This window comes from Gopherus evgoodei, chromosome 2 (genome assembly GCF_007399415.2).
Source record: "Gopherus evgoodei ecotype Sinaloan lineage chromosome 2, rGopEvg1_v1.p, whole genome shotgun sequence".
NCBI classification, from domain to species: domain Eukaryota; kingdom Metazoa; phylum Chordata; order Testudines; family Testudinidae; genus Gopherus; species Gopherus evgoodei.
Window position 1 is genome coordinate 62,476,091 of NC_044323.1, and position 72,089 is coordinate 62,548,179.

Sequence of the window (72,089 nt, forward strand, 5' to 3'; positions counted from 1 at the left end):
TGTGACATCTCAGTGCCCTCACCGTGGTATCTGAGGCAGTTCTGTCACAATAGTAATAATACGTTACACTTGTAGAGTAACTGTACAGGCCAGATCCTGATCTTAGGTACATCTGTTGTAAATCAGAAGTAACTCTGGATTTTTCACACCTGTAACTGAGATTGGATTTAAGGTTTACGTTCCTTAAGCCAAAAGCACTACACAACTAAGTCATAATTAAGGCATACTGAATCCTTATAATTATCTTGGGTGGCAGAGACGTAAGTCACTTAACACACAGGTTACTGGTTGACAGGGGCAGCTCCTGGCCCCAGCATGCCAAGCGCATGCTTGGGGTGGCAAGCCGCAGGGAGCGCTCTGCCGGTCGCCGGGAGGGAGGCAGGCAGGCAGCCTTCAGCGGCATGCCTGCAGAGGGTCCTCTGGTCCCTCGGCTTCAGTGGAGCCGCAGGACCAGCGGACCCTCTGGAGGCAAGCCTGCGGGATGTCCACCAGAGCCGCGGGACCAGCAACCGGCAGAGCATCCCCCGCGGCATGCCGCTGTGCTTGGGGCGGCGAAATGTCTAGAGCCGCCCCTGCTGGTTGATAACCCCAAGACCACACTTTGCACTTCAGACAGGGCACTGGGAATCAGGGTACTTTGGCTGGGCTCTGCTTATGACTCTGTCACAGACTTCTGGGCAAGTTACTAGGGGTCCTCTATCATTGAAGTCAATGGAAGCAGGACTGAGACTTGGAGGGCATAACCTCTCTGTGCCTGGGGGTATGTCTACAGAGCAATTAGACACTCATGGCTAGCCCATGATAGCCAACTTGGACTAATGGCTTGGGCTGTGGGGCTATTCCATTGCTGTGTAGACTTCCAGGCTCGGGCTGGAGCCTGGGGCCTAAGACCCTATTGAGTGGGAGTGTCCCAGAGCTTGGGCTCCAACTCAAGACAGAAAGTCTGCACAGCAATGGAACAGCCCCACAGCCCAAGCCTTGCAAGCCCGAGTTGGCTGGCATGGGACAGCCATGGGTTTTTCTTTGCTGTATAGACATATCCTGAGAGTCCCTGCCTGTAAAATGGCAATCTTAATCTCCTGTGAGGCAGGAACCAGCAGCCAGGCTAAATTCACTCATATTTGTAAAGTGCTTTGAGACTCCTGAGCAGAATGTGCTATAGAAGTGCAAAGTATTACCCAAAAGAAACTCCCACTGACTTCAAAAGAACTTTGCCTGAGTCAGAACTGCATGAAAACTGAAAGCCAGACTGTGAGTGGGTCAAATTCCCTCTTCCTTGCGCCACTCGCAGTGGTAGTCCATGCACTCCCAGGAGTACAGCATGGGTGTTCCTGCTCCCCCATGTGGGATCAAGCTGTGAAAAGCCAGGAGGGAGAATAGCAGGTTTCTAATTCTCCCTACTGATCCATAGTGTGGAACTGGTACATGCTAGAGAGTAGCTTACATCAGCCTAACCTGAACAATCTCCCTGATACTTCTCTGGGCGCAGTGTGGCTCCACACTACCCCCTTTCTCAGGTCTGTGACATTAAAGCTACAGCCTAGCCCTGAGCAGTGACTAGGAAAGCACCTTTTACTATTATCCATTCAGAGCTCTTTGGTAATAATTCTCTTGGCTAGTTAATTTTGCCATGGTTTTTTAGTTGGGGATTATTAAAGGTCTTAACCTATTAAGGACAGATTGCAAAATGACAACAGCTCAGCTCTATATGGAACTGTGTACTGACTTGTACAGCTGCCAAAGTCCTGTTGTATGAGCCATTTTCGGCTGTTCATACTTCTGTCTTATTTCAATAAAGGATTATCATAAATCTGATGGACCTTACAAGCTGATTAGCCAGACTCTGTATGGACTTGCACACAAAGCTGCCCCGCTGGTGCCAGAGTCACTATGTCTTTCTTTTTTACTTTTTACAGCCCTGCCAAAGTTCTGAAAGCCTGGAACTGCTACCATTTCAGTCCCCTCAGGCAAGATGTAGCCTGATACCCTAGCTATGTTCGCTGCCTGCATTTGGGCACTATTCTTTCTAACCTGGAAGTGAACCATGTAAATTAAGACATTCTCCAAGCAAAAAACTGAGAGTTGCTAGATTTCAAGATTAGTGACATGCATGGGGAGGAGGGGTGAGGACTACCTAGGCTTCCGACTCCCCAACAAGGAAGAGAAATGAAGTGATGTCGTCCTGTGCCATCTGCAGCAAACAGACTCAGCTGAAGCAATGGAAAGCATAATGGCTCCTTAGTGAGAAAATTTCCAAATTATTCTAATATGGCTACTACCAGTGTGGTTCAGCTTCACTGATTTTCATTAACAAAGCATGAAGGCACAAATACTGACAAACAGCAGAGGCCTCATCGAAAAGTGGCAGAACTGCCAAAGTTCCACTGCTTAGTGACCAGAGAGGCAGGCCTCAGAGAAGCTGAGTATGGAGACACCTCAGAGCACTGACCATTTGTGACTCTGTCCATACGAGCATAAAAGAAGAGTTTTAGGTAGGCCAATGCAGCATGGCCATTTGGCTAGTGAGTTCACAGCTACATGGAACCACTAAGCAAAAAGGGGGCAAATGGAGGACAGTGGCAGCTGCATTTTTGCACAACTGCTCTGTGTCATGGTTTCAGGCTAGATAGGAGGATTCCACCTCCTCATCCTTTGCACAAAGCGAAGAATTTAGCCCAAAGAAAGAAAACCAAAGAAAATAAAAGACATGAAGACACATGAGGCCTGGTTCTACTCTGACGCTAGTGTAAGTCAGGAGATACACATTTGAAGTCAATGGAGTTAGGCCAGGGAACATGCAGTGTAAGGGGCAGCAAAATCAGATTCACTTTGTATTCTAATTTGAGTGGCCAAATCCTGGTCCTGGTAAAGTCACTGGGTGAAACCTTCTATTTTTAATCTAGCGACCTACTTTAAAAAACTACCTTAAGCATTCTTGTCCTTTTTGTGTTGAATTAACAGCAAGATTGATTTCATTTCCTTGTCAGTGTCCTTGTGGTAAACAACCAGGTTGCCGTTTCAAATCTTTTCCAGCCTGCCGCGTATTTTAAACACATATTCCTTCTAGTTTAAAAATGGCTTTGCATGGCATATTTCATTTTCAAACAATTCTGGAATGCTTTTAGCAGTCCAGACTCAATAGCATTCATTCCTTTGCCAGAACATTCAAACCTCTCACTTCTACAGATAGCAGGAGCTTACAATATGTATAAAATTCTTTATTAACATTATCTGAGTTGCGAGGACCCAAGACAGGGTCTCCCAAATAAAGTCAGTCCAAAATTCGATTTAAACTGAAAAAAAGGGAGAAGAGCTTTATTTGGTTTAGAATTTCATAGAGATACAGTGCCGGCACTGAGCAAAGCTACGGAATATGTAGTCTTACAGAGCTCCCTGCCCGAGTTCTTTAGGGTAGAGAATGTCTCTTGAAGAGCACCTAGCCAATCTGGTTGTGGGCTCTAGGTGCTACTGTAATCTAATAATAATGTCCTAATTAATTACCATAATCTACACGTCAACAAGGCATCTTCCTATTCTGGAGGAAGTCACACCTAGCCCTCCACTTTAGAGAGATCACCCATGCACAGAACGTTAATGGGTGAGGAAAATAAATGGAGAAATTTTGCTGGGCCCAATCCCCTGATAAAAGTAGCAGATGTCTATGTCCGAATTATGGCCAATTGTGGAGATGGGGTAGAGACATTTATATTTCTCTCTGTCTCTTCCCAGGGTCTTTTCCTGACAAATTGATATTAAAACACATTAGCAAAGGTTTTGTGTGTGTTAGTTGGTGCTCATTTTCCAGTGAATGCAGTTAGCATGCAGTTTTCCAGGTCTAAGCTTAGCACACTTGAGTCCACTGTGTCTCATCAAACTATTCCAACAACTTCAACTCATTTTTCTCCATTTACTTTCCTCTGTGCACTGTTGATCTTCCCTCCAGAGGGAAGGATTTGCTGTGATTTTCTCCAGGGCAAGGCAACAAACCAAACCCAAGCCTGATTATTCACATAGCATAATTTCAGTTGACTTACCCCAGTAGTGAAGACAAGCCTTTAAGTACTCAAGTTTGAAAATGTTGCTCTTAACCTTTCTGTGTCTTAGGGTATGTCTACACTACCTGCTGGATCGATCCAGCGGAGCTCGATTTGTCGCATCTAGTGTAGACATGATAAATCGACCCCCTAGCACTCGCCCATCAACTCCTGTACTCCACCGCCATGCAAGGCGCAGGCAGAGTCGACGGGGGAGTAGCAGCAGTCAACTCACCGCAGTGAAAACACCATAGTGAGTTGGTCTAAGTACGTCTACTTCAGCTACGTTATTCACATCACTGAAGTTGCATAACTTAGATCAATCCCCTCTCCCCCCTACCCCAGTCTAGCCCAGGCCTTAGTTTCCCCATTTTATCCATATCAACCTGAGGGAAGTGTTGTAACTTTTAATTAGTAAATAAGTATGCAGAGCTTTGAAGGCGTAAAGCATGGTGTAACTATAATTATATCTTGTAAACAGAAGTATTCTCACACTGTTGTGACCTCAAAGGCAGTGAGGGGGGCACTCAATCACAAAAGAAAAAAGCAATGGATCTTGAGATTTGCATCAGGAAGTCACCTTTTCCCAAGTGACATATGAACACACACCTTAGCCACAAGATGCGCAAGTAAGTGAAGTGTCATGGATAAGGATGACTAAGTACACCTGGTTTCTTGACCTTCATGGACAAGAAACTTTAGTACATGAGGATGGAGTATGCTTGTAATTTGTTATAAATCCTAGCTGTTTTTTTCTTGTCAAGAAAGCAAGTCTGGTCCTGAAGCTCTGGGTGTGTATAAGTAGGGCATTCAAAGGAAAACCAGGACAAACTACAGTAGTCTACTGTAGGAATCAATGAAAACTTAGGCTGATTCATGTCTGCTTGATTTTACTAACTCCTGATCTACATGATCTGATGCTTCTAGGGCCTAATTCTGCAATCCTTCCTCACTTATTATTCAAATAATCCCACTGAAGTCAATGGGACTAGTGAGGCATTGAGGATTTCTCCTTTCATTCCAAAATATCATGCAGTTTATACATGCAGGATAAGGACAAGGGGTGGGGGGAAGTGTTGTAGCTTGTCACCCATATTAGTGATGATTCAGTCATTGAGATGGACAGTCATCAGCTGCAGTAAGAAATTTAAGGAGGACTGAAAATGTAGCTGAGCACAAAAGAAAGTGCACAATGAACGGCTGCTTCTTTCATGGTGTCAGCACTGGGTTAGTGATATGCCAGGAGGAGGAGAATTCACATTCTTCCCCAAAACATGTGTAGGAAATAGATCGCTTTAAAAAGAGGAGGAAAAGTCTTCAAGTAAATAATGTCAGATTTTATTTACTTCAACTTTGAACCCTTATCACTTTTTTAACATTTACAAGGCAACCGTATGTAACTAATCTATCACAGAGTGTTGTTTATCCTTTACCAGTAACATTAAACTTTCAATGACATATACCCAAGCCCCAGGAGATCCAGGCAGCCACAAGGTCTGGAAATCTTGATTTATTTTCACATGCAGCAAACAAATCTATTTAATTAGAAAAACATGTTTGAAATTTTACTCAAAATGAAACCAACTTTTTTTTAAATGAAATGGTTAAAAAAAATACTTGGCAAAACATCCAGAGCTTTGGAAATTATTTCAGAATGTGGATGAATTATTAACTGTATTACGGTAGCTTCTATGAGCCCCAGTCACAGATCAGGACCCCATTATGCTAGGCACTGTACAAACAGAGAACAAAAAGTCCATCCCTGCCCCAGAGAGCTCAAAATCCAGTAGCAGATGGATACAGACAGACAGATGGGAAAGTACCATGCTGACCAATATTGTCTCATTGTTTCCTTGTACTTCCCCACCTGTTTGTCCGTCTGCATCCGCTGTCAGCACATTGAAGGTTTAACCATTTGGGGTAAGGCACCAACCTCCCAGAATTCTCTGCTGCCCAGTTCTTTTGTTTTACCTCCTAGAAGAGTTTACTTCCAAGGCACTATCTCCCCACCTTGAACCTGCCTATTTACATGATCAATATTTCCTACTGGAGTATTTGTAGGTAAAACTATCATAATCATCACTTTCTTCCAGTACATGCCAATGTTCAAATGTGTCAATAAATTAATTTCAAGAGTAATGGCCTACATTTTCGCAAGTGACTGGTGATTCTGGGTGCCTCCATTTTTGGATGCTCACTCTGAGACACCTTGAAGAGATTTTCATGCAGTGGGTGCTCAGCACTTTCTGAAAATCAGGCCTCTATCAGGGCTTGTCTACACAGGAAGTTATTCCTGATTAACTCCATTGGTGCATGCTATTATTCCAGAAAGAGTGTTTTATTCAGACTTGCTTGATCTGTTACCTAATTTGGCATAAAGCACACTTATTCGGGAATAAGCACATCAACACATGGAATTAATCAGGAATAGTTAATCCTCTTTAAATTCACGCCCTACCTTATTCCAGATTAATTTTAATGCATAGACAAGGCCCTAAAATGACACAAGCCCTAAACTGTTCCAAGTGAGGCATCCAAAACCAGAGGCACTCAAATTCACTACTCATTTTTTAACATTTAGGCCAACATGTTTCTTACATTTCTTTAATTAGCTTATTCAAAAAATATTACTGCACTAGTCCCTCTGTGACACTGCATAGTTTTGAATCAGTGTCCACATTTGTGTTCAACGTCCATCATATTACACACTCAGATCTTTTTTTTTTTAATGGTTTAACAAATGATAGCTCTCAGATGTGAAACTACTTGTGCATGGCCCCATGACAGGAATTTTAAAGGCAGCCTTTTCCCTATGTTCTGCCTATTCCCCCACTACCATCCTAAAGGTTCATCTGATTCCTAATCCCTTACCTTGTCTCTGAACTTGCAGGCTGATTTCTGAGCTGGTGGCTGGGTTTCCTGATATCTTTCTCCTCCTATTTTTTCCCCAGGTGATAGAGTCAGAGAGTTTAAGGCCAGAAGGAACCATCAGATCACCTAGTCTGACCTGAATATCACAGGCCACCAGCACCACCCAGCCACTCACACACTAAACTCAACAAACAAAATGAGACCAAAGTATTACAACCCACAGGAGGAGACTAGACGGGAGTGAAGTGCACCAGGGGCTGAGGTCCCTGCAGTGGCAGGGAAATTATTAAATGAGATATACTCAGATAATCCTGGCAAAGGACCTGCATCCATATGTTGCAGAGGAAGGTGAAAAAACCCATCCGTGACTGCCAATCTGATCTGAGGGGAAATTCCTTCCCAATCCCACCTATGGTGATCAATTAGACCAGGAATCAGCAACCTTTGGCATGTGGCCTGGCACAGAAAGCTGCTGGCAACAGGCCAGTTTATTTACATGCAGTGTCTTCAGGTTCAACGGATCACAGCTCCCACTGGCCACGATTTGCCGTCATAGGCCAGTGGGGACTGCGGGAAGCAGCGTGGGCAGAGGGATGTGCTGGCCACCCTTCCCACAGCCCCCATTGGCCTGGGACGGTGAACCGTGGCCAGTGGAAGCTGTGATCAGCCGAACCTGCAGACGCTGCAGGTAAACAAACCAGCCAGGCCAGCCAGTGGCTTTCCCTGGTGGGCCACATGCCAAAGATTGCCCATCTCTGAATTAGACCCTCCACATGTGAGCAAAAAGCAGCCAGCCAAGAACCTACACTACAGTTAAAAACACATGGCAGACCCATGCCAGGTGATTTGGGCTGAGGGGCTTGGGCTAAGGGGCTGTTTAATTATAGTGTAGACATTCATGCTCTGGCTGGAGCTTGAGCTCTAGGACGCTTCACAGTGGGAAGGTCCCAGAGCTCAGGCTGCAACATGAGCCCGAACATCTACACTGCAGTTAAACAGTCCCTTAGCCCAAGCCCCACAAGCCCCAGTCAGTTGGCATGGGCCAGTCACAGGTGTCTAATCCAGGATAGACATATCCTCAGAGAATGCTTTGTGCCACCTTAGAGCCCTGGCCCTCCCTGCCCAGTGTCCCATCACCAGCCATGGCCATCCCTGATGCTTCAGAGGAGGGAGATTAAAAAAGCTTCCCAGAAAACATTGAAGGGGGGAGGGCCAATCCCTTCCTGACCCCTGCTAGTGGCTGTCTGAAGCCCTGAAGCATGAACTTTAGCAATATAAGACATAAAGCAGAATTGAGCCCCAGAGCTGTTGAGCCCTGCCCCCTACCGTCACAAGCAAGAGAGAGAGAGATTGTTGTCTGTAAAGAAAAGTAATTTTGTAGGGACAATCAAGTAGACATTAAAAACAAATTCCCTTAGTGTCTAAAGTTTCTTATAGAAAAGTCTGTTAATTAAAGGTACAAGCAAGTTGACTTTTCTTCACAAACAGCAATATTTGTAAATGTCAAGTGAATTTAATTTTTTTCAATTTCAGTTGAACTCATTTAATTAAACTATTAAAAAAACCTAAATGTTCATTTTAAATTCACATGACACTTACAGATACTGCTGATTGCAAAGGAAACTTAGTTTTCATGTACTGTCAAATAAATGTCAAAAAGCCAATGTGAGCTATTAAAAATCACTTGACAATTACAAATAAAACTATTAATGTGGTAATGACATTTAATTGCAGGCTTGAGTGAGCTCTGTTTCTAAATTAAGGTAGCATTTTTATGTCTTTGATAATAAAGGGACTAAATTCTGCCTTGCTTGGGTAATCAAAATTCTTTTGAAGTCAGTGGGACATTTGAGTGTGCAAAGAAAGCCGGATCAGGTCCAAAGCCATTCATACAGAAACATTTACAAGCAAGTCTCCTGCCATGACTTTATGAACATTTGAGAGATTTACTTAAAGCTAAATAGGAATTTAAGAGGGGGAAAAGATTTTTTTAAAGGTCCCTTAAATCCAAAATGGTGTCTTGAGGTCTTACAAACGTTTCTTTTGTGTTTATCAGACTATACTTTTCTTTGCAAATATCAAATGAAGGATATTATTTTAGGCCCTAATCCAGCATATGCTTAACTTTTATAATTGAATGCTTCTATTCAACTTCTTTTGACTTGATGAGACTATTCACAGGCTTAAACTTAAGTAGGAGGTTAAGTGCTTTTCTGGACTGGAGTTTTATTTGTAAGACATAGTGGGGGAAGTAATATCTTTTATTGGACAAACTCCTGCTGATGAGAGAGACAAGCTTTCGAGCTACACAGAGCTCTTCTTCAGGTCAAGGAAATGTACTCAGAATGTTTCAGCTAAATACAAGATGAACTGGACTGTTTTGCATAAGTAGTTAACACATATTTCAAGGCAAGGTGAAGTGACCTGTTAACACCTCTTCAGTCATAGGGGGAAAGGAAAAAAAAGCTGAGTGAGCTGTTAAGTGGGTTATAGATTGTTGTAATAAGCATAAATCCAGTGTCTCTATTCAGTTCATGGTTGTTAGTATCTCTAGCAATGTTATGAACGTAAGGTCCCAGGCTCATCTTTTGAAGGTGTTATGCAGGTGTTGGGTCTAAACTTTTGGTGAACTTTGGAGCCAAAAAACACCCAGACTGGCCGTCTCTGCATAATCCTTTCTGAACCTTTTTTTGAACAAAGCACTGACCTGCAAACTACTCATGACACCCCCTTCCTCAAGTAGCCATTAGCCTTTATCTCTATGCATTTACTTGTTAAACTTGCTCTTCCTGTAAAATCTTGATTGATTATGCATGACCATTATCTTTTATTAATCACTTTGTTTACTTCTGTGTATAAATATTGATGCTCACCCCTAATAAAGGGGCCACACTTATTCTAAAGCTTTTGGGGTAGTGTGAGCCCGTTGATCAACGCATTAGTGTCTGGTCTCTGACAGAATTGTGAGCCCAAATTCCAACTCCGCACGACCTTGGGTGTTGGAGAGGTGAGTGAGGACTTGCTTTATTACCTAACAATTTGGGGGCTCGTCCGGGATTCCTTCTGGTGCGGTACCTCTGTCCAGTGGTCAGACCACTCATATATGAATTGGCAAGGCGCCACAGGAGATTTCTCCTAGCCAATTCAATATTGAGGGGTCGTGTATTGGACAGCAGGGTGAACGCCAGTTGGAGGGCTCCTGTCAGACACCATGGGTCAAGGGACTAGCGTGCCTCTTGAGAGTCCGTTGGGGATTGTAAATAAGTTATGGAACGAAGGGAAACTCCCAGTACAGACAGGAATGTCTAGGAAGAAGTTGTACACACTATGTGTAAGGAATTGGACTGGGTATACCGCGGTATTGGCCGACTCGGAGATGAGGTGGCCTTCGTATGGCTCTTTCGAGCAGGCTGCCTTAAGAGGAGTAAAGAGCCAGATCGAAAAAGACCATCCGGGACAGTTATGTTACTGGTTTTGTTGGGACACAGCAGCAGAGCTGTGGAAATCTTTAAAAATTATGGCAGTCAGGTACTCTCCCGAGAGTGAACCCCCTCCAGGTTATTTCGATGAAGGGTGTAGACCACGGCGTGTTTTGACTCGTCAGCTGGTCCCCTCTGCACCTGCCCCTATTCCTCCGCAGGGGAACTCTCTCCTTGTAGCAGAGGGGAATCTGCAGGATCCCAGATTGGAATTTGTGCAGAAGGATGAGGAGGAATTGGAGGGGCAAACCTCGGGAGGAGTAGTTACTAGGCTTAGGTCCAAGCAGGTACAGCAGGGTGCATGCCTCCCCCCTGAGGATAGCCCAGAGGATGTCTCCGTCAAATCTCTTGCGAATAATAAAAGTATGGTTATAGAGATGCCTTTACAGGTGCACGATCAACCTTATATGGGCAATGATGGACGATTGCAACATGCTAGTATTGTGGAATATAAAGGATGGCTAGAATGGGATTTGAAAGAGTGGGGACAGTTGTCAGGGTCTTTTGGGGAAAATCCCCGAAAGATCATAGAACTTCTAGAAAGATTGTTTTTAAGTTATAATCCTACTTATACGGATGTGGATCAGTTGTTAAGTAGAGTTTTGACCGGAGAGGAACGTAGTAGATTGTGGATGGCAGAAAGGACATGGGGAGATAGCAATGCAGCTAATCTTACTTGGATGGATAGGCGGGATCTGGCCGCTGGCTGGAATCCCCTAGACTGGACTCAGCTAAGGCTGACTCAGCTGCGAACAGATAGAGAGCGATTGTTAGAGAGACTCAAGGAAATGGCTCGCCGCTCGCCTAATCAGGCTAAGTTCATGCAGATTCGGCAGGAATCTGATGAGCCGCCCAGAAAGTTCTGGTCGAGGCTATTGGAGGGGGCCCGAATGTTCACTCAGATGGATCCTGAGAGAGAAGCAGACCACCCTACTCTTATTTCATTTTTTGTGAATCAGTCGGTGCCCCCTGTAAGGGATTACTTCTTAAAGTTTCGCCCTGGTTGGGGAGGTGAGTCAGTCACTTCAGTGTTGGAAGTAGCTGATTTTGCCTGGGAGAAAGAAAGGGAAAGTAGTAAAAAGAAAGAGAAAAAGGAAGAATATAAGCTGATGGCTTTAGCTTTTCACGGTGGTGTTCGAGGCAAAGGCCGTGGCCGTGGCAGGGGATTCCAGGGTGCCCGGGGAAGAGGGTCCTGGCGACCCCAGCCATCAGGAAATTGTTTTCAGTGCGGACAGCCTGGTCACTTTAAACGTGAATGCCCCTGGGGACGCCCAGAGGGTCTGGCTGCATCCGCAGATGCTTACACAAGTGAGGAATACACCCCTGCACCACCAGCTCAGCCCATCCCCCAGGCCTGGATCAACTACGGGAAACAGCAGCAGCCGCAGCAAACTCAGCCTCCTCAATGACGGTACCCCGGGGGCGAAGGCAAACAATGTGATGGTCTTATTTCCTTAATGTCTTTAGCCGGCTCCTTTCTCACTTTCTGCCCTCCCAGCAAAGAGCCTCGTTTAACCCTTTCAGTCCAGGGACTGCCTGTCTCTTTCCTCATTGACACTGGGGCTACTTTCTCTCTTTTAAATCATGCCCCCTCTCCCTGGCTATCCTCTGAGGTTAAAACTGCGACTGGGGTGGAGGGCAACCCACAGTCTCTGGGACTCACTTTGCCTTTGAATGTTATTTATGCTGATAAATGTTTTTCTCACCGTTTTCTTTTTTCCCCAGCTTGTCCGATCCCTTTGATGGGCCGGGATTTACTCTGTAAGCTTGAGGCTACTTTAACCTGCACTCCTGAAGGGGTAGGATTATTGATGACAGTATTAGGAGATTCGGCCCCTACTCAGGGTAATTGGGAAACACCTCTCTCTCTCTCCCCTGACCTCACTGACTTGCCTTCAACCCTCTGGGGAATTTCTGACACTGATGTTGGCCTGCTCCTTTCGGCAGAGCCCGTAAGGATTCAGGTAAAGCCTTCCTTAACCCCCCCGTCAGTCCCTCAATACCCCCTGTCGCTGGAAGCCCGGGAGGGCATCCGCCCCATTATCGAGGGATTCATTGCGCAAAAGCTAGTCCGCCCTCAGCGCACTCCCTGTAACACCCCTATACTGCCTGTCAAAAAGCCTCCTAAAAAGGACGGAGACCCTGTTCGTTGGCGCTTTGTACAGGATCTACGAGTTGTTAATCAGTATGTGGTCCCTCTTCATGCAGTAGTTCCTGACCCAGCTACTATCATCAGCCAAATCCCCTGGGATGCTGAGTGGTTCACTGTTATTGACTTAAAATCAGCTTTTTTCAGCATTCCTGTGCACCCAGACTCTCAGTATCTCTTTGGTTTCACCTGGGAGGGACAAAGTTATGTCTGGCAACGACTTCCTCAAGGCTACAGAGACAGCCCCACGATTTTCAGCCAGTGCCTCCGCCACGACTTGGAAGGTTTCACCAGTCCGCAGGGATCCACATTGGTCCTATACGTAGATGACATCCTATTAGGTAATCGCGAAGAAGCTGCCCTCCGCATCGATGGTAAGGCACTTTTATTATACCTACACACCAGAGGCCACAAGGTAGACCCTAAAAAGATTCAGTGGGTCTCACAGAAGGTCCGATATCTGGGCTTCCTGTTAACCCCAGAAGGAAGACAGATGGACCCAGCCCGCATAAAGACTATTCAAAACTGCCCTCTACCGAACACCAAGAAACAACTTCGAGGTTTCTTAGGATTAATTGGCTTCTGTCGCCCCTGGTTGCCGTCCTGCGGGGAGTTAAGCAAACCGCTCCACCGACTCACTGCTAACCTTGCTCCTGACCCTTTGCAGTGGTCCCCGGACACTATTCAAGCCTTTCAGTTACTCAAGGACAGTGTGGCCTCCTCCATGTCTCTCCGCCCCCCCAATTACAGCAAACCCTTTCACCTTTTTGTCCACGAGAGGGGCGGAATTGCTAGTGGTGTCCTTACCCAGCTGAGCGGGCCCCACCATTTCCCGCTTGCTTTTTACTCTCAGCAAATCGACCCTGTCGCTCAGGGAACCCCATCCTGCACCCGGACTCTGGCAGCAGCTGCCCTGCTGATCACAAAGGCAAAGAGCCTAACCCTGGGTCATTTTACCACGGTTTGGACCTCTCATGCCTTGTCAGCCCTTCTGCGTAGGGGCACAACCCAAGTCTTTTCGGCCCATCGTCAGCAACAGCTAGAGGCCGAACTCTTAGAAGACACTAACCTAATTTTTGAAAGGTGTGGACCCCTTAATCCAGCTACCTTGCTTCCTGACCTGCCAGTCCCCCAGGACCAGCACGACTGTGTGGAAGTAGTTTACAGCATCTTACAGATAAGAGACAACCTGTTTGACGTGCCACTGGACAACCCCGATTGCATCCTCTTCTCGGACGGAAGCTCCTTCTATGTTGATGGCAAGCGTTTCACTGGTTATGCTGTCACCTCTGAATGGGACATTCAAGAGGCCACCTCACTGCCAGGCAACTGGGGAGCCCAAGCCGCTGAACTCTATGCCCTGGCCCGAGCTTGCCAGTTGGCCGCTGGTAAGACCGTTACCATTTTTACTGATAGCAAATATGCTTTTGGAGTTGTGCATTGTCATATCCACCTCTGGAAGTTTCGAGGTTTCCAGACAGCTGCCGGTAAACCCATTCAGCACCTCCCCCTCATCCACAAGCTTTTGGACGCCCTCCAAAAACCCTCTGTCCTGGCTGTAGTTCACTGCCGGGCCCATACTAAAGATAGCAGCCCCGTTACCCGTGGGAATGCCCTGGCTGACGCCTCCGCCAAGAAGGCTGCCACCTTACCTTTAGCCATGCCCACATTGGCTATTGCAACCTCCTCCTTTACTCCACCGCACCCCGTACCAGTACCCGCTGCTGAACTAAAATCATGGGAAAGCCTCGGGGCCACTCTGGTCAAAGGGACCTGGCTTATGCCAGATGGCCGAGCCTGCCTCCCTCGCTCCACATACCCCGTGGCAGTTCGCTGGCACCATGATAAAGGGGGTCACTACGGCACGCACGCCCTCGTGGACACTATCGCTCGCTTTTGGTATGCTCCAGGCATTCAACCCTATTGCCTATCAATAGTGAAAGCATGCAGCACATGTCAGCGTAATGGACCTGCTCCACCTCTTAACAAAATTAAGGGTGGAAGACCTCCGCCTGCTGCTCCATTTCAACATCTTCAAATTGATTTTGTAGATATGCCAAAGGCTTTTGGGAAAAAGCACCTCCTTGTTTTGGTTTGCCCTCTGACTTCCTGGGTCGAAGCTTTTCCTACTGCTAATTGTACTGCTGCCACAGTGGCGAAGATTCTCCTTAGAGATATTGTACCCCGTTTTGGCATCCCTCTTGTGCTCGACTCAGATCGCGGACCTCACTTTACTGGTCATGTCCTTGGCCGTTTAGAACAAGGACTGGGCATTTCACACTCCTTTCATACACCCTACCACCCCCAGTCTAGCGGGAAAGTTGAGCGTATGAATAGGGAACTTAAGTTTACATTGGCTAAATACTGTCAGGAAACAGGATTAAAGTGGCCTCAGGTACTTCCCTTGGTCCTGTTTCACCTTCGTACTCGCCCAACCCGCGCATTGGGATTATCCCCCTTTGAACTGCTCTATGGACACCCCCCTTTCAAAGGCGGGGCGCTACCACGTGCTGATGTTTCACTATTGGGAGGGGATCATATGACTGCGTGTCAGTTTCTCTCCCTACAGGCTCGCCTCCGTACCCTTTGGAAAGCCTCGCAGTTTTCCCAGACCGTGCCGCTGGAGGAACAAATCCACCCGTTCCAACCAGGGGACTTCGTCTGGGCCAAAAAGTTCGTTCGTGACGACACCCTCCAGCCAAGGTTTACTGGACCCCACCAGGTCCTTTTGACAACCCAGACTGCAGTGTTCCTGGAAGGACGCAAATCTTGGATCCACCACTCCCACGTCAAGCCAGCCGTAGTGGACCACAGTGACGGACCAGCAGCTCTTGTCACCACTGAGGACACTGCCTTCGACCAGTGGACCAGCTTACCTCTCTCAGACATTAGACTTAAATTAACTCGAAAAAAATGAGAGGACCCTTTATTCTGACAACTGTATGTTTTTTATGCTTTTTCAGTTTATTTTCTGCTTATGAAGATAATGCTTTTATTAGATATTCCCACGAGGTTAAAACTCGTATTTTAGGAAATAGAAGTGATTGCTGGGTATGTACTCAATTTCCAGTAAATGCAGCACAGGGACTCCCCTTCACACCCATTCCCCTAACCACTGCTAATATGACTTGGATGCCACCGACTAGAATAAAAGATCCAGTCCAACCCAATCTTACATGGGACAAAACAGAAGTGCCAATTAACAAATATCTCAGGGTAACCAATCAAACAGGATCACTGTGTTTTGTTAAAGAAAAAGGGTCAACTTTTGTGGGAACAAGTAAATGCAACATATATTTTAATGGCACCGCCTTTAGTAAAAATCTTGGCTTCAAGCCTTGCGCATCCCACTTATCCCATATGTGGATCCCTCACCCCGATCCAACCTTTTCAACTTTTTCATGGAGGGGCAGGTTTTCAGAGTCAGTTTTTAAAAAGCCCTGCTCAGATCTCGAAGGTGTCCAACTAATTGTTAAAGGATACACAATTGCCTTCTACAACTGCTCAAGCAGTACTACACTGCCCTTTGAGGACAACACTACCAAATTGTGCCTCTGCAGTTCACACAACGACCCCTCTGCGTTACCAGGGGAACAGTGGTACAACGGGTGGTGGGTTACCTCCTACTTTGAGAAATGGAATACCCAAAATGCATTATATGGAACATACTGGGTGTGCGGGCCCAAGGCTTATTATTTTCTCTCCCCTTATTGGGCAGGGTCATGTTATTTGGCATGGCTAGCACCGCCTTCTCGGATCTCCCTCACTCCCCCTCATTTTCCCCACGTTCATAACATCCGTGAAACTGACAGAGATATTAATCTCCGTGATGGTTTGTCCTGGCAGCGGTGGGCTGGTCACACTAGCTTGAAGGGTGCTATCATCCGTCTACAGGGACTATTAGAATCTTTGACCAATGAAACTGCAACCCTATTTGAGAACCAGGCCGGGGAAATGTCCCAGCTGCGCCAGTTGGCTTTGCAAAACAGAATGGCTTTAGATATGATGTTAGCAGCCCAGGGAGGAACTTGCGCCCTCATAAATGAAGAATGCTGTGTTTTTGTAAATGATACCTACTCTGACACTTTTCAACGTACCAAACACCTAAGGGAAATGGCTAAAAACTACTCCTCTGGCCAGCCACCTTATGATTGGTGGGGAGCCTTATGGAATTGGCTGCCCGGATTTGGGTGGGTTAAAAACCTCTTGGTGGGTGTTGTTGGGGCCATGGTAGTCCTTATAATACTGTGTTGCTGTATTCAGTGTGTCCCCTCCCTCATAAACTCATGTAAGTCAGTTTATTCTTTTCCCACTTCAGCTAAAAGCCTTACTCTCTTCGAATTGGCCCAGGCTGAAATTGCCAAGCGGCCCTTGAGATCTTGAAATAGGGTGTAGCTTTTTGATTAATAGTTATCTCAAAGCTACAAATGGAGGAATGTTGGGTCTAAACTTTTGGTGAACTTTGGAGCCAAAAAACACCCAGACTGGCCGTCTCTGCATAATCCTTTCTGAACCTTTTTTTGAACAAAGCACTGACCTGCAAACTACTCATGACACCCCCTTCCTCAAGTAGCCATTAGCCTTTATCTCTATGCATTTACTTGTTAAACTTGCTCTTCCTGTAAAATCTTGATTGATTATGCATGACCATTATCTTTTATTAATCACTTTGTTTACTTCTGTGTATAAATATTGATGCTCACCCCTAATAAAGGGGCCACACTTATTCTAAAGCTTTTGGGGTAGTGTGAGCCCGTTGATCAACGCATTAGTGTCTGGTCTCTGACAGAATTGTGGGCCCAAATTCCAACTCCGCACGACCTTGGGTGTTGGAGAGGTAAGTGAGGACTTGCTTTATTACCTAACACAGGTTTCCTTTGAGGATGAGGATTGTGAGGTCAGATATACAGTGATCGCTTTGTGAAAGCAGGTGATATAGTGTTTTTGTCTTTTACCATTCAAGAGCAGAGTGATTGTCTGGTTTCATTCACATAGCTGTTACTGGGGCATTTGATGCATTGGATGAGGTACACCAACATGTTGTGATAGGCATGTGTAGGACCCATGGATCTTGAAAGGTGTATTGTGGGGGATGTTGATCATCATAGCAATGAAGATATGTCTACAGGTTTTGCATCTCTTTTGCTGTTGGGATCTGGTGCCGCTTTCAGTTGGCGTATCCTGGTCTGTGGGGATCTTGGTTCTGACTATAAAATTGGAAAGATTGGAGAGTTGTATGAAGGCCAACACAGGGGGAGCAGAAAAGATTTCTTTCAGGAGATGGTCCCCATCAAGTATGGGTTTTAATTGTTTGATAATATCCTGTATGCGTTTCAGTGTGGGGTAATGTGTGACAACTAGAGGTGCGCAGTCAGAGAAGGGTTTATTTTTGTACGGAAGCAGGTTCTCTTGGGGTATTTGGGTGGCCTGTTCCATGATGTGATCAACTTCTCTGGTGAAGTGTCCTTGTTTGGTGAAGGTGGTTTTAAGTGTGTTAAGGTGTGTACCCTGGACTTTCTCCTTGGAGCATATTCTATGGTATCTGAATGCCTAGATATAGATAGCAAAGTTTTTGGTGTGTTTGGGTTGGTTACTGGATCTATGAAAGTAGGTGGTGATCCATGGGTTTCTTGTATCTAGTTGTCTGTAGGGTTCCATTGTTGAAGCTGATCATGGTGTCCAAGAAGTTGATACTAGTGTGGGAGTGTGCTAGAGAGAGTTTAATGTATGAGTGGTAGTTGTTGTTGAAGTTGTGGTGGAAATCTATGAGGGAGTTTAAGTCATCTGTCCAGATCATGAAAATATCATTGGTGTATCTCAGATATATTGGTTTCATGGTGCATTTGTCCAGAAATTCTTTTTCAAGGTGGCCCATGAAGAGGTTAGCATATTGGGGAGTCATCCTAGTAGCTATGGCTGTTCCCATGGTTTGGACAAAGTGTTTGTTGTTGAATGTAAAATTATTATGGATGAGCACGGCAACGTGTTTGGGTTGGACATCTGAGGGTTGTCCAGTATCTTATAAATATCTGGGGCAGACAGCAATGCCATCATTGAGAGGGATGTTGGTGCATAGGAAGGTGACATCCATTGTGGCAAGGATGGGTTCTGAGGGAGGTTGTTAATGTTGTGGCATTTCTGGAGGAAGTCAAATGTCTTCCTAAGGAAGCTGGCCCTTTGTGTGGTGAGTGGTTTGAGGATGGCTTCTCTGAATCCCAATATTCCCTCAGTAAGTGTGTCATGGCAAGATACGATGACTCTGCCTGGATTCCCTTGTTTATGTATTTTGGGACGCATGTAGAAGGTCTCTAGGGTTGGTTTGTGGGGAATGAGGTTGTAAATTTTCTCTTGGAGTTGTTTGAGGAAGGATTTTTTATTATTTCCATAAATTCCCTGGATAAATTGTAGTGTGAGGTCTTCTTTGAGTTTTTTTTTAGTAGGTGTTATTGGAGAGTTATCAGTTGGTTTCATTAACATAGTAGAGGACTACGATGACACCCCCTTTGTCTGCTGGTTTAATCACTGTTTGGTGGGCTGGATTTTAGGAACTCTATAGCTGAACTCTCATCAGTGGAGAGATTGTGGTGGATGTGATGTTTGTTAAGGATTTCACAGTCAATTTTTTTCCTGAAGCAATCGATGTAATGAACAAAAGTGTGGTTTCATTCACTGTGGGGTGTTGATGGGGACGTGGTAACTGTGGGTGGTGTCATCATTGTGAAAGAATTCTTTGAAGTGGAGTCAGCAGAAGAATTATTCTATTTCTCTGCAGGTTACCATGGTATCAGGTTCTGTGGTGGGCCAGAAGCTCAGTTCTTGGGAGAGTACAGATAATTCAGCTCCGGTTAGGGGTAGGCTTGATAAATTGATGATATTGTGGTGCTGTGTAGTATCAATGAGGTGGGCCCTGGTGCCAAGGTTTCTCCTGAAGGTGATGTTCTGTGGGTTGTGGAGTTGTTATAGTTGGTTCCACTTTTTGTTTTTGTGTTGGATGACTGTCATCTGGTGTTGATTTTTTTAATAGTTGTTTTGGTTTTCTTGCATGATTTTCAGGTAAGTTTCCTGATTTTTTTTCTTCCAGTGTATGGGAGCATGGGATGATTTCTTGGTCCCTTCTGGAGTATCTGAGGTGCAGTTCAGTTTTTCTGAAGTGCTTCTGCGGAGCTTTTCAGAATATTTGGAATTGTATGTATTGGTCAAGAGGGTTACAGATGGTGACACCTCTGGAGATTATGTTTTGTTTTTTGCATTTGTTCAGGAAGTAGATGTCACTCTTAAGTTTTCTTCTTTTTTCTTCATGTGGTGGACTTTCCATTTCAGATGGCAAAATTCAATATCTTCCATTGTTGTAGGCAGTGTTGTTGTAGCCATGTTGGTCCCAGGATATTAGAAAGACAAGGTGTGTCAGATAATAACTTTTATTGGCATTTCTATTCATACTGTAGTTTTGTTCCTCCCTCCCCTTTTTTATTTTCTTTCTCATTGTCCTTTCATAGCACATATGTATAAAGGGCAAAGCCACGATTAACTTATTGGGAGCAGGCCAACCAGAGGATTCAGGGGGCCTGGGATCTTTGGCGCTGGGGGGCCCCCGCTTCGGCGGTAATTCGGCAGCGAGGCATCCTTCCACTCCGGGACCCGCCACTGAAGTGCCCCGAAGACCCGTGGCGGGGGCCCCCTGCCACCAAATTGCCGCTGAAGACCTGGTGCTTCGGCGGCGGGTCCCGCTTCAGCGGTAATCTGGCGGCGGGGGGTCCTTCCGCCCTGGAGCGGAAGGACCCCCCACCACTGAATTGCTGCCGAAGACCCAGAGCGGAAGAAGCTCCGGGGGCCCTGGCCCTGTGAGAGTTTTCCGGGCCCCCCGGAGCTACTGAAGGACCCCGCTCCAGGACCCCAAAAAACTCTCATGGGGGCCCCTGTGGGGCCCGGGGCCTGGTGCAAATTGCCCCTTTTGCCCCCTCTCCCCCGGGCGGCCCTGATTGGGAGCCTTACTTCTGCATTTCATGACAGCTGCACATTTTTAAATCTCAACCTTTAATTAGTATAGGGATTATTTTTTCCACTGTGTATATATAACAGCTGGATGTCGTATTCCACAATTTATTTACTCACTTTAGAGAATGGCTTTTGTACATTCCTTGAGGTTCCACTTCCTGTAAGCGTTCAGATCATTTCATTATCAATGGAAACAAGCTGTAGTGCGCTACTGCCCACTGTTGCACATTCAGTGAATTAATATCCTCTTCACGCCAACGCTGCACTCTGAGTGTGGGTCTGCAAATCAGTGTGGAATCCATGCAGGGATAGTAGGCCACATTGTTTTCTCTTGGTTACAGGGTTCGTTTCTGTCTACCTTCTAGTGTGATATAAAATTATTAACATTGAGATGACTGTACAGAGACCAGAACCCAAAGCCAATTAGAGAAGCATGATGTAAGGCTGCCAATTTACAGTTACCACAACACCTGCGGCATTTATAAATGTTACCTCACAAAATTCCTGTATCCTTAGGTAAATCCTTAGATTTCAGTCTTATAAAATTAATCGCATATGTTGCCTGCTGCTGAGACTTGACAAGAATCTTTATATAAAGCAAACCATTTAGACTATTTCAGTATTTAAGGCATTTGACATGCACAACTGTTCCCAATGTTTTACCATCGCAATTAGCAATCAGGGCGAAACTAGCAAACTCATGGTCAGGCAAGGACGATAGGTAGGTATATGCATACGTGCACCAACCAACACAGTGGGATGAAATCATATGATCTCAGGGACTAGCAATGATGAAAAGTAAATATGGCTATTGACATTGTTTATATTCTTTGTTTTTAAATTGAATTATATTATTATATTATCATATCATCCTAGTGGTATTGAATGAGTTCACCAGATCAGTTGGTAACCACCTGTAATTCCCCATGATACCCAAGTTTTGGCCTCAAAGTATTCCAACCTCTTGTTATTTGAAGTCCCAGCTGGGAGAATATAACTGAAATGAGTACTGCAGCAGCAGTGAATGGAATTCATCTTGTCTGAAACTTACCATATGCCAGAAGAGAGACATGCTGAGCCATCTGCTTTAGAGCTGATACCTGAGAACTTGACTACCTGCCAACACCATTCCCTCCCATTTAGGGCCCCATTCCACCAGGTCCTGAGTAACGCCTGCCACATACTGAGCGTCATGCATTCTATTCCTCATTGACAGCAGTGGGAATCTTGCTCTTCTATTGAGGTGAGGGAAGTTTGTGCTCCAGATGAATTGGACTCCTTCTGAAACCCACTTCTTTCCCTTCTTGATACACTGTGATCCATGTCATATCACAGCATGTCACATCAGGTAACCTTATGTTAACAGTATCTGGAGCACATTGCAACCATAGCAGCAGGGAAGGTAAAAAACCTGATGAAAGCATGTTGCTTAGTCTACATTCTGATCACTGCAGCAAAACAGATGAGCTGCCTTCTTAGAATCTTCTCCTGAATGTCCTACATTAGCCATTGAATGAGGAACAGATGACATACAGACTGCACAGTGAGGCTAAATACAGAGGCTATGTGTTTTCTTCTTTGTGCTTTTACTTTAATATTCATAACCAAGTAGGAATAAATGTGAATATCACGCAGATATTCTGCTGTTGACCTCAGCGGAACTTTGCTTATTTACACTCACCGAAAATCTTGCTCTCTGACTTCAGTTACACTGGGGTAAACCCAGAACAACTTCACTTAAGTTATTCAAAATTTATCCCAGTATAGTGAGAACTGAATCTGGCCCACAGTTTCTTAAAGTAATTCAGCTTCCCTGGATCTCTTTCTTTTTTTCTGGGTATTTTCTTCTTCACTATGCACAATAAAACTCTCCTGTTTTGGTTCTCTCCTCTCCCTCTCACCCACACATTATGCAGCTGCTAACATAAATGGGTATGAGTGGTCATGCCATCTCAAATTATGAAATATTGCCAGGTTGCCTTTTCTGCAATATTTTGAGGGCGCATGTGCTTGAAATACCTGTTAGTCTCATGGTATTTCCTCTCTGGATTCAATTTCCAGACTAAACACGTCAGTTCTGATGTTCATTTCCATGAATATTGGTATGAAAGGGACAAAGCTGAGCTGAGCAGTGATTAAACAGACTTGACTGGAGTCAATTATGAGTTGTATTACGTAGAGATATTCACTTATAACCAGCAGAAAAAAATGAACGAGACAAACCCGCCAACCAAGAGCCAAATTCTGCCCTCACCTAAACTCTGTGCAATAGTAAGTTCTTTGGGGCAGGAACTGTGTTTCATTGAATGTTTGTACAGGTCCTAGAAGAGTGAAGCCCTAGCCCCTGATTGGGTCAGTAGGCACTACGGCAATACAAATCACTGCTATGACTAATAATCCATTTGAGTGTGGCCTATGTAAGGAATGCAGATTCGGACACCCAGAGTTTGACAAATACTTACAGTGAAAATTTCACTAAGGCCAATAGACAGTTCCTTGTCTTAGAGGGCAAAATTCAAATGATCCCTAGGTTTCTAGTACAATTTCCAGTGTCTCTAGTTAAAGGCAGTTCCTCTGCTAGACAACAGATTCTTGTTGTTCCTGTGCGTGGTCATTTAAGACAGCCTTCATTTATTACATTTACGCTCAGTTACTAGGGCCCAGATCCTCAGTAGTATTTTGACTCCTAACTTCCATTGATTTCACTGGGAGTTAAACACCTAAATAGCTTTGAGGATTTGGGCCTAAGTGCCTTTCCCAAGTGACATTTTTGCATGGATCACACTATTCACCACATTTCTGAATGAGTTTCCAGTCCCCATCATATTCCCACTGGAATGTCCTGTAGATCCCCAACATCTCTGGCCCTGCTGCCATGTATTGTAGCGGGGTGGGATTACACTCTCTCTGATTTTAATGCAATGTCACTTGCTTCCAGGGGATTTTGGAAATTTTGCAACTCCCTCTTCAAGTTCTCTCCCAGGTTCCTTTCCAAACTGAGGAATTCAGGTGGCTACATTTGCCCCACAGATTTTAGGTTTTTTCTTACACTATACGGTAAATGTGTGTTGTGCAGAAGTGCTGGTATGAGACTAATTTTTCCTTAAACCTCAGCAGGATTAATTACTACCCCAATGGCATGACAGGAGTTAGTAGCCATTGACTCCAGTGGCTACTATTATAGTAAGTGGAGAGTGGGTGTGAGGGGCAGGCCAGAGTTGGGTCACTGTCACCCCTGAACCCAGCCCAAACACAAGTTTATTCACAGTATTCTCCCTACTGCAATATACATGGATGTATGCATATCTATAATGGAGGAGGGGGGATTGGTGAGGCGTGCCTGAAGATGTTGTCAATCTATTACAGAAGAAACATGTTTCTAATGGCTACATTTACACAACAAGCAGCCACAGTGATTTATGTGGACTGGGGTGATTTTACGTTAATTGTATTATGTATGGTTCTCTAAGGTTAATCCTGGGCTTTGTAGTTTCAGAACACGCTGCCCTATTCCTGTTTACACTGCTATAAATTAAATGACAAACTTTTTGCATGTTCTGAATACATTTCACTCATGATCTGCGCTGTGGCAAGAATGAAGGAAAAGAGTTTCCTATAGCCCTATCAAATGTCTGAGTTTGAAATATATTCCTAAGGCATGTATCAAAGCTTCCATTCCAAATACCTCAGAAAAGACATAGACACCTGAAAATAATACAAGATTATAAGCAGGGTGCACATCTGGCCAGAGATGGAGGGTTGATAATTTTCAATGATGCATGAGTTTCAGCTCTTACCCCAGGCAAATGTGCTCCTATCAGCTAACCATGAAAATTGGTCACATATGTCTGACTCTTCCACGGCTGTGATTTGACAGGTTCCCCCATGCAAACATCTCCCTCAAACTTTTTCAGTTCCTTTCACAAACATTTTCAACATGAATAAAAAAGGATAATTGAACCATTTAGGACAGTTTCATACAAGGCCATAAGTAGGAGTAATGGGATGACATTTAGAAAAAGGAAAGTTTAACGAGAATATGAGAGAAGACATCCCAAAAGGGAGTTCTATTATGACCTGAAGTAGTCTTCTCAGGAACATAGCAAAAACTAGACTGCACAAAATACTAGTAAATGTACATATCATAGGAAACAATTCTGGCTTGAACCCAGTAGGTTCTTCCATCTCTAACTTCTAAGAGTGCAATCTAAACATTTGTGAGGAATGGCATGAAGGCATCTTGTGAGCTGCAGATGCAGGGCCAAATTCTGCATGATGCTTAGCACCTTCTGAAAAGGTGGTGAATGCCCTTAGTTTCCTCAGATGTCAAACTGAGGCCAGATTTGAGATCAGTGGCAGACACAGAAGGAGCTCAGAACTTTCCATAATCTGGCTGGCCCATGCATAGTAAATGATTCATCAACAATTTCTGTTTGCTGCAGTACATTTAGATTACTCTCCAGTTCTATAATTCTGTTATCCACACTACAGAAACTGCTAAATCAAATCACCTGTGGCTCTCCCTGGACCAAGCCAGGAAACCCCTGCAAGGCTCCCCATTGGTTACTGTGAAAAACATTGGGTAAGCTAGTGGTTTAATGCAGGGGTTCTCACAACAAATTTTTGGTAGCCTCATAGTGTGACCATCGACTCTTGCTGGTGGTCACTCTGACAAACCTGTCTTTCTGTCCATGTCTCCCATGGCCCTTCAGCGAGGCCTACCTTGGTCAGGTGGGAGCGAGGGAACTACTCAGGGGAGTAACCCAGCTACCGAATGCTGCAGCTGCCTCCACTGACAAGAGCTGCCTCTGGTGCCATGCACTCCAGGCCCATGAGTCTGCAGAGGCACCTCTCAGAGCCCCCAAAGAGGCTACACACTGCAGGGTGGCAATCCCTGCTGGCAGCACCAGTGCAAACACCAAGGAGGTGCATCTCACTTGTAAGAGCTATTCAGGAGTAACAGCTGTTTGCTGCAGGGAGGGGCTGCTAGTTTGTCTCCCCCAATCCCGTCCTCAATCTCCTCCCAAGCTGTGGAAGCCGTCATGGCTGCAAAAAAATCCACTGTTGGCTGCATGCATCCACAGTGGTCTCATTTGAGAAATGCTGGTTTACTGTGTCTATGGTTCTGCAATTTGCAGTGCACCTGTCTGAAAAATCGTATCAGTTGACAACACTGAAAAATATAAAAAAACAGAACAGAACAAAATAGAAGAAGAAACCTTAAGTAATTAAAGTTGTTTAGTTTTCTGTGAGGAACTGAGCCCAACAGAGCACGCATAATTGTATTTTGAACATACACGCAATCTGCTGTGAGGGGCTTGAGGGCAGAGTTTGGGAAAGTACTTTAGGAGGAGCTTTGGAATGTTTTCCATCTCATTTGTAGTCCTGATTGTGGAGATGCCCCATACCATGTACACCAGCCTGATGGCCATGTGCTGTAGTAGCAGTGGGGCCATATATAGAAAGAAGTCAGTCTGAATCAGCATTCATCTGAAGCATTAGGCATTACTAGTCACAGCTAGAAACAGGATCCATGGATAGGCAGACCATCTAATCCTGGCAATGGTTATTCTGAGTATAGGCCTTGGCTACACTGGTGCTTTACAGCACTGCAACTTTCTCGCTCAGGGGTGTGAAAAAAACAATGTAAACCAGTGTCTGGATTTTGGCCTTTAAGTATCAGAGTGCCCCAAGTTGTGATTTTCATTGTCTAGTGCAACACCCCCCTGAGCACTGCAAGATACAGCGCTGTAAAGCGCCAGTGTAAACAGTGCCGGAGCGCTGGGAGCACAGCAAGCTAATCCCCATGAGGAGGTGGAGTACGTGCAGCGCTGGGAGAGCTCTCTCCCAGCACTGGCGCTGCAACCACACTCACACTTCAAAGCGCTGCCACGGCAGCGCTTTGAAGTTTCGAGTGTAGCCAAGCCGACACGCCTACACATTCTATTCATTGTCATTGAATCCTTCCAGTGGCAATATCTCAGCTACCTCTCTTGGGTATCCGTTCCAAAGCCTATACTGAATTTCAGATATGTTAATTCATACTGTACGTGTGCAGAATATGATTTATTTGAAATGTCAGAAGTAAATTATTTTTGCAGACTGCGTAGAGGGGTTTTTCTTCCTGACAAAATAAATGATTTCCCCCCCAGAATTACTGAGTTTTCTCAGGCCTGGGTTTTCCTCTTCTTTATTTAGAAAACCGCACATATGACTGCACTAAATATTTATAAAAGTAATTTATGAGCTTGGTTGTCTGCTTCTTGCCAAAAGTAAGAAGTATGCCTGTGTGTGGCCTGAAAAATCCCAGCTCTGAGTGGACTGAAAATATGGAGGTGAACAGAAACTTCACATTAATAGAGAAACATGTCGACCTTCAAAAAAAAATCCATAAATGACTTACAAACGTGCGTAAACTAGAAAGGCAAAGTATGTCATCTCTGAGCACTCCGTACCGTGTGTTCAGAATATAATATCACACAAATAGGCAAAGTTCTATACCGAGTGTTTATCCACAACACTATAAAGGAAAATAGACCCAATGTAGAAAGAGTGGATAAATAATGCACTATTTTCCTAGCTTTGGTGATATATTTTGCTTATTCCATTTGCTCAGCGTGTGCCCTGTCATCTTTCACACAAGCTTCTTTGAGCTGCTAGGATTTGATCCAACTTTCATTAAAGCCAATGGAAATCTTTCCATTTACTTTACTGGGAGTTAGAGCAGGCCATTAGATTTGATGGAACAGGAATTAACAAATCTAGAATAAATTCCTGAGACAGCTCCAAAATAACCTCTCTTTGCATGCATAAGGTGAAACTCTGGCCCGCCAAAGTAAATGGCAAAATTCCCATTGACTTCAATGAGATCGGGATTTCACCCATGGTCTTCGGACAATGTAAACCAGTGTCTGGATTTTGGCCTTTAAGTATCAGAGTGCCCCAAGTTGTGATTTTCATTGTCTAGTGCAACATCGTTTCTCACTGCCAAAAGGCTTTTTTATCCTAGAAAAATATAACCATATATATAACATTCAAAAAGGTATAAATATTCATTTTTGATAACAGAAAATAAGTAGTAATAAGCACGCACAAATTATGAGCATAACGTGAACCTGGAGAAATTAGGCTGGGGTGAACCTTAAAACTTAATAAATCAGCAAAAATAAAATAAAATAAAATTGTGCTTTTAATATTAACAACTATTAATTTCTTTATCTTTGTAAATCTTTAAAATGGTAGGTAGAATTAAAAAAATGATTTTGAATGGACCTTTGAAAGCAATTTACATTTTATTCAGCCAAGGAGTAGAATGGGATTTAACACAATCTGATATCACATGACTACTCTATTTGCATACTTCAGCCTCACGGGTCTCCTAGAACTGGGGAGTTACAGCTTTCTTCTCTCCAATGAATAGTTTTAGAATGTAACTTAGATATTTATAACCATGTCCCTTTTCACATTTTCTGTAGTGCTATGTATCAACTTATTTACAAGCTTTTATTAAACAGCAGAATATACTGTAAATCCAAAATTTGAAATCTATTGGAATTTATCATGTATCAGTCTGAGGCTCTGGAAACTTTGGTAGGTAGCAAAATGTCTACACTACCCATAAGTGGGGGACCTTTCCTGTTTACCTCCTGGTAAGAGAAATTACTGATCATAAACTTACAGCTAACAATTTGTTCTGTAGAAATGCAGATTATTCTCTGGATGAGGTAAGTTTCTGAAAGTCTCTGAGGTAAAATTTCTCTTGCATCAGTGGAAAGAGCTCTCTGGACTCTGGGTGCTTATCCATATGAATAAGGAACAGCTCTCAGTTCTGTCTCCAATATTGTATTGTCTGTAGCTACTGTAAGAGGATAACCTTCAACTACCATTAGGGTTTTATTTTTGTTAAACATCAGAATTAAACCCATGGGCACATTTTAAGGGCTTATTTCAGTCCAGTCTTTCAGTGACCCTGAATTTTGACTACAGCAGTCAAAATGTTTCCATGGTGTATGTTATTGATTAGTTAGGTTATGTGTCATTTATTTTAATGGAAATTCAATTAAGTTTTGTGGCCTGTTTGAAGCCAGTTCTGTAGTACTGTGTTAGCCTTTGGAGGCATCTTGGGGCAAAGTGTCTTGAATGTATCTACTCTAAGCACATGCAACACTGACGTGTGAGCTGAATAAAATTCCTTAATTAGTTCTGTGATAGTGAAGCTAACACTGCGCCATCTGTGCACATTCCACGTCGAGACACTGATCAGAGAGCTGCATTTCACCTCCCTACTCGTTATTTATGAGGTTTAGAAATGCCAGTTAAACAAGCTTGTTGTGCATGCCTAATATCTCAGTCATTTAACACATGCAGAGTTGTTGGCAATGGATTATTTAAAAGAAAATCTATGTGTTAATTCCTTTTTATATCTGCTACAAATTCTGGCTGATATGAGCATCTGATAAGGCTTTCATCTCTGTGTAGGCCAAATCTTTGCTCAGGCAAAACTTTCCTTGTTATAAATGAGCGTTTTGCCTGTCTAAGGATTTAGCTGAAGAGTTTTGAACTAAAAATAGATCATACTAAATATGTTTTTTATTGCTTTACATTTGTGGGTATTTGCTTCTATCACTTTTGATTGGTACCCATTATTTGTTATCCTTGTTTGCCTTTTATCTTTGACTAACCACAGGGACGTTGCATTCTATTTAAGGTGATAGACTCATAGTCTCATAGACTTTGAGGTCAGAAGGGACCATCGTGATCATCTAGGCTGGACAGAACCTCACCCACGCATCCTAGGCTTACTTTCTACAGCTGGGTGGGAAATGGTTTTCCCATCCCATGAACATTTTTTAGATTTCAAATCCCCCCCCCAAAAAAAATCAGGGTGTAAAATCAAAATCTCAGACATTTGCATAAGCTGAAAAAAAATCGTTTGGGTTTTTATTTTGATCATTTCCAAATGTTTCATTTCAATTTCTACCATTTTTATTTTTTTCCTGTAATTAGTTTAAATGTCTAGATTAAAAGTTGTTTCAAACTGTAAACTGAAAATTTTTATTTTGAAAATATCAGGAAATAAACATTGACAATTTCAAACCATTCTTTCTCAAAATGATCTTGAGTCAACAAAATCCTCTAATTTTTCTCACTTCCTGTGGAAAATTTCAGTTTGATAGATCTGCATTTTCCAACAAAAAACATGGTATCAACAAATTCCCAGCCAGCTCTACTAATTTCATTCTAATGTATTATAGGTGATATTTACTGTGGAGTACATAGTGTCATTTTGGTACAGATCTAACAACAGTAACTGAGTTGTACCACCCCAGAAGAATAACAAGGGGCAGAATGCTCCCAGGCACTGAGCATATAAGCATCTCTTGTAGCACCTCTTTGTTACTACCTCAGGGCATGGATGACTGGCTGTACTGACCAGTGCATGGGGGAGTCGGGCAGGTGGAACGACACACTTACATCCTTCCAGCCCCTCTCTACTCCTTCTGGGATAAGGTGACCAGATGTCCTGATTTTATAGGGACAGTCCTGATTTTTGGGTCTTTTTCTTATATAGGCTCCTATTACCCCCCACCCCGTCCCAATTTTTCACATTTGCTGTCAGGTCACCCTATTCTGGGATGCAAAGGAACTGTAATTCTGCTTGGTCCTTATGTGAGCCATGCAAGTAGGAGGAAAGATCCTTACAGCTTTATCCTCAACTGTGCATGCACAACAAGGCCAAGCCAGGGGAGGATTTACCATGAAACATACCATGCCCTGGCACGGGACCCCCCAATGACAGGGGGCCCCAGGGCCAGGCACTTGGGCAGCCCGCTCCATGGGTGGGCACTGAGGGGGCAGGAAAGCAGGGAGGGAGGCTCACCAGCAGCCTCAGGGGAACAGGAAGGAGGTACAGGTGGCAGCAAGCACCATGTGATCGTGGGCCAGAGGATGCAGGAGGAGCACAGGTCAGCCTCACAGCCTGCCGGAGAGAAGCAGTGCTTTGAAGGGGAAACTGCTGCTTCTCTCCAGCCTCCGGCTGCGTGAATGCACCCTGCTCCTCCTGAGTCCTCCGGCCCGCATTCACGCTGCTCGCCGCTGCCTGGTGAGCAGCAGCTGGGTGCAGCCCACGGAGGGAGGGGGTGGCAGGGGTTTGGGACTGGCTGACAGAATCAGTACAGAGCCCGCGGGCAGGCGGTGCTGACCAGGGGAGGCAAGCAGAGATGAGTGTGCAGGGGCACCAGGGTGCTCAGGTGGCCACCGATGGCACCTTCATGTGGGTGTTCAGTGGGCCTCTGCCCACTTCTCCAGGCCAGCCAGTGTGTGGCCACATCAAATTCTGAAAAACCACATGCAAAAACTGAAGCAAAAACCTTAGCAAAAAAGTTTGAAAAGTACAATATTGCTGTGTTTACTCTATTGTGGAACCATTTACTTCAAAGAATTAATGCTATCAGCAAATCGCTGCCAAAGGTTGATACAAATGTATTGAATGATGCACAATTGTTAGCCACAGTTACATGTTTTGTCATGGAAATTTGAAATGACTATAGTTTGGTGGAAGCAGAGGCACTAACATTAACAGAAAATATAGATTCCTCTGATATATCTGATGAGAAGTATAAAAAAAAAAACCAGGAAGTTATTTTTGGATGAAACTAGAGACAATGAAATCAATTCAAAAGGGAAAGGGAAGATCATCATTGAGACAGTCAGCATTATTTGTGACACAATAATAGTGCAACTGCAGAGTAGAGGTGAATCTCTAAAGAAAACTGTTGATTTATTTTGCATGTTTTTTGACAGAAGTATGGATGAAAATGCTAAAAGCCACTATAGTAAGAAATTAAGTGAATTCTACCGAGAGGACCTAGACATAAATCTTTTTGAAGACGAAGTGAAACATTTCTTTCATTTTATTGAAAATGATGAGGTCTGTGCTTCGAGATCACCAATTAATTTGTATAGACTTGTACATAACATTTGCAGGCAACCTTTCCAAATGTAGAAACCATTCTGAAAATATTTTTAACAATACTGTCAGAAATCCTGTTGGTGAACGTTCTTTTTCTGTATTGAAACGAGTTAAAAATTATTTGTGAAATACAATGAGTCAGGAAGATTTGACAAGTTCAACAATATTGGCAATTGATAGTGCCTCTTTACAAAATATTACTTATGATGACTTAATTGATGGTTTTGTAACGAAAAAGTGTAGAACAAAAGCTAGCTGAATAAATATTTTTTTCAAATTGAATAAGTTTCTTCAGAGGAAGTTGACTTTTATTTTTCCATTCATGTATCATCTATACTTTTTATTTTTACATATTTTTCACATCAGCGTAATGCAAATACAAGCTTTCATCTAGATCAGAAGTTCTCGAACTGTGGTCCTAGAACTCCATTCAGATGGACTGAGGAAAGGTTATGATTTTTTTTTTATAAAGTCCCCTTATCCAAAGCACTTGACAATAGTTAGCTAACAGTACAAACCATATTTTGAAAGATCAGTAAGTGGTCCGCTGAGACCCTCAGCACTTTTCAAGTGGTCTGTGAAAAAAAAGTTAGACTACAAAAACAACCAACATACCTCACTTTATTTTCATTTACTTCCTATTACTTATAATAAAGGAGGATGATGAAGAAAAAAAGAATGAAAAATAGGCGGTGGGAGAGATAAGAGAGAATGTTATTTTTCTTGGCTGGGTCCCGTGGAGGGGACCCCAAAAATGAAGCTGAGCACAGGGCCCCACTAACTCTAAATCTACCATTGGACCAAGCAGAACCCAGCTCAGAACTATTTACTGTCTCTTTCACAATATATATTCATATCCATGGACTCAGTCCTGCAAACACTTATTATCAGGTACAGTGATTACTACCATGAATAATCCTTTTCAAGCCAAGGGGCATTCTGTCTCATATTCAGGATCAGGCACAAGGTTGAAGATATCATGAAAACTCGAGAGAGCATTTGGTTGTGAAGCACTAGCAATAATAATCATCATCATCATCACATGCATTTCTATGTCATCTTTCAGTCGGGGATCTCAAAGTATTTTGCAAGCCCCCCCAACTCCTGTACGAATTAAGTAAATATTATTATACCCACTTTACACCAAACCTTATGGTAAGGAAGTTTGTTGAAGGGCTCATTCCTGCTGACTTATGTTAAAGCAACAGTTGGTATAAATATACTGATATCTTGAAATGTTTCTTGCATGTAAGATTGAGTTAAGTTTTCCATTAAGGAAGCATATGGAAAAATATATATCTTCCATGTACGGTTTGATTTAAATATATTGTACACACATATATGTATATGAAATTTGGCACAACTGACCAATTTTCAGGCTGTATAAAAGAAGTGATTACTAGTGTAGTATATTTAAAATATATTTGATGATAATATATGTTTTAAATAGCATGCAAACTGCTCAGCTCTGTAATATTTTTGATAGACATGGACTACATTTCATTAGACATTTAGCCAATGCATAGAAAATATATTTTGTTTTCCACATGGAAAAGCATCTTTCAGAAACAATCCCTGTCCACCCAGGTAGGCTAGTACTGTGCACTAACATGAAGGAGATCTAGGTTTGATTCCTGGCTCTAATGTCTCAATTCTTAGTAGCTGGGTAGGGGCTGTAATGGACCTCTAGAGGTGATGTAGTCTAGCCCCCTGCACTGAGGCAGGACCAAGTAAACCTAGATCATCCCTGACAGATGTTTGTCTAACCCATTCTTTAAAACTTCCAGGGATGGAGATTGCACAACCTCCCTTATTCACCTATTCCAGCACTTTACTATTTTTATACTTGGAAAGTTTGTTCTTAATATCTAACCTAAAGCTGCCTTGCTGCAGATTTAAAGCCATTACTTCTTGTCCTACCTTCAGTGGACGTGGAGAACAATTGATCACTGTCCTCTTTATAGGAGACCTTAACATATTTGCAGACTATTATCAGTTCCCACCTCAGTCTTCTTTTCTCAAGACTGAACATGCCCAGTTTTACTTCATCATGCCTCAGAGGTCAGATTTTCTAACCCTTTCGTTATTTTTGTTGCTCTCCTCTGGACTCTCTCCAATTTGTCCCCATCTTTTCTAAAGTGTGGCATTCAAAACTAAACTCGACTCCCCTTGTGGCCCCACTTGTGGTGAGTAGAGTGGAACAATTACTTTCTGTGTCTTCCATATGACTCTCCTGTTAATACAACCTAGAATTATATTTGCCTTTTTTGCAACTGTATAACACTGTTGTCTCGTATTCAATTTGTGATTCACTATAACCCCCCCAGATTCTTTTCTGCAATACTACAGCCTAACTAGTTATTCCCCATTTTGTAATTATGCGTTTGATTTTTTCTTCCTTATTCAATTTACCAACATCATTTTGAATTCTAACTCTGTCCTCCAGAGTGCATGCAACCCCTCCCAGCTTGGCGTCATCTGCAGATTTTATAAACATATCCTCCACTCCATTCCCAAGTCATTAATGAAAATATTGCATAGTATCAGACCTAGGATAGACCCCTGCAGGACCCCATTAGATAAGGCCTCCCAGTTTGACAGTGAACCATTGATAACTACTCTTTGAGTAAGTTTTTTCAGCCAGGTGTGCAGCCAATTTATAGTAATTTAATCTAAGCCATATTTGCCTAGTTTGCACAGGAGGATATAATGTTAGAGTGTGTCAAAAGCCTTACTAAAATCAAGATATATCAAGTCTACTGCTATCCCCCTATACCATAGGCCACTAACCCTGTCAAAGAAGGAAATTAGGTTGTTTTGGCATGATTTGTTCTTGACAAATCCATGTTGGCTATTACATATCACTCTATTATCCTCCAGGTGCTTACAGACTGATTTGTTTAATAATTTGTTCCAGTATCTTTCCAGGAACCAAAGTTAAGCAAGATGGTTTATAATCTCCTGTGTCCTCTTTGTTCCCCTTATTAAACATAAGTACTATACTTGTCCTTCTCCAGTTTTCTGCGATCTCACCCAGCCTCCATTGTCTTTCCTGAAGATAATCACTAATGGTTCCAAGATTGCTGCAGCTAGATCTTTAAGTACCCTAGGATGAATTTCATCAGACCCTGCCAGCTTGAATGCATCTCACTTATCTAAATATTCTTTAACCTTTTCTTTCCCTATTGTGCTCCTTCCCTCTTGTTATTAATATTAATTTTGTTAAGCATCTGGTCATAATTAACTTTTTTAGAGAAGATAAGCAAAATAGGCATTAAACACCTCAGCTTTCTTGGTGTTGTCCATTATTAGATCGCCTGCCTCACTAAGTAGAGGCCCTACACTTTCCTTCATCTTTCTCTTGCTCCTAATATATTTATAGAACCTTTTCTTATTGCCTTTTATGTTCTTTGCTAGGTGTAAGTCATTGCATGCAACTAGCCTTTCTGATTTTGTCCCTACATGCTTGTACTATCTTTTAGTAATTTGCCTAACTTCCCACTTTTTGCTGGCTTCCTTTCTGATTTTCAGGTCATTAAAGAGCGCCTGTAACACTGAGGCAATACTTTCCTCATTATCTCAGCACAATAAAGCTACATTGCTGATCTTCCCTTCCAACCACCACAGGAAATGTTTTCTGTCATCTTTTTGTACGTACAGCATCAAAAACAATGAGAATGAAATTCTGACGCCCATTGAAACAATGGGAGTTTTGCCATAGATTTCAGTGGGGCCAGGAGTTCATCCTGAATGTCTAGAGAGCTAGGATCTGTGACAAATAAAATATAAGAAGAAAGAAATCATTGAAATTATGGCCCTGATTCAGCAAAAGCTTTGCTGATTTAAGACCTATATTGGGTATATTTATAATATTAAGGATCCTTTCCCTGCATGTTAGAATTACAGTACCATTCCGACTTGTTTTACACCAGTGTTTCTCAAACTAGGGTTGCCACTTGTGTAGGGAAAGCCCCTGGCGGGCCGGGCCGGTTTGTTTGCCTGCCCCGTCCACAGATCCAGCCAATCGTGGCTCCCACTGACCATGGTTTGCTGCTCCAGGCCAATGGGAGGTGCTGGAAGCGGTGGCCAGTAAGTCCCTCAGCCTGCGCCATTTCCAGCAGCTCCCATTGGCCTGCAGCGGCAAACCACAGCCAGTGGGAGCCGCAATCGGCCAGATCTGCGGACGGGGCAAGTAAACAAACCGGCCTGGTCCGCCAGGGGCTTTCCCTGCACAAGCGGCAACCCCAGTTTGAGAAACACTGGTTTACACTTTGCCTGTATGTTGAACAGCGCATTCTAAGCTGAGAGGCAAGATTCAGGACACACTTCATCTGTGAACTTGTACTCACTCCTTTTATGAACTCGGATGTTTCTCCACATGAAAATACATTTTTTTACATTTGTCATAACAGCATGCATGCCGTAAACCTGCTGAAATCCCTCTCCACTGCAGAGGTTTGTGAGCTGAATCAGTGTTAAGAGATTCATTAAATCTCCTGTAACAAAAATAGTAAGGTTTTAGATCTAATGTAAAGCTGCCCACTATCCAGATTTAGCTCCAAGTAACCAATACGTGGGGTTATTTTCATTTTCAGAAACCTCCCATCACAGGAATTACAGGAGCAAGACAGAACACCCACAAACACCTAAATATAGGAGGGAACAATCTTCACAACTATTCCTCCCACAAAGGATAAAATCTCTGGGGGCAATGGTCCTCCTCCCTTTTCCCTTCCACTGCACCTCCTTCCCCAGATGTTTCCAATCAGCTGAGGTAGCAGTTCATGCATTCATGTAACTGATCCCAGGGAGTGTGCCGCATGTGATCAACATTAACTCACCAACGAACAAAGAACTGCAGTTAATCCCTTGTTAAATAAAAAGCAGATTAGCTCAGATTAAATATATTAAGTGATAGGCGAACCTCAAATGGTTTGGAAGTTGGATTTGGTTTGGATAAGCATTCAAAAGTTTTGGTGTTTACCGAAATCCTATCCAGACTTTCTGAAGGTAATATGCAATCAGACTGGGAAACTCACGGAAAGGCTGTCTTGTAAGAGTTCAGGTACTTCCTGCTTTCTGCCTGAAATACCACAAAAACCAGACTTCCTCATGGTGTTTTAATTTTTGGCACTATCGCTTCTAATCCTGTTCAGAATCAGGAAGTACTGAGGTGCAGAGGGACGTAAACTACTACATGGGAACATAGTTAAAAGAACATTAGCTAACCTCGAAATAGTTTAGGATCAGTTTGCCTTGATTCTTGGGTTAAGGTTTGAATTGGTTCTGAAAATTTATAATTATTACTATATCACCATCAGTGTCCCTGGTGTTCTGCAGAAGGTAAACAGAGCTGCTTGAAACATGGGGTGAAAGATGTTGCATTGTTTTCACAAAAATAAATTCCTGTTTGTTTCATGTTGTTGCAGTTTGAATTATTAAATAGTGGCAACATGTAATAGATTTCTGTCCCAAGGCACAAAAGGACTAGAGACCTGATCCAAAGTCCATTGAAGTCAATGAAATGCTTTTCATTGACTACAATGAGCTTTGGATCAGTCCCTTAGAGATAGATTATATTTTTTTAAGAGAAACCTAAATTCCATACTACACAATGACTATGCATTTACATACCTGAATTTGTATGTGCAATTACTTGTACCATAACTGTGCTCACAGGTCGTGTTTTTCCACATACATTTGGTCATTCAGATGTCTAAACACAGCTTCTTCTTGCAAATGCCCAAACTTCTGGCCCACTTGGTATACAATAATGTAAATGTAGTCACATATAAACTCTGATTCTGCAAAGACTTACGGCTGTATTGAACTTTAGTCCCACTGATGCCATTGAGATTACACCCATGCATAAAATTAAGCTCATACAGAAACCTTTGCAGAATCAGGGCCGTGTTTTGAAAGTTTTTGATTTTGGACCTAATTTTTTCAATACCGTACCCTAAAGTTTTCTATTTTAGCTGAACTAGTCTGGTTTACCCACCCCTAATATGTATTTGTCTCATTAGATCTATTAATGGGTATGTGTGTGTACAAATATGAAAGCATATATACAAAAGTACCGAATCCACAAAAAATCATTTAAAAAATATCCTTATTAAATACAGGCTCTACTGCCCACTACAGAGCTAGTGCCCAGATATCAGGGTGACAGGCACTCTAGAAAGGAATAAAATTGCTAGCTATGTGCTTATTCCACTCTACTGAAGAACCAGATTTAGTTCAAATACGTCTTGAAATGAATCTCTCCCAAGATTTTCTATTTTATTTTCATTCTATACATGGCAGTGAAGTTAGGAAACAGTAAACAAATGCTATTTCCCTGAAACAAAAAATCAAAAATAATAATACCCAAAGACAAAATCAGGAATTTGATTCTGACAGCTCCATCTGAGAATGTTTCTTTCATATCACACATTTTTGTAATGAAATGGCAAGCAGAAATTATTAGAGATTAAAATATATGTACATAAATCACAATATTATCATCTGTGTCTGATTTCACAGGCTTGAGTTTGAACAAGGGAGATGGCAGATAGTCTGGGCCTCTGGTGTTGAACTGGGCATGGCAGGGCTGGAAACTAGTCATTCAGTACACAACACAATTTGCTCCCATAGTGGATAAAACTAGTTATTAAATCAGGTATATGGAAGTAGATCCAGGTAGCTTAGTTAACATCAGCTTAGGACAGGGGTCAGCAACCTTTCAGAAGTGGTGTGCCGAGTCTTCATTTATTCACTCTAATTTAAGGTTTCACGTGCCAGTAATACATTTTAACATTTTTAGAAGGTCTCTTTCTATAAGTCTATAATATAAAACTAAACAATTGTTGTATGTAAAGTAAATAAGGTTTTTAAAATGTTTAAGAAGCTTCATTTAAAATTAAATTAAAATGTAGAGCCTCCCCGGACTGGTGGCCAGGACCTGGGTAATGCGAATGCCACTGAAAACCAGCTCGTGTGCCGCCTTCGGTACCTGTGCCATAGGTTGCCTACCCCTGGCTTAGGACCTGGTCCTGGGTATTAAGGAAAGTGATCAAATTTCATTCACCTCTTTCCCATTCTCTAATCAAATATTTCTTCAAGGCTAGATTCATGGATTATAAAGCCAGAAGGGTGCCCCACTGCGATGATTCTGCCTCCCTTATTCATGAGTAGCAGCACCTTGCTCAAGGAGAAGCCCCACTGAAAACAATGGAATTTGGGAAATGAAATACTGATCAACATGAGGGCAGCAGAATCTTAAGTGCTAAAATGTGAATACTTTAGGGTTCTCTGTGCCTAGGCTTGTAATAAACTAAATGAATCCTTTTCTAACCAGAAACTTGCCCTCAGAAAACTTTTAAAAATATCGTTTGTCAAATACTTCGGGTTTTTTTGGTAATGAAATGCTAATAAACATGTTGAGCAGTAATTTATTTTGTGGTACTGTACTCACTAAGAGTGAGAATAGTTAGTAGCTGTGTTCAAGATGAATGTCTTGAAAATACCTTTAAATTCTATCCTGTCCTTTACCGGTTTCGATGCATACTGCCTCAGAGGTTCACAGCCCTAGGGTGATTTCTTAATGCTAAAAGTAAATACAAAAACGAGAGGAAAACATTCCTCATGCATTCTTATTTACCTTTCCTGGCAGAAGGTCATTTCTGTCACTCAAAGCTCACACTGTTCTCCTTTTAATTTGGCATCAGTTCCATGTCTGCTCTTGATAATATTATCAGTGTTGGGTGTGAGCCAAGTCAAGTGCCAGACTTCTCTAACCAATTTGTCCAAAAAAGTTGATCATTTTGTTGGTTAATTTTTCATTCTTTGATTAAAGAAATCTTTAATGGCTTTTTCTTACAAATATTCTGCCATCTCGCCTTTTCGTAAAGCATTTCATTGCACCACTTTAACGCTATTCCATATCGGAAAGCTCACGATGTTCTAACACATTCACAGAGAATGAGCATCCAGCAGAACTGGTTGAAATATTTTGAACAAAAAAAAATTCATAAACATTTTGGATTTTGTCATGAAATTGTAAAATGAAAAATTTATCATTTTTTTCCAGCTTTTTGGTTCCTTTTTTTTTTTTTTTTAACTCCAGACCCCTTTTTCCTTTTTCCACCCTTTGTCAGTGGCAAAACAGAAAAAAGAATGCAAGGATGGATATTCTCCTAGTCTCCCCTACCAATATTTTTTGACTTGCTGTAATCTCTAACTCATTTGAAAGTTTCAGTGTTGGATGATGAAACAAGAAAGAAAGAAAGAAAGAAAGAAAGAAAGAAAGAAAGAAAGAAAGAAAGAAAGAAAGAAAGAAAGAAATTTGGTTAAAAACATTCATTATCCGCAGCAGAGACTGGGTTTTATACCTTTCATATAGCATGGAACAAATTATAATTCAAAAGTAAACGGGGATGTAAAGTAGAAGCTGTCTGCAGACCAGGTAACTGTTTGCACACAAAGGGTCGTTGAACCTGGAAAGACGTATGTGCAAATGCATACTTGTTTGCTCTCTACACAAAGGAGGCTATTTCCAGGAGCACATGCATATTTCATGTGTATTTTGAGAATGCATATTTTATAAGCAGAGTTTAAGCACCTATTTTTCAAAATCAGGCTTTAAATGGCCAATAATTCAATTAAAAGTTAATAAGCTGACTAACAATCCACATGCACTGTTTTAGCATATAAGTCGGTATTGTAAATGAACCTGCATTATTTCCCTAGCTTTCCTATATCTGTTTTTATAAGAGTAATCAGGGTCAGTCAATTTTCCTTTAATAAGGCCCAAACTATGGCCTTGCCTATGCAACCACATGGAGAGTAGGGGTGACTAAAATTCTCCCCTTCTTATTACCTCTGTGTGGCCTCCCTGGATGTTGTGTCCTTGTGTGTATAGGTAAACTGGAGCTGTGCACCCACTAATCCCACTCTCTGAGTGGTGGGGAATGGGCGGAGATGTGCTCTACGCCTGCCAATGCCTCAGCCAGCAGAGCTCTGACAGTGCAAAGAGTGAGGATTTAGCAGTCCACTACTGACCAGGACCAGGAAGCCAAAGGGGAGCCAGGAAGAAATCCTGCCTCAGCAAGGTTCCTCTCTGTCCTCTCGACTTCCTGGCTCTGTTTCTGAGGCAGCAGAACCACAGTTCGACCCTTATGCAGGACAGATTGTATAATCTGGCCTGCTGAAAATTTAAATTCAGGACTATTTCCTTCCATGTTTGTAGATATAAACAACGAAAGCTTAAGCATGACATCTCTTAATTCAGAGGAAGGGTTTATATAAACATGCATTTGCTTTTCTGTTTTCCTTTGTAACAGAACATTGAGAAATAGACATAATTCAAAATGAGGCAAACTAACATCTTCTCTAACACCACTTACTAATGTTATAAACTATTATAAACACCAGTTAATAATAATATTTTAATCTTGACAGTGAATTTTGAATTATCTCATGGCATATACACATGGGATGATTTGCCTATGTGAATGCTGATTTCCTATTGGTCAGGAGTGCCTGAGGTCAAAAGGTGAAAGTTGTTTATAATTATTGAATCCCTACACCTCGTGTTCTGGATGGAGTTGTGAAGGGAACAGTGCTGGAAGTTTGGAACAGACTCTGCTCTCTAAACTCCTTGAAAAGTAGTCTTTGATGAAATTCAAGCACTTTATTAAGGAAATCCAGATGGGTGCTTTGATGCGGACACAGTGGCAAAAAGAGGACAGACACATTGAATTAAATGGCAGGCCACAACAACTTTTATTAAACTTGAACAAAGGCGAGGGTCACTAGCCACCCATCACCCAGCCTCTCCTATACCAGGCATTTAATTGGTTCCAGTGCAAGGGTTACAGAGCTCCTTTGCATAACTCGGGTAGGCCCTCCTCAGCCTACTTTCCAGGACACAGGTCTCGGTGAGTCCTACCACCCTCCCTCTGCAAAGTGGACAAAGAATACAGAAGGGTGGGGACCGCAGCCCACAAAGATCACAAGGTCTATTCCATTAGCCCAAAGCCCATCACCAAAATCCCAGGTCTTTGATCTCTGCCAACCATTCATTTTATTCTCTTAACCACACTGAAAAAGGATTCAGGGGGCCTGGGGTCTTTGGTGGTAATTCGGTGGCGGGGGGTCCTTCCGCTCCGGGACCCACTGCCGAAGTGCCCCGAAGAACCATTGCAGGGGCACCCCACCGCCAAATTGCCACCGAAGACCTGGCACTTCGGCGGCAGATCCCGCTTCAGCGGTAATTCAGTGGCGGGGGGTCCTTCCTCCCCGGAGCAGAACTTCTCATGGAGTAGGAACTCAAGATGGTTGGCTCAATTCTGGGGCAAGGCATACATAATAGGACCACTAACAAGCCCCCTCCATTTGTAGATGTGATGGTCAGTCACCAACAGCCTAAAAATCTCCTTGAGAGTTTTCTGGGGCCCCTGGAGCGAGTGAAGGACCCCACTCCAGGGACCCTAAAAAACTCTCGTGGAGGCCACTGTGGGGCCCGGGGCCTGGGGCAAATTGCCCCCTCCCCTCTGGCTGGCCCTGTGCGTCATACTGAAAGGATTCTGTGTTCTAGAAAAGTACTCCATTGAATAAGTCTTTGGATATGTCTACACTGTGTAGTAAACCTGGACTCAGGCTTGGGTTTAAGCCTAAGCCACCCTGAAGTCAACACACAAAGCCTTCTGACTTGTACCAGAAACTTCTCGGGACTTGGGCTTGTGGACTTGCCTAAAGTTGTGGGTGTGAGCCCAAGTCCTGCTCTGGCATGGGGTCCAAGGCGAATCATTTTGCAGTGTAGATGCAGCTGAAGCCCAGGTCACCAGGCTCATATCGGAAGAGTCCACCAACACTATCCCACAATCCCCTAGGCCTGTATGTCTGAGCCCTCCTATCCACAAACTTCTGAGTCAATTCCCAGAAACCAAAAGCAACCTCCTGGTTCAAATACAGCTGCTTGATGTTTAACCATTCCTTTCCACATGGACTGCTCACCTGTAAACATAGTTAACCTTGTCATGTTTTAGCTATGGGCAGCACTACGAAGCAGCCCTACACCAAATGTGCTGCTTGCAGGCTAAAGGAACATAGCTAGATTCTGGTAAATCCGTGATCTGAAGCAAGCAAGACATTTGACTTCAGCAAGAGCACAAGAAATGAGCATGTGTATAAAAGTGTCTCAGAGCAGCTGAGGATCCACCAGATCAACAGTCAGTGCTGGGAGCAAACCAAGTCCCTCAAGACCAATTACCACAAAACCAGAGATGATAACTGCACCTCAGGGAATTCCTCATCTACCTACTATTTCTACAAGGAATTTAATCAGTGCTGGGAACTGCCCAAAGCACTGAGCCCACAGTGGTGCATGATAATCTGCTGAGCAGGGAGAGCACCCTTATAAGATCGCATTCACAGGTACCACCAAACGACAGCCTACTGATCAAGCACCTGGAGTAACCCTGGTGCCAACACCAGTCCCGGATCAGGCTATGCCATCAAACAGCTACAGCCCATCCTGGGTCTATATTTAGAGGACCTATTTGGGAACGGCTCTGGAGAGTAGCCCGTAGCTGAAACTACAGCAGAAGAAGTGCCAAACCAGGGAAGGAGCCTGATATGTTTCTTCTGCCTGCCATATTTGCTGCTATTAGTATAAGAATGGGCGGGATTTCCAGGTTATGTGCAATTACATTATTATTCTAAGCAGGAAGATGTAGTGTGCTTCTGATGAGGGCAAAAGCTATGCTACTTCCCCAGAGGCCAGAGGTGAAAGTAAGCTGATACAGTCAGGTATGGCATACCAGTAAGAGCTGATACACAGCCGACCATACTGGTGGCAGCCAGGAGCCCCAGGGCTTCGGCAGCAATTTAAAGGGCCGGAGCACCAGTGATGATTTAAAGGGCCCAGGGTTCCAGCCCTTTAAATTACAGCTGGAGCCCCAGGGGAGCACTAGCAGTGGCAGCAGCCAGTAGCCCCGGGCCCTTTAAATTGCCACCGGGCCACACAGAAGGGCTGGCTGGAGGAGTCTGGCCATAGCTCAACCCATTCTGCCTGAGGCCACGCTCCTTCGGGCTAAGCCATCCCCCATTAAGTTACTTTCATCCCTGCCACTGTCCCAGTCACCCTACACCACATGGAATATGGAAAGTGGGAAAAAATTAAACAAGCAGTCAACATGACATTTTTACTAGCTACATGCTTGATGTTAGACAGATAGATTGGGGCATCACACTTAAGAGCTTTACAGTCCCTTTCCTGCAAGTACAACACAATTTAGAAATCATCCCACTGTCCTGGGATCTCTGTACTGTGCTTGTAAGGAGGCTGTAATGCATCTCCATCCTATATCAGCATCTTATTGATTTTGCCACAAATTTTCACTCATTCCTCACCGGTGATTCATGCAAACTTCTCATGGAGTAGGAACTCGAGATGGTTGGTTCAATTCTGGGGCAAGGCATACATAATAGGACTGCTCACAAGCCCCCTCCATTAGTAGATGTGATGGTCAGTCACCAACAGCCTAAAAATCTCCTTAGCATAGATAGATGGCTCTCCTCTTCTGGCTTAGTACAGAAGTTTTTTCTTCCACTCAGGCACCTCAAGAACCGTAATGTCCTCCCAAGCTTGCCCTACCAGAGAGGAAACCCTCCACCCACCCACTCGGGAAAAATTGTGAGAATTTGATTTTCTATGTGAATCTTATTGTGAGGTGCATTGGCATGAAAGATAACTTGCAGGACCTTTGGAGCTGGGCAATGATTTTTGTATGAACAAAATAAAACTGAATGATAGAAAGACATATCTTTTGACTCTGAAGTGACACAACCCCTGAAAAACAATAGAAATATTTGTTTGTTTTTCTCATGGTCAGACAATTAGCCTACTCTTTCAGGTTCCTTCGCAGGCCTTTCCACCTCTGCTGGGCAGAGACAAGAGCCCAGGGAAATGAACTCTCAACTAATGCGCAAAAAGAAAAAGAGTGAGGGATGAAATGACAGTGTACACGTTAGCCAAAGCCAATCAGCACGTTGCGTATCAGAGGGAGAAGACAGAGAGTTTGGAAAGAGAGAACAGTTGCCCAGCATGAGGAGAGACTGGTGGCACAGTTCCTGAAGCATGACCACAGGCTGAGGGAGGAAGCAGAGACAGCATGCAGCACAAGGAGCTTTTCAAGAGGTTACTTGCTCTCATGGCCACTAGACTGCAGGCTCCAGCTTCAGCACCTGCTCTATCTCTACGTGCTGAGTCCCACCACACTACCATGTCTTGCAGCATATGCAGCCTTTGCACAGTTGGGGGGGGGGGGTAAACTGGTCCTCATCTCAAGCAATGGCCACTGCAGGGAACAGTCAAATGTACCCTGTAACACTCCTCCACTCCTGTACAGCATGGTCCACATGTGTGAAACACACCAGAAGGGCCAAGGAGAACAAGAGGACAGGAGACACACAGAAACAATGAAACTGCAATGGTAAAAGCATACAGAGTTCTGGGCAGGAGGTCTCTAGCCTCACAAGATGTTACATAACTTTAGCATTAAGTATTTCTAATTAATTATTATTTGTAAGTGTTTGGCCAAGCTGGCAGTTGTAGAAGGGTTGGGACTTGAATCATACTCTAATAAAAGCAGTAGTAAAATATGTAAGCCAAAGACATGAAGTAAGATGAGGCTATGAGTTAATACATGCCATTGCCTCATCAGCGTCATCCTTCTGCCTGATGCACCAGGAAGATGCTGGGACAATGTAGTTCAATGTTGGCAAGACATTTTCAATAAACTTCTTGAGGCACATTTTTAAATCTGAGTAACTTCATCTGTGATGACTGAGTTTCCTTCAGTCTCTTTTTTTCTTGAGTGGGGGAAGGACATTTCAAAATTTCAAAGTTTTTTTCATTTTACAGGGTTGAAAACTGACCTGTTTTTTTCATTTTGTTGAGTTATTTTTGCAAAATTAAAACTTTGTAAATTTTTCTGTTTTTTCCATCATTTCTTTTCTTGTCCTTTCCTTCCTCCTTCCCTCCCCCTTTTCTTCTTTTCTCTCCCCTCCCCATTTGTTTTCAAATATAACCAAAAATAACTGGGAGAAAAAGTAAAGGAGAAGGAAAGTAAAGAAGGGAGGAAAGGAATTTGAGAAAATGAAAATGGAACAACTATTTAGAAAATTGGGGAACATACTGGGGGAAATACAAGGTTTTGTAAAAAAATTTTGAAAATGGACAATTTTTGCCAAAATATTTTATTTAGGAAAAAGAGTTATTTTTTGACATAAAGACTTTTGAAAATTTTCAGCCAGCTCTAGGTTTCTTTATGTTTTACACATTTAAATAAACTGCCTATTTAGTATTATACAATCAGTTCCAAGTGAAGACCTTCATAGCTCATGCCTGTAGCTGCCAGTCACTTATCTTGGCAGGTGAAGCTCTGAAAACAGTTAATCTGAGGATAATTTGCAACAGCAACAAATTGTTGTCTGTAATGCTTTTGTGGACTCAGTGATAAGGATATTAATTTACATTGTGTTAATTTTAGGGGTGAAGGGTTGTTTTGTTTTGTTTTACCAAAGTGACTGTTACAAAGAAAAGGCTATTTAAAGTAACAAGACTTTCTTTCGCTTGTAAGGCCTCTCCTTAGATTGAATGATTGATTTTTGGCATTTCTCTGGAATTTGGTTTTGGCTTTTGGTTTCCAACTTGAGATATCAGGCCTGATGCCATGTCACACTATGCTGTGATCTCATAGCCATTAAGATTCTATTGGGCATGTCTGGTCCTGCCCAAAAGAATCTGTGTCCGATGAAAAGCAGTGCTGATGATGCATTAGGGTTGCGCTCCGCTTTGAGCCAGTAAGAGGGAGGTCCTAACCACTTGTGACCATCAAGGGCCAAAGTTTCAGAGCCAGTCTCAGTCTGTGCACCTGTCTAGCCCATGTAGTTTTTGAATGCTATCATTTGTGCCTAAATGAGAGAATGGACAATTTCATAAGAACATAGAACTGAAAGGGACCTCCTGGGTCATGGAGTCCAGCTAACACCGTCATACGATCACTTTCAATCATGCCCACCCTTCTTAACATATTGGTCTCACTGAAATTTCATGAGTGTTCTCTCCTGATTCCCCACCCCTACTTCTCTGGTCATTCTGTCATTCTCTCTTTCAGTGAGCCCTTTTCATCTACACTACAGGATTATTCCGATTTTACATAAACCGGTTTTGTAAAACAGATTGTATAAAGTCGAGTGCATGTGGCCACACATAGCATATTAATTCGGTGGTATGCGTCCATATACCGAGGCTAGCGTCGATTTCCAGAGTGTTGCACTGTGGGTAGTGATCCCATAGCTATCCCATAGTTCCCGCAGTCTCCCCCACCCCTTGGAATTCTGGGTTGAGATCCCAGTGCCTGATGGGGCAAAAAACATTGTCGCGGGTGGTTCTGGGTACAGCCTCACCCCTCCCTCCGTGAAAGCAGCAGACAACCATTTTGTGCCTTTTTTCCTGGGTGAACTGTGCAACTGCCATACCATAGCACAGCAAGCATGGACCCTGCTCAGATCAAGACCGCAATCGTGGATGTTGTAAACACCTCGCGCATTCTTGTGCAGTCTATGCTGAACCAGGACCTGCAAAGCCAGGCGAGGAGGAGGCGGCTACGGCAGCGCAGTGACAAGAGTGATGAGGACATGGATGCAGAATTCTCTCAAACAGTGGGCCCCTGCACTTTGGAGATCCTGCTGGTAATGGGGAAGGTTCTAGCCATTGAACGCCATTTTGGGGCCCGGGAAAAAAGCATAGACTGGTGGGACCGCATAGTTTTGCAGGTTTGGGACGATTCGCAGTGACTGCCAAACTTTCGCATGCATAATGGCACTTTCATGGAACTTTGTGACTTGCTTTCCCCTGCCCTGAAATGCCAGAATACCAAGATGAGAGCAGCCCTCACAGCGGAGAAGCGAGTGGCAATAGCCCTCTGGAAGCTTGCAATGCCAGACAGCTACCAGTCAGTTGGGAATCAATTTGGAGTGGGGAAATCTACTGTAGGGGCTGCTGTGATGCAAGTAGCCAAAGCAATCATTAAGCTGCTGCTACGAAAGGTTGTGACTCTGGGAAACATGCAGGTCATAATGGATGGTTTTGCTGCAATGGGATTCCCTAACTGTGGTGGGGGCGATAGATGGAACCCGTATCCCTATCTTGGCACCGGAGCACCAGGGCACCCAGTACATAAACCGCAAGGGGTACTTTTCAATGGTGCTGCAAGCACTGGTGGATCTCAAGGGACATTTCACCAACATCCACGTGGGATGGCCAGAAAGGGTTCATGATGCTCACGTCTTCAGGAACACTACTCTGTTTAAACGGCTCCAGCAAGGGAATTACTTCCCAGGCCAGAAAATAACAGTTAGGGATGTTGAAATGCCTGTAGTTATCCTGGGGGACCCAGCCTACCCCTTGATGCCATAGCTTATGAAACCATACACAGGCAGCCTGGACAGTAGTCAGGAGCTGTTCAACTACAGGCTGAGCAAGTGCAGAATTGTGGTAGAATGTGCATTTGGCCGTTTAAAGGCGCGCTGGTGCACATTACTGACTCGCTCAGACCTCAGCCAAACCAATGTCCCCATTGTTATTGCTGCTTGCTGTGTGCTCCACAATCTCTGTGAGAGTAAGAGGGAGACCTTTATGGTGGGGTGGGAGACTGAGGCAAATCACCTGGCCGCTGATTACATGTAGCCAGACACCAGGGCGATTAGAAGAGCACACCACGAAGCGGTGCGCATCAGAGAAGCTTTGAAAACGAGTTTCATCACGGGCCAGAGTACGGTGTGACTGTTGTGTTTGTTTCCCCTTGATGAACCCCCCCCCCCGATTGACTCATTCCCTGTAAGCCACCCACCCTCCCTCTTCGATTACAGCTTGCTTAAGGAAATAAAAAGTCACTATCTTTTAAAAATCATGTATTCTTTATTAAAAAGTCATTATAAAAAGAGAGAGAGAACTGACAAGGTATCCCGGGTGTGGTTTGGGAGGAGGATAGGAGGGAAGGAAAAGGCCACTAAAAATATTTCAAAGTAATGACAGCCTTTTTGTTGGGCTGTCCACGGGAGTGGAGTGGGCGGGTTCACGAAGCCTTCCCCCACACGTTCTTACACGTCTGAATGAGGAAGATATGGAACATGGTGAGTGGTAAGGGTGGTTACACAGGGGCTGCACTCTGTGACCCTGCTGCTGTTCCTGAAGCTCCACCAGATGTTGGAGGATGTCAGTTTGATCATGCAGCAGCCCCAGCATTGCATCATGCCTCCTCTGATCTTCCTGCCACCATCTCTCATCACGTTTGTCCCTCCTGTCCTCACGTTCACTGGCATCTTTCCTGTAATTTGATACCACATCCTTCCACTAATTCAGATGAGCTCTTTCATTGTAGGTTACTTCCATGAATTCTAAGAACATTTCGTCTCGCATCTTCTTTTTCCTCCACCTTATCTGAGATAGCCTTCTGGATGGAGTAGAGAGGCTTGAAAAATTTGCAGCCGCATGAGGGAGGTAAAAAAGGGAGAGAAGTATTTAAAAAGATACATTTTACAGAACAATGATTATACTCTTTCACAGTGAACAACACTATTCACCTTACATAGCACATGTGATTTCACTACAAGGTCGCATTTTGCATCTTAATATTGAGTGCCTGCGGCTCTGGTGTTACAGATCTCACAGACGCAGGTCTGGACAGCAGAATTCAGCTTGCATGCAGCCATGGTAAGCCATTGTCTTTCGGCTTCTGCAGCCTTCATATACACAGTGCCCTCCTTTCCCAAATACCAAGCAAAGCCTGTTCAGTGCTGCTTCTTTCCTGTTAACATGCAGCAGCAGAAACCACCCCCCGCTCCAATTCTGTGGGATGATTGCTTTACCCCTCCCCCCACTGTGTGGCTGGTATCATGGAAGATCACTGCTAAACAACCCCTTTCCCCCACACCGCGTGGCTGGTAGCAGGGAAGATCCCTGCTAGCCAAACGCGAAAAAACTCAGCACCGTTACCCTCCCTCCCCTCTCCCCACTTGGCTACCTGCAAGGAAGGATTTCTTTTAAGCAACAGGCAAACAGCCCAGTAGGAATGGCCATCTCTGTCCCCTTAATTAAAGTCCTGAATTTCAACCAGGTTACTATGAACGATATCACTCTCCTGAGGATAACACAGCGAGATAAAGAACGGATGTTGCTTGAATGCTAGCAACCACCGGGACCATACGCAGCTAGGCTTTGTCATGCAATGATACCAGATTACTTGCTACATGCATGGTGTGGTAAAGTGTCCTACCATGGTGGACGGAATAAGGCTGCCTTGCCCAGAAACCTTCTGCAAAGGCTTTTGGAGTACCTCCAGGAGAGCTTCATGGAGATGTCCCTGGAGGATTTCCACTCCATCCGTAGACATATTAACAAACTTTTCCAATAACTGTACTGGCTGCGAATGCATCCCAAGTCCTCAGGGCAAATCAATCATTAAAAAACGCTTGCTTTTAAACCATGTTTTATATTTACAAAGGTACACTCACCAGAGGTCGCTTCCATGGTTTCATTGTCTGGGCTACTGGCTTGGGAGGGCTGGGATGGTAATTCTGTCTGGGTGAGAAAAAGCTCCTGGCTGTTGGGGAGAACAGAGTGCTGTGTGCTCTCTGCAAGATCCTCCTCCTCCTCCTCCTCCTCCTCCTCATCTTCCCCGTCCGCAGAATCCTCAGCCATGGCTGAGATTATTACCCCCACCTCGGAATCCAGGGACACGGGTGGGGTACTGGTGGTGGACCCCCGTAGAATTGCATGCAGCTCAGCGTAGAAGCGGCATGTTTTCGCCCTGCCCCAGACCTTCCGTTTGCTTCTTTGGTTTTCTGGTAGGCTTGTCTGAGCTCCTTAACTTTCACTCTGCACTGCACTGAGTCCCTGGTGTGGCCTTTCTCCATCATTGCCTTGGAAATTTTTTCAAATTTTTTTTATTTCGTCTTTTGGAACGGAGTTCTGTTAGCACAGGATCCTCTCCTCCTATAGTGATCAGATCCAGTACCTCCCATGCGGTCCATGCTGGAGCTCTTTTTTGATTCTCAGGAGACTGCATTGTTACCTGTGCTGGTGACTCTGCGTGGTCACCTTTGCTGGTGAGCTCTCCACGCTGGACAAACAGGAAATGCAATTCAAAAGTTCGCGGGGCTTTTCCTGTCTACCTGGCCAGTGCATCCGAGTTCAGATTGTTTTCCAGAACGGTCACAGTGGTGCACTGTGGGATACCGCCCGGAGGCCAATACCATCGATTTGCAGCCACACTAACCCTAATCCGATATGATAATACCGATTTCAGCGCTACTCCTCTTGTCAGGGACGAGTATGGAAATCGGTTTAAAGAGCCCTTTATATCGATATAAAGGGCCTCGTTGTGTGGAAGGATGCAGCGTTAAATCGGTTTAACGCTGCTAAAATTGGTATAAATGCGTAGTGTAGAGCAGGCCTCATTCCTGCTCTCTGAGTCCCACAGGCCTCCAAGCTTGGTCCCTTACTCTCATCCCTTTACACTCTTGCCTTGGTTGATCATCCATTCAATGGTTTCAACTACCGTTTTTATGCCAATGTCTTACAAATCTCCTTTTTCACACCTCATCTGACCGTGACAACTGAATTAACAATTTACAAAACAAATCACAAGATTCTTATTTGTTGTAAACCTGTTCCTCCCCTTAATTTGATATAAAACAGTCTCTGCACTGTTGTCCATTGTCATCACTTGCGCTTTTATGTCTTTCTTGTCTACACTGGCAAGTTTTGTCACCAAAAACTGCCTTGTGGTGACAAAATAGCGATAACATACACACAACAATGGGACTTTTGTTGTGAAAAATGCCCAGTTTTGGCAACAAAAAACTTCCACCCCTATGAGAGACTTTGTCTTTTCCCCTCTCGTTATTGTCGACAAACAGTCAATGCAGACAGCAGGCTTTTTTTATTTTATTTTATTGGCCTCCAGAAAGTGTCCCAGAATTCCCATGCTGCCGCTGTGGTCAGCAGTTTGAACTCCGCTGCCCAGCAGCCAACTCACCCCTCCCCCTTGCAAGCCCCGGGAATTTTAAATTTCATTTCCTGCTTGCTAGTTTCCCATGTGAGCTTCCCAGCTGAGCATGGCTGGCTATCACATCAAACACGCTCCCACATGGACCACCTCTGAGCTGTTGGATTGGATCAGTATATGGGGAGAGGAATCTGTTCAGTTGCAGTTGCCACTGACCCATAGGAATTTGGACACATATGGGCAAATTTCTCAAGGCTTGTGCGAAAAGGGTTATGATCGGAACATGAAACAGTGCAGAGCGAAGATAAAGGAGCTGAGGCAGGAGTACTAAAAGGCACAGGAGGTGAACCATCACTCCGGTGGTGAACCTAAGACCTGCTGCTGAATGCTTTCCTCGGTGATGACGCTACCTCCATCGCTGATAGCCCCGTGGATACTTCACAGACAGCAGAAAGAGGGAGTAACCCAGAGGCTGAAATTATGGATGAAGAAGTGGAGCTAGAAGAGGATGTGGAGCTCCCAGTAGGTTCGCCTGGGGGGCAGGCAGCCAGGAACTTCTCTCTACTCCAGAAGTGTTCAGTAGGGAGCAGGAAGCAGATGAGATGCCGGGTAAGTTGCTGCGGCTTGTGTAGGGAATTGTAAAGTGGGAAGCAGGTAGTGCTTTCTGTGAGCTGAACATTGCCCTGTGTAGCTAATCTGCATGGCCAAGCAGGGTGTCGATGGACATTAAGACCTGTAGGGAATCCTTCAGAGAGAGGCTCTGGAAAGTTTCCAAGAGGTACTTGTTAATCCTCTGCCACAGATTCCATACTAAACCAATGATCCAGAATGGTGTTAGAGGAAGTGCCATCTTTTAAAGCAGTGGTTCTCAACCAGGTATACACATACCCCTGGGAGTACGCAGAGGTCATTCCGGCGGGATGGGTGTATATCAACTCAACTAGATATTTGCCTAGTCTTACACCAGGGTACCTAAAATGCATGAGCAAAGTCATAAACTAAAATTTCATACAGACAATGACTTGGTTATACTGCTCTATATACTATACACTGAAATGTGAGTACAGTATGTATATTCCGATTGATTTATTTTATAATTATACGGTAAAAGTGAGAAAGTAAGCAATTTTTCAGTAATAGAGTGCTGTGACATTTTTGTATTTCTATGTCTGATTTTGTAAGCAAGTAGTTTTTAAGTGAGGTGAAACTTAGGGGTATACAAGACAAATCAGACTCCTGAAAAAGGTACAATAGTCTGGAGAGGTTGAGAGCCACTGTTTTAAAGGAAGCCTGAAACCACAGTCCTAACAACTTGTGGTTCATTGAAGATTCAATGGCACTTTTTAAAAAAATGCCTTAGGAATATTAACCTGTGAATCTTGACCAAACTCCAACTTGGGAAACTACATTTTGCCTTCCTAAAATTTCCCCGCACCGTTACATTTTGAAGTTTATTCCCCTAGAAATACTGTTGTGTAGTTACAATGGCAACAGACACTCAACGAAAAATCAATTAAATAAATAATAAGCAATAAATAGTCTTGCTGCTTGCTTTAGGGATTTGGCTGCATTACATATATTTGCACCTGCATACATTATTTTGGATTTGCAGTGGTATAACTGTGCGCAGAATTTGGCCCTGTGTATGTGTATAATAGAGCTGTTTGGGAACTTTTTGATGGAACATTTTTTCATCAGGAAGGTTCTTCAGGTCTAGGATGGCATTTCTGGTGAAAAGCAGACACCACATTGTAGGCCAGGAGTAGGCAACCTATGACACGCGTGCCGAAGGAGGCAAGCAAATTGATTTTCAGTGGCACTCACTCTGCCCGGGTCCTGGCCACCAGTCTGGGCGGGCTCTGCATTTTAATTTAATTTTAAATGAAGCTTCTTAAACATTTTAAAAACCTTATTTACTTTACATACAATAATAGTTTAGTTATAAATTATAGACTTATAGAAAGAGAGCTTCTAAAAACATTAAATTGTATTACTGACATGCGAAACCTTAAATTAGAGGGAATAAATGAAGACTCGGCACACCACTTCTGAAAGGTTGCCGACCCCTGTTGTAGTCAATGGGTTAGGACAGTCTTGGTATCTAACAGGCAGAGTAGGGATTGGAACCTATATTTCCCATAGCTCAGCTGAGTACTCTGACCACCAGGCTCACAGCTAGGCTGTAATTGGGTTCTGGTTTTGACCAGAAATTCCATTTTTGTGTGAAGTATCAGAGGGGTAGCCATGTTAGTCTGGATCTGTAAAAGCAGCAAAGAGTCCTGTGGCACCTTATAGACTAACAGACATATTGGAGCATGAGCTTTCGTGGGTGAATACTCACTTCATCGGATGCATGATCCCACGAAAGCTCATGCTCCACTATGTCTGTTAGTCTATAAGGTGCCACGGGACTTTTTGCCATTTTTGTGTGAAAATGTTCAAAAGGTCCTGGTTTTCTTGGAACAAAATCAAATGTCAAAGCCTCAATATTTTTCATGACATAAAATTCTCGTTTTCCAGTCAGCCCTAGTAGCTCTGTCTCTTTTCCCTCAATGGCAAATGTGTATGTGACAAAGTGCTAAAGCACTCCAACATGTAAAGAGTTACCAGGTTCCAACCTATCACATGGCTGCTGTGAGTGGGGTTATACAAGGAAAAGGTAAGCCGGTGCAAAGGAGGCTGTGACACAAGTGGAGCTGATGGGTGGTAATGTTATGAATACTGTAGGAGCTGCTATGCAAGAATCTAAAATCAGTACTTGTGTTAACACCTGCAACCTATGCAACTGTGGGAGGGCCGAGACAGTGAAATATGTATGCAAAGTGAAACACAAACCTCGCCCCATGTAATGGTACGGGAACACAAACCCTGCCCATCGAGATGGGCAGCAGCAATACTGGTAGAGGCCCCAGAATTCAGCTATGCAGGTGGCCACCATGGGACAAAAGCTGCCACTGTCTAAAATACTGATATTTAACTTAGTTATTTAGTTATTAACTTAGTTAGTTAGAGAGTATAGAGCTTATATTCAGGCAGAGGAATGTTTACTATACACCAGAATGTTCAAAGTCAATAAGAGTGGTGGGGAGAACAAATGAGGAGCAACACAGTGGCTTCCCAGATATGATCATCTAGGGCAGGGGTTCCCAAACTTGGTTCATGACTTGTTCAGGGTAATCCCCTGGCGGGCTGTGAGACACTTTGTTTACCTAAGCGTCTGCCGGTATGGCCACTCGCAGCTCCCAGTGGCCGCAGTTCGCCATTCCTGGCCAATGAGAGCTGCAGGAAGCGGTGGCCTGCCCTGTGCCAGTTCCCGCAGCTCCCATTGGTCGGGAATGGCGAACCACAGTCACTGGGAGCTGCGAGTGGCCATACCTGCAGATGCTCAGATAAACAAAACGTCTCGCGGCCCACCAGGGGCTTACCCTGAGCAAGCCACGAACCAAGTTTGGGAACCCCTGATCTAGGTACATACCTAGGGACCAGAGGGCTGTTGGTTTCAAGAATCCTGTCTTCTTTCTCAAGCCTTGTTTTGCCAGGATGAGAGCTGGGGGATCAAAAGTATGCTAAACAGTTAAAAGTCCTCTTAGGGGAGAGGGGTTGTCAGTCATCCTGGGCTGTCCAGGGGGAACTTGTCAGAAGCTATCTGGGGGAGCAGGATGAGATAAAGAAACAGGCTCTGAGAGGGAGTTTGAAGGATGTAGGCCAGGGGTAGGCAACCTATGGCACACATGCCAAAGGCGGCATTCGAGCTGATTTTCAGTGGCACTCACACTGCCAGAGTCCTGGCCACCGGTCTAAGGGGCTCTGCATTTTAATTTAATTTTAAATGAAGCTTCTTAAACATTTTAAAAACCCTATTTACTTTAAATACAACAATTGTTTAGTTATATATTATAGACTTATAGAAAGAGACCTTCAAAAAGGTTAACGTATTACTGGCACACAAAACCTTAAATTAGAGGGAATAAATGAAGACTCGGCACACCACTTCTGAAAGGTTGCCGACCGCTGACGGAACAGTTAGCAGTAAAGGAAAGCTAGCATTCTGTGTTTAGGCTGCTGTACTGTTTTTTTGGACATGTTTTCTCTGAACTGCTTTTGTTCTAAATAAATACTTTGCCTTTAAGAAGGCTGTTTGGTTTACTAAATACCACTTTCATAGCCCCATAGGGAACAAACCTGCAGGGTCTGAACCTATGTTAGAGGTGATCACAGCTGATACACAGGAAACTACAACCCAGCATTCCATCCCAAGGGGTAGAGGTGATGGCCCAAACCCTGAGGCCAAGAGGGGATGCATTCAGAGAGACCACGTGGGTTCAGAGGTGGAGTTTGCCCAGTAAGTGTGACAGAGGTTACCACAGGGGGAAAGGTGTCTCCTCTCCCCTCCCCTCCCTGATGACTGAACCTGGAAATGCCTTGAGTGGTTATTATCGAGTAGTTTGAGTTGATTTGTTCTGGTTTTGAGTTTTGTTTTGGAAATAAAACAAGCTCAGAGGAAAGAGATGTGAAGTGACCTATAGCTGAAACTTACATTTTTCCTTCCCCAGTGTATATATCTGCACACCAGCTTACAATGTAATAGCGTAATAAATCGAGTACACACAGGACCAAATTCTGCTCAGAATTACACCAGTGTAAATCCAGAATAACTCCATTGGCCTCATTGGAAAGTTATTTGAAATGGATTTACACTTGGGTAACTGAGAATTTTATTTAAGACACCGTCTGAAAAGTGTTTCCCCTCCAGGGTGAAAAATGTTACTAATGTCAGTTGTTATTACATTTAATATAACCAGAACTAATTTCACCTGGATGAAATACATTCACAATCCATGGCATTACATGAACTTTTTTTCCTGCCTTAGGCTTGGATGATATCAGATATTGATTTACAATGAGCAAATACATTTTGTTTTGAAAAGACTACTCTGCGTCAGATAGAAAAATCAGTCATTACTACAAAGTATCTGTATTTATTACATATTTGTCACTGAGATTCTACAAGACATTCCTAGCCAGATTTCTGCTGAAACCATTCATGACTCTAATTATCAACACATGAAAAATGGCTTATACTCATGACATCACATGCATACAATACAAGATGCTTAGGGCCAAACTGTGACCTCAATTACATCCATGTAAATTCACAGTAGCACTAAAAACTTGCACTGAGTTATTCCAAATGTATTCTGATGCAAGTGGAATCAGAATCTGGCTCTTGGTGTATACACTGCTGACACACAGAGGAAAGACTCCTAGAGATTGCCACCTGGTATAAATTAAAAGGTTATGTTGACTTAAGCTGACATCTTTCAAACTAGTTTTACATCCATCCACACCTAAATTTATCTCCCACCAACAGTCACCCTGTTACATTAACACAATATGATTGACAGACACAGACTGCAGCAGATCACCCTTCAGATATTGTCGGCCAAGCAGAAGACAAAGTACCATGTCTTGCCTGATGGGCATACAGGGATATGGGACAAGCAAGAGGTGTAAGTAAAATAAAACTGGTTATGAAGAGCACAAGCTGGAGTGTCAGGACTGATCCTTTGCATGAGTTGATTGAGATCAGAGCTGGATTCATTTTAAATAAATGAACCACCAGGGGTGGTGTAAGAGGATTTCTGGCTCACTGGATTCAAAAGATAATTGTTGAGGTCTCCCCACCTCCTTTTGGCTCTCTGTGGGAGTCGCAGGGAAGGGTATAACACATGTTCCTGCCAGATAGCCGAGTTTCATGATGATATGGCAGATAGGACTGTAAGTTTGCTCTATGACCTTATTAGAGTCCCCAGTTATCCCCAAACCAGCTTTGGTAAGAAATACAAAGTTTGTTCTTCCAGTGACCTCAGCCTGAACCCAGTCCCGGAAGGACTATCTTTGAGTTAAGGCAATGCAGTACTTAGCAATAATGCTTCCTGAGAACAGAAGACTGCCAAAGTTTAAGTGTATATTTTATTATCTGGATTATTGTCCATTGTGGTACTCAGATGCAAACACAGGCTCATTTCATTTAGGTCTCCAGTTTTGACTTTAACCAGGATCCAAGTTTCTAATAAAATTACCGAAAAAGAAAAACTAGGTCTTTATCCTCTACCTAGTGAGCCTCAATGGCTCTTTTCTAAAGAAACACAGTCATGAAGTCACATGATGTCTGTGTAACAGCATTAATGTTCCACTGAATGTTACCTTCTGCTGTTTCACCTCTTTCAATAGTACAAACCACATACAAAGTCATGTGCTTTATGATTTATCAGAGGTGATAGCTGAACAATGATTGTACAAACAATCAGCAACTGTAGGAACTAGAAGGAAAATGTCCAGGATATATTTGTAGAAAAGAAAACATTTCCACAAACGATTTTCTGTAACAAATCTTGAACTACTTCTTGAGAGTATGAGGAGGAATAGTTAGTACAGTAAGTAAATGCCATTTCATCAAAGGAAACAGGAAAATTCATGTACAAGACATTTATCAAAAGGATGAGTGCCTGAATCTCAAAAGTTACACACCTACTAAATGATCAAAACTATGTTTATCCTTTTCCTGCAGGGGGTTAGGCTCACATGAATTGGCTGCAACTTTCCTACCATAAGCAGCCCAAGAGCAAACATCTCTAAAGAATATTGACTAAAACCCACTGCATTCTCTCACTCATGATGACAAATGGTCTAGTTTTTTCCCAAGGTAGTTAGTCAAACTCTCTTTTAAAATATTCATTGTTGGGTTAAAAACAAATCTTTAAACCTGGGGCCGAAACATTAAAAGGAAATAAATAACAAAGCCCCAGTGTTTTATCTCATTTCATCCTACACAAATTGCTAAGAGAAATAAGATGCAATAATCTGTTCCTTAATGAGGAAAAGAAAAGCAACGTGTGTGCTTAGCAGAATCAAATGTACATAAAGCCCAAAGGCTAGTTCTGCCTTTAGACTCATTCTGCACTGAGGTAGTGCAGAGCTGCACTGCCCCATGGGAAAACTAGAGGCATTCTAGCTCAGAAAGACAAAACAGCTCCCAGAGTACCCAGAAAGAGCCTCCATAAAGGAGTCCAGCACAGACAAATTGGCCCCCTACTTGCCAACCAGTGAGGCTGCGTCATAGTTCCACCTACTTGCCACTCCGTCCCACGCCTTGAAGGTATGATGCACCCCCCAGAGTAACATGGGACTAGTTTATGGGCTTCCCTGGGTTTGGCATATAAAATGCATGGACTCCAGGTCTGTCCAGTCCTGACACAGGTAAAACAAAAGAGGGGAAGGTGCTCCTTACTCCCTCTATCACTCCCCTGCACATAGGCATAGGGGCTAGCGCAACAGAGTGGCTAAGAAGTTTGGATCACTCATAAAAAGAACTTTGATTTCTACAAATGTATTTGTTAGTCTTAAGTATTCACCAAGTAGTTTACCCACACAAATTTTAGCTAATGAGTTGTTTGAATTGATTATTTATTCTTTGTTATTCCTGGCACGTGATCGGTCACCTGTATCACTTTGTTTTCTTTCTGGATTCCGATTAGAATTTTTTAAACAGTGAATGATAAATAATGGGAAGTTCTGGCTGAGGAAATGCAAACATCCTCACAGCTGCATCAGCAGTTGTCTGAATACGTGTGAGCAACAAATGATGTGACCTGAGAAATAAAAGCAGAGAGAACTTAACATGTTTATTCACACAAGTATTTGTAAATCACTATCCAAGCAGCTCTACTTACCATTCTGTTTTTTGTCACACACAGTTGGTTTCAATTTTTAATAATGAGATTGTTCTACAATAAAAATCAAAATTATGACCTTAATGTGTATTGTTATTCGTTTTGCTTTATTAAAAATCCAGTAATTTGAACTTAATTACTTGCTTTCACAGTTTAAAATAAGACTATACCAATATTTCATTCCTGGTGAGAGTGCTGGTATGTTAATTATTTCTAGAAATTGTGATTCATATCCACTATTATGCCTAGACTAATAAGGATGGAATTTACCCTTTCTCCCACAAAACCAGGGTAAGTGGATTATGTGTAGGGAATTGACATGGGGCTGGGTGAACAGATACATTTCCCCAACCTGCAGTATATCCCCTCCGTGCCCTGTATGTTGAGGTTTGAGGTCAATGATCTACAAGAGTATGGAAATGCATTGTTTGTTATTTACCATTCCCCAGTCTTTATCCCCTTGTTAAAGGTTTCAGTCAGCCATCCAGAGATAGAAGACATTTATGTGACCAATCACAGTCCACAAACAACAAATTGTAAAGACTTAATGGGAAAACCCCATAGACTGAAAATAATTGATCCAAATTCTCTGGTGAATACTTATGAATACATCCTCAGCTAATGTGACTAGTTCATGGTGGATTCTCTCAAGCTGTTGATTTTACTAATATATGCATGGCTGAATATTTTATCAATAAAAACATATATTTTAAATGTCAGCTGTATAGAAGTTATACAAATCCACCACTTTTCTGTTCACAACCTCTCTAAATCTCTTTTCAGAAGATCCCAGACCTCAGCTGCATTCCTCGAGGATTTACAGGGCACAAGAGAAGCAGAAATCAGCTCAAAATGAATATGTGTATTCAGAAATATATTGAGGCTTTTCCAGCTTTTCAGCTACCTCACTCAAATTAATCTTCTTGAAGGCACTAGAAGTATTTGCAATACCACTTTAACTATTTCTTCACTTCATCACTTTTTCAGCACATCCATTATATTCTCTTGATGGGAATAACTGCAATGTAACCAGAGATGAAAGGGATATTGAGTCAGAGTACTGGAGGGAACCCACAAAATCAGGAAGAAAATGCAGTTTGTTTAAGATTTACCATCTCTGTAAATATTATGAACCATGGAACAGATTCTGATCTCAGTTACTCTGGTGTTATTCTGGAATAACTGCATTGACTTCAGTGGAGTTATCTCAGCTGACTTCAATGATCTATAATCATCTGTGCCAATCTCTGTGGGCCAAACTAGGATGATCCCAATTTTTTTCAAAAATTGTTATGAGTATAAATGACATGGGCCATTACCATGGAATGACATAACCATTACCATAGCTGGAGTCTTTAACAAAACTCTAGACCAGTCCTTGATAAATCTTCTCCATCTCCTCATTAGAACACTAATGTTCATCAGATACTTCATACATACATGGCTGATTTAGGCATACATACATGGCTGATTTGGGAGACTGGAAAATCCTATTGCCAGAGGCTATAGGTTTTTTCTGCAGCTAATTTAACATATTCAAGCATGAACTATTTCTTAATTTCACAAAACTTGATAAATTCTGTCACTGATTGCGACATTGGTACTATTGCTATATCTGATCATATTCCTATACATCAAAGGCTGTATCATCTCTTATGCCACCTTTAAAAAGAAATGGGGAGAACATGAAATTGATATCCTTGCAAAGGAAATTAAGACCTTGAATGTAGACTATGCTTCTGGTCCCTCCCCACACATACTCAGAACCTTCAAGAATCTAAGGTATGAAATCAACAAACTTCTATTCCAAACGGCTGCCTTTGCTTTATTCAGTTTGAAATAAAACTATTGGGACTCTGGCAAGAGAGCTGGCAAGCTGTTGCTATATAGCCTTAAGCAAAAAGCTAACAAAAATAAGATCACTGCTATTCACAATAGCAGCAATAAATTATATACAACACAGTCCAATATTAATAAACAATTTCAACAGTTTTATTCAAAATGTATTTAGCTGAAGAGGGAATCAATAAAGACTCCCTAGGTAACATTTTAGTGTATTGTCTCTCCCACACATCTCTGACTCTCAGAAGGAACTTCTGGCTGCCCCTCTATAAATCGCGGAACTGGCTCTGTCTATAAAAGAAATGAAGTTCAAAAGACGCATAGCACAGACAGGTTCCCTACTGAATTTTACCAAAAGTTCTCTGAAACTTTAACACCTAGATTACTGAATATATTCAGCGAGGCCAAGAATGAACAAACTCTTCAACCTACGCTAACAAAAGTTGTAATGTTTCTTATGCATAAATTTGGGAAATACCTTGGACTCTGTAGTAATTACAGACCAACTTCCTTAATTATTTGTGATGATAAGATTGTAGCTACAGCTCTTGCTATGTGATTCAACAAAGTTCTCTCACACATTATACAAATAAATCAGGTAGGCTTCCTTTATAATAGACATGGCTCAAATAATTTGCATCAACTGATTGAAATTATTGCCACTTTGAGAGATTTGTCATTTCTTTAGATGCCAAAAAGGCCTTTGAACATATAGCCTGGGACCATCTTTTTCATGTGATAGCAAAATTCAGATTTGATAACCAATGTGTTGCTTGCATTAAGCTTTTATACTCCAACCCAGATTTCAGAGCAGTTACCAATGGTATGATTTCCACCCCATTTCCATTACAGAGAAGTACGAGGCAGGGCTGCCCCCTTTCTCCTCTTCTGTTTGATTTAGCTCTAGAACCTTTAGCCATTGCCATCCGAGCAAATCAACAGATTCATGGTATCACCAAACAGAGCACACAATTCTGCTGTATGCACATGATGCTCTTGGTATTTGTATCTAAGCCTGAGGTTACCGTTCCTAACCTTCTAGCCACTAATAAATGTGGACATATCTCGGGATATAAAATTAGTTGAGGTAAATCAGAAATCTTAGGCATGAACAAATATGCCCACAAAGACCTTTTCTCAAATTGGGATTTTCAATGGCAACCCTCTTACATAAAATTTTTAGGAATACTAATTCCTAAGAACATTCAGGACATACCTAAGACACACACAGAACCAATTATTGCCAAGTGGCTATCGATTTGGAGAGATGGAATTTGTTAAGCCTCAGTCTGCGGGGTAAAATTAATATACTGGAAATGAATATCCTTCCCAAAATTTTGGATGTCCTCAGGGGATCTCCCTAGTCCTAGTCCTCAAACTTATTTTAAGAAATTCAATAATATTTTCAGAATGTTCTTTGGGCGGGGGGCATGTAAGAAACCTAGACAGGCTTGGGAAAAAAATGATAGCTCTGCTTATGTCTGAGGGGTCAGGGTTCATTTTCACAACTTGTAAAATTATCATCTCTCATTTTTGCTACTCCAGGCATCTTAGTGGCTGTCAGATATGACTGCACAGACGCCACTTTGGGTTCAGATTAAACAAGAATTGGTGTATCATCTCCCCACTTTCAGGCACTGTAGGATCGAATTATCATAGATTTGATGGCTCTAGAGTTCCCACAATAGCAGCTGTGAGGCAAGCTTGGTCAAACTTGGCTAAAAAGTTCTGCTTCCATCCATTCTTCCATGTAGAGGTAGTTGTATGGTGCAATCCTATCCTTAAAACCAGTGGCAAAACCTTGATGTGGAGGGATTGGATGGAAAGAGAAATCATGACTGTGTCGCAGCTAATTGACAATTATAAATTTAAACCACTTGTTGATCTTCAGAAACAATTTGGCTTGCCCTGCTCCAGAGCATGCAAGTATCTCCAATTCAAACATTTACTATGAATGTATTTGCACCGGATGCACTGGGAGCTCCAGAGCCTACAGAACGTTCATTATTTTGGAGGAAACTTCATGGATTTACTCGTCCAGCGGTATTCTATGATTTTCTGGCCCAAAAAATCTCAACTGATAATTTGAGAGTTGCCTGGAATAGAGATTTGGATACACAAATATCTCTTACCCAATGGAATGCAATTATATCTAATGTTAAAAAAGCAACTTTAGACCTAAGACTCTCTCTTATTCACTGAAACACGTTTTAAAATATACTGGTTCCCACATAAACTAATGATAATGGGTCTCATAAATGCTTAATACTGTGAGAAATGTAACTCCCTTGATGCTACATCACCTCATAAGTTTTGGGAGTGACCCGTATCAAGAATTTCTTGTATAAAGCAGGTTAAAGGGCCTGTTTGATATTAGATGCTAAATTGGAGCCATACTCCTTAAAATTTAATTCTTGGGTATATTCCTGATATCTGGAAGTTACCTGGTAACACAGCAACCTGGTTCCAATGTGCAGCTTTGGTTGCTAAAAATTAATCTGCAAAAATGTAAAAGTCAATCCCCACCAATCACTTAATTTAAATGCAATTCCCCCATGTACAGCTAAGCCAAACAGTGTGGTTTCATTTTATGCAACTGTAAGCATGGAATTTTGTTGGCTGACAGCACCTGTGGATAAAGTGTGGATTTTATTACCCAATATGAGCTGATGACCCATGAGCAGTCAACTTTTGCCTCTTGTAAAGTCAGCCATTGTAAAGGTGCCACCAAAGGAGGAAAAGTATTTAGAGAGCAGCTTCCAGACAAGAACAGCTGAGCACAGTTCTCACTGGCTTGGCCATTGCTAGGCTCCTCCTGAGCTCCCAGAGTAACTACACACAGAGTCTACATGTTCCAGCTTCAGCCTGAGTTGTTGTGGTGTGGACACCCCAGGCCCATGCATGCTACTCAAGAGTTCAGCGCATCGGCTCAAGTGCTCCATTTATTGGCTAAGTCCATTCAGGTGTCTGATCATTTAGCAGACTTGGCAAAACTAAAGGCTGTTTCAGACTGAAAATAAAGTTAAGCCTTGAGTTCCCAGTCCAAGGTATTTCACAACTCTCGCATCTCCAAATCATTCCAGTCTCACAAGAAGATGCAGTCTTGTGAGTTTTCAAAATCCAACACAAATACTTTTTCTCTGGGCATGTTGCTAGGATCAGTTGTTATGGCCTGTATATTGTTGGTTTAAAAAAAGAAACCTCATTCTCCCTTTCATTTATGAAGCCACTGCTGCCCACATTAAATATCACACTTATGAAACTATATCTTTATATAGCGCCAAGAGGGTTCCAGTGATGGGATAATAGATGGGAAGGGCTCTGAGTTACTATGGAGAGGCTCTGGCCTGCCACTCTCACTGGGCAGCATGGAGAGAGCAGCTGGCTCTGGCCGTGTGTCGCAGCTCCAAGCTCCTGCTGCTGGTAAGGGGGCGGGGAGCTGGGAGGTTGAGTAAGGTAGCAGGGGGTTCTGGAGGGCAGTCAGAGAGGAGAGGGCAGTTGGATGGGGAGGCAGTTCTGGGAGGGTGGTCAAGAGATGGGGAACAGGGAGGTTTAGGAGTGGGAGTCCCAGGGTACCTGTCGGGGGGCCTGTCAGGGGGTGAGGATGTGGATAGGAGTTGGGAGGGCAGTCAGAGGACAGGGAGCAGGGGGAATTGGATAAGGGGGTGGGATCCAGGGGGGCAGTTAGGGGCAGGGGGCCTTGGGAGGGGGCAGTCAGGAGACGAAGATCAGAGGGCAGTTGGATAGAGGATGGGAGTCCCAGGGGGGCTGTCAGGGGAGGGGGTGTGGATAGGGGTTGGGGCAGTCAGGGGACAGGGAACGGGGGGGTTGGATAAGGGGGTGGGATCCGGGGGGGGCAGTTAGGGGCAGGGGACACTGGGAAGGGGTGGTCAGGAGACAAGGAGCAGAGGGCAGTTGGATAGGGGGTGGGAGGCCTGGGGGGCTGTCAGGGGAGGAGGTGCGGATAGGGGTTGGGCAGTCAGGAGACAGGGAGCAGGGGAGTTGGATAGCGGGCGGAGGTCCTGGGAGAAGGCAGTCAGGGAACAAGGAGCAGGGGGCGTTGGATGGGTTGGAGGTTCTGAGGGGGGCAGTCAAGGGGCAGGAAGTGGGAGGGAGCAGATAGGGGATGGGAGCCAGGCTGTTTGGGGAGGCACAGCTTTCTGTACCTGGCCCTCCATACAGTTGTGCAACCCTGATGTGGCCCTCGGCCAAAAAGTTTGCCCACCCCGGCTTAGATGCTTAGAATTGACACCCAAGAGATCCTCTCTATTCAGTCACTCCCAAATGCCAACACAAGAAACCAGCCAGTCTTATTTGTTTCAAGTTTGTAGCAGCAATTAATACTATTGAATCACATCTCATTAGCTGCAACAAAACTCTCCATCTAATCGCCCTATGTAAATGATGGACTAGAGAAAGATATTCAAACCGCATTGAAGAGCAGACCCCTAGAAGGGCTCCCTGACCTCATTGCAACAAGCCAACCAGCACCTCCTTGCTTTCTCAACATCTCACCAAACAATTCAAGGGTAGCCTATAAACCACCAGACAACCCTCAGGCAACTAGACCCTCAATGAGCAAAACGCTTAAGCACACAAGTAAATTATGATATTGTCTGCACATCCAAAACAACAGAACAACCAACATTGTGTGTTCGGTTCTTTAAGTTGGCTTCTGAAATGGCTATGCCAAACTTACAGCAGACAGCTGAAGTGGGAAGAACCAAAGCCAATACTTGGGCTCTAATGGAGGTAATATCCTCAGGCAACATAAGATTAAGGAATGAGGTCAGCAGAAGCCCCCCTCACCAGGAACTTTCGACTCAAATTCATTAGTCTAGCTAGTAAATCTCCTTATTAAGCACTCTTCTGACACTGGAAAACAAAACCTCATTTGCAGATCCTGGGAATTCTGCTTAGGCTGTCTCTTGCACTCTCGCTTTCTTTCTTCCTTTTTGTTTCAAAATCCAGTCACTAGAGAGGAGTTTCCTGAAATCCCCAGTGGAGCTCCTAGAAACAGGGCCGGCTCCAGGCACCAGCGTAGGAAGCAGGTGCTTGGGGTGGCAAATTCAAAGGGAAGGCATGTCCAGGTCTTCGGTGGCAAATCAGCGGTGGGTCCCTCATTCCCTCTCTTCCTCTTTGAGCTTCCACCGAACTGCCACCACTCATTTTTTTTTTTTTTTTTGCCACTTGGGATGGAAGAAAAGCCAGAGCCGGCCCTGCCTAGAATTCTGCAGCATTTTAATCGTTGTTTTTTCACATCATTAATATAGGACGCTCAAGGTCTTTTTGAGGGCAGTGGGGTGGTCTTCTTTTAAAAGTCTGTTAACACAAACACAAAATCTCACCTTTATTTAAAACTGTGACTCCATCCCCTTTTCTGTCTGCTTCATTCATTGCTACTTACAGTAATATATTGTTGCTCCTTTTCACCCCAGCAGCTAGTCAAAGTTTAAGGCCCTATGGGTGTTCCAGGTAGCTTCTTTCGCTCCGAGCACCAAGAGCACTCTTTTCAGTGCACATCGTTCACCCAAAAACCTCGCCCCAGGTGTCTCGTAGGGTCAGCCGCCATGTTTTCAGCTGGTCCTTCAGCTGTCTCTTTCTGTCTTTCTTGAGTATTCTTAGCTTCTTTGAGTTCTGCCTTCACATATACCCCTACCCAAAACAATACTCAGCAGAAACTCCCTGGCTGACCCCACACACTCTTTTTGTCTTGGTTGGAGTTTATGTTTGCAGTTATGTTAATTGAAGGTGTCATAAACAGATAAGAGAAGTTAATAGCACAGAAGTACTTTATATCTCTGACTGTAAAGGGTTAATAAGTTCAGTAAGCCTGGCTATCACCTGACCAGAGGACCAATCAGGAGACAGGATACTTTCAAATCTTGAGGGAGGGAAGTTTTTGTGCTGTGCTGTTAGTGTTTGGTTGTTGATCACTCTGGGGGCTCAGAGTGACCAGACGTGCAACCAGGTTTCTCTCCAATCTCTCCAATACAGGCTCTTATAAGTTCAGAATAGTGAGTACTAGGTAGGTAAGGCAAGTTAGGCTTGTGTTTGTTTTCTTTATTTGCAAATGTGTATTTGGCTGGGAGGAGTTCAAATTGGTATTTTGCTGAAAAGATTTTAATTTGTTCTTGTATACTTAGGCTGGGAGGGTGTTCCCAGTGTCTATAGCTGAAAGACCCTGTACCTATTCCATTTTAAATTTACAAGATCATTTTTACTATTTTTCTCTCTTTAATTAAAAGTTTCTTGTTTAAGAACCTAATTTTTTTTTATTCTGGTGAGACCCCAGGGGACTGGGTCTGGATTCACCAGGGAATTGGTGGGGAGAAAGGAGTGAAGGGGGAGAGAGAGGTTAATTTCTCTCTGTGTCAGGATTACTTTCTCTCTCAGGAAGAGTTTGGGAGGGGGAAAGAGAAGGAGGGAGGAAGGTGAATTTTCCTCTCTGTTTCAAGATTCAAGGAGTTTGAATCACAGTGATCTTCCCGGGTAACCCAGGGAGGGGAAGCGTGGGAGATGTAACGGTGAGGGAAAGGGTTTACTTTCCTTGTGTTAAGATCCAGAGGGTCTGGATCTTGGGGGTCCCTGGGCAAGGTTTTGGGGGGGACCAGAGTGTACCAGGCACTGGAATTCTTGGTTGGTGGCAGCGCTACAGGTTCTAAGCTGGTAATTAAGCTTAGAGGAATTCATGCTGGTACCCCATCTTTTGGACGCTAAGGTTCAGAGTGGGGAATTGTACCATGACATGGTAGGCAGCGTGTGGGATAAGATAGAGTCAAAAAGCCAGTGAGGTTTTTATTTCTTTCCCTGCTAGCTATCTGCAGGCAGACTGAGAGGTTTGGGTTTAGAAGCAAAAGCCAGTAGGATTTTTTTCTCTCTCTTTTCTCTCTGCTAGCTGTTTGTAAGCAGGAGAGAGGGTTTTTAAAAATAAATAAACAGCCAGAAAATTTTTTCCTTTTCTCCTTTCTGGTTGTGCAGAGAGACTGCCTGCAGGCAGAGACATTAAGTTTAACAAGGATCTTTGTTAAACAAAGGGACTCCAGCTGCCAGTCACCATACACCAGCAAAACACATTTGCAAATGAAAGGTTCCTTTTGTTCTAGTTTTATTCGGGAAAGCTTGTTAGAAAGACTCCGTTGCTTAGCAACAGAGCAGGCAGCAGAGGAACAGTAATTCAGACAGTAAACCAGCAGAGGGCACCCCAACACAAGAAAACAGGAACCATGACTTCCAAGGCCAAACTGGATACAGAAGAACAGATCAAACAGGCAGCCCACCAACCAGAAATGGAAAAAAAAATACAAGAACTAGAAATAAAACAAAAAGAGATGGAGCTAAGAGAAAGAGAAAAGGAGGCTGCCCACAGGAGAGAGTTGGAATTCCTGAGGGAAACCCACCGGCAGGCCCTGGAATTAGAAAAGGCTAAGCAACAGAACCCAGCCAATCCTAACAACCCTTCGCCGATAATTGTTCTGCAGCACAAGAAATTTCCATCTACAAGGCAGGTGATGACACTGAGGCCTTCTTAGAAAATTTGAAAGAGCCTGCCTTGGGTACAGCATTCTCTGAAGACCAGTACATGGTAGAATTGAGGCCACTGCTCAGTGGACCCTTAGCAGAGGTGGCGGCTGAAATGCCTCAGGAGAAAATGAACGATTATAAACTTTTTCAAACCAAGGCCAGATACAGAATGGGGATAATACCTGAACATGCCCATTGGCAGTTCAGAAACCAAAAATGGAAACAAGATGTGTCATTTCCCCACACGTCTACCACATTGCAAGGATTATGAAGCCTGGATATCAGGAGCCAATGTTAAGTCTCTGGACGACATGCACCTCCTAATACAATTGGAGCAGTTCTTAGAGGGTGTTCCAGAGGAAATCAAAAGGTGCATCCTAGATGGGAACCCAAAACTGTAACTGAGATGGGGGGAGATTGGAGCCAGATGGGTGGAAGTGACAGAAAAGAAAAGAGCTACTATCAAGGGGAGCGAATATCACAGGGGTCACACCGACATAAACCCTATACCCCGAGGGCAAACCAAGACCCCACCTGCAACCCAAGAAAAGCTGTTGACTCCCTATTCTCCTCACCTCACAATCTCCAGTAACCCACCTCGGCCCAGTGACCAGTCCAGCTGGGCGAGCTTCAAGTGTAATGAACTGGGACATATAAAGGCCAACTGCCCCAAGAACCCCAAACCGAGTGCAGTTCATTTATCTCCATCACTCCAAAGATCCCCAGAGCCCAGATGCCTCTCAATACCCTCGGAGTGAAGGGAAATTTTGAGAGCAGGCGGAAAGAAGATTATCGCGTGAAGAGACACGGGGCACAAGGTGTCAGCTATTCACCATCCTTAGTGGACCCCAAATTCATCAACTCAAAGCCCCAAGTGACAATTTACTCCTTCATGGCACAAGCTGTAAACTTGCCTACAGCTAAACTGCCTGTCCAGTACAAAGGCTGGTCAGGAATGTGGACTATTGCAGTCTATAACAATTATCACATCCCCATGCTATTGGGGGAAGACTTGGCCAACCAGGGAAGTGGGCCAAGACGGTGGGAATGGTTACACGCAGCCAAGCCAGGCAAGCCTCCAGACCCTCTCTGTTCCTGAACCATCCACAGAGGCCCTGGTCTTGTGTTGGCAGAGACCCAGACAAAGGTAGTGGACCCCGGATTCCCTGCCAACGAGGGCAACAGCCACAGTACTTCCAGTCCCAGGCCCTGACCTGGAAACGCAACCAGCACCAGAACTATTGCCAGCACTGATGCCAGCGCTTGCAAACACATCTTCAACCCCAAAGCCAGAGGCGCCAGCGAGCCTGAACTGGCAGAAGCAGCAAACAACCAGACCCAAGAGGCTCAGCCAGAGCCTGAAATACCACCTGGTGCACCATCGTAGAGCGGTTCACCAGCCACGAAACAACCCCATCACCTACATCGCTTCCCGAAGGACCAAGCCGAAGTCCACAGTCTGAGGAGGAACTGTGTCTCCAACCTCCAGGAAACAGTTCCAGACTGTGCAGGAAGCAAGATGACAGCTTTAATTAAAAGTTTCTTGTTTAAGAACCTAATTTTTTTTTTATTCTGGTGAGACCTCAGGGTACTGGGTCTGGATTCACCAGGGAATTGGTGGGGAGAAAGGAGGGAAGGGGAGAGAGAGGCTAATTTCTCTCTGTGTCAGGATTACTTTCTCTCATCAGGAAGAGTCTGGGAGGGGGAAAGAGAAGGAGGGAGGAAGGTGAATTTTCCTCTCTGTTTCAAGATTCAAGGAGTTTGAATCACAATGATCTTCCCGGGTAACCCAGGGAAGGGAAGCCTGGGAGAGGCAACGGTGAGGGAAAGGGTTTACTTTCCTTGTGTTAAGATCCAGAGGATCTGGGTCTTGGGGGTCCCCGGGCAAGGTTTTGGGGGAACCAGAGTGTACCAGGCACTGGAATTCCTGGTTGGTGGCAGTGCTACAGGTTCTAAGCTGGTAATTAAGCTTAGAGGAATTCATGCTCGTACCCCATCTTTTGGACGCTAAGGTTCAGAGTGGGGAATTGTACCATGACAGAAGGGCAAGTTCATGCCTATTAGTCTCAATTCTATAACAAGGTTTCACCCAGCACATAACGCTATATTTGGGGAGTAAGGCCAAGATTTTCATCAATGGATGCCAAAAGCCAAACTCTTAAATCCATATTTAGGCTTCTCAAGGGGAGCTACTGAGTGCTTAGCACGTTCGTAAACAGACCACTTATTTAGGAGACTAATTACAGACTTGGAAGCTTCACTTTACACCCCCATGTTTGAAAACCTTGGTCCTAATTTACCTTTTAACTCCTCTTTCAACACAAACTCTGATCAGTGCAGAATCTCCTTTTTCCCTGCTACGCCTGTTCATGAAATCTCAAACCACAGTCCCAGTTCTCTTTAATGAGAACTGTGACATCTTGCTCAGGATACGCAGAACTGCAAGGCACTGTGTCACTACTCTGCCCCATCAGTAGGAGGCTTTGCTGCTGCTAAGCTGTGTGTCAATTCCCTAACACACCAACTTGTCTATCGGTGCAATGAAGTTTGAGAACTGCTGCTCATAGGGTTGGGGGAGCTCGGCCCACTTTCCTGATTCCAGATGGCCCAAAGATGCTGGACAACCCAGGAGCAGGGGCAGCTCCAGGCACCAGCACTCCAAGCGCATGCCTGGGGTGGCAAGCTGCGGGGGGGCGCTCTGCCGGTCACAGCAAGGGCGGCAGGCAGGGTGCCTTCGGCGGCTTGCCTGCGAAGGGTCCGCAGGTCCTGCGACTTTGGTGGACCTCCCACAGGCGTGGACCCTCCATGCTTGGGGCGGCAAAATGTCTAGAGCCGCCCCTGCCCAAGGGACTTGGACCCTAGCCCAATGAATGCCCTAGAGTGGTGAGGAAACTGAGGCAGGGACATGTGTTTAATGTTTATTTTTTTGTATGATCTCTACATTCCTGTGCTTTACAAGACAAAGTACAAAAAAGCATGACTGCGTTAGACTCTGAGCAAAGTCTCTCTCTCTTTGGTCACTGCTTCACAGCTACTGGGTGGCCCTGAAAGCGTTAAACTGCAAACCAGAAACTTTGTAGCTTTGGGGTGGAATTCTGGGAGAGGGGGTGTTCAAGTGCCAGGGAATCTGAAGGGACAGTGCTGTGGCCAGAGGGGCTAGGCAACCGGACAATGGATCCCAACCCTCAGAGAGGGGTGACGGAGAGCAGGTCTGTGCCCTGGGAGTGAGCCTTAGGACCCTGAGTTTGGGGCAGTGGCTGGATGCTGTTCAAGCTCCAGAAGCTTAACACATCCCTGGGGATGCAGAGCACAGAGGTTTGGGTTCCCCTCATAGCAATCCTGGTGGGTGGCCAGGAAGGGGAACTCATTAGGATCTGTGAGAACTAGTCACTTCAGAAAATCTTGGTCAGTGGATACTTGGCAGCCCCAA